The sequence below is a fragment of the Armigeres subalbatus genome, chromosome 1 (genome assembly GCF_024139115.2).
Source record: "Armigeres subalbatus isolate Guangzhou_Male chromosome 1, GZ_Asu_2, whole genome shotgun sequence".
NCBI classification, from domain to species: Eukaryota; Metazoa; Arthropoda; class Insecta; order Diptera; family Culicidae; genus Armigeres; species Armigeres subalbatus.
This window is the reverse complement of record NC_085139.1, coordinates 4,106,668-4,178,756: the sequence shown is the minus strand read 5'-3', so window position 1 is coordinate 4,178,756 and position 72,089 is coordinate 4,106,668. Positions and strand designations below refer to the sequence as shown.

General features: G+C 40.1%; 1 protein-coding gene and 1 long non-coding RNA gene across 2 annotated transcripts in view; one reads left to right on the top strand and one right to left on the bottom strand.

Moving 5' to 3' along the window:
• LOC134208005 (uncharacterized) overlaps nt 1–6,610 on the bottom strand; it is a 10,976-nt gene extending 4,366 nt beyond the window's left edge. The window contains exons 1-2 of the long non-coding RNA XR_009978462.1: nt 6,190–6,610; nt 5,985–6,131 (exon numbers count right to left, since the gene is read on the bottom strand). This is a non-coding gene — a long non-coding RNA (uncharacterized LOC134208005). The remainder of the gene's footprint in view (nt 1–5,984; nt 6,132–6,189) is intronic.
• Nucleotides 6,611–21,409: 14,799 nt separating this feature from the next.
• Nucleotides 21,410–58,189, top strand: LOC134208007 (uncharacterized). The gene is made up of 3 exons (XM_062684109.1): nt 21,410–21,961; nt 22,409–22,532; nt 57,044–58,189. The coding sequence occupies exons 1-3, from the start codon at nt 21,754–21,756 to the stop codon at nt 57,057–57,059; spliced, it is 348 nt and encodes a 115-aa protein (XP_062540093.1). The 5' UTR covers nt 21,410–21,753; the 3' UTR covers nt 57,060–58,189.
• Nucleotides 58,190–72,089: the final 13,900 nt, after the last annotated feature.

Here is a 72,089-nt window from a genome sequence, read left to right as displayed (position 1 = left end):
CTGAAGGATTTTTTTTATGATCTTCCCAAATGAACAGGTTGAGAAACTTCCGAAGAAACTCTGGAGAATATTTGTCGTTTGAAATCAGTTCACGTTCGTTGTCGGCACCACTCTGTAGCCCACCCAAATACCTTAAGGTTGGCTACCGGGTGTTGCTGCAAGTGATCTGCCCACTCCATCTTGGTGTTGCAGGCATTTTTCCCACCAGTTCCATTAACATCGTTGGATTGGACAGATGCTCCTGTTGTCCAGCGCCAGCGAATCGCCATGCCGAAGTCGATGATCGTTTCTAATTTCTCCGCATTCGGGGCCGGAACACTCCGCCCTTTTGCAATAAAGCACTCGCTAATAACTCGGGTTGTCCATATAACAAACGAAGTATATCGATCACTTGAGGCACTGATTCGGGAAACAGCAACCTACTTTTGACAGACGCATACGCGGACCCTTTCAAACAACGTTGGAGACGCGTAAGATTTGCGGCACTGTTGAAACCGCAAGCAAGGGTGCTGTTCATGGAACTGCTGATGAATATCGACCAGTCAGCAGGGTCACCCGAAAAGTTAGGCAAATCCCGGGAAATTACTTGGCGCGCGACTAACTCCGAGGCGGAGGGGACGAATTGTTCAATATGACGTAGTACCGGCGGTGGGGGGACGGTCCCTTGATGTGGTGCCGGATATATATGTGGCAAACGACCAACATTGTACCGCCCCGTATTCGGAGGTTCTGTCCCAGTCTGAAGTGGTAAAGGGCCGTTAGTTTGGGTATTAATCCAGGGTTAATTGGATTCTTTAGTGGCTGATGGCCAGCTTTCGCTCCCGTCATGGGAGGCATGGTCATTGTAGCGTTTGACGGTACCGTGGCAGCTTTCTGTTTTGGATAGTAAGGGTACAGACATAACAGATTCAAGTGGCTTACCTTGAGGTGCTACGGGGGACACAAAAGGTTTAATTTACGGTTTTTGGGATCGCGTCGGTATACCGCTGTTGATCCCGCACGACGACCGGGTTTTTTTTTCTAGAGGGATGAAGGCAAACTCAGGGTGTGGGTGGGGATGGCAGAAGGCCGACCCACTAAACCCACCCAAGTAACGAAAGGCTACTTGAGTTACCCTCTCTACTAATGCCCTGATCCCCCCGGAAGTACCTTCCAGTACTACTTCTGGAGGATAGGCAGTACTAAACGTACTCCTCCCAAAACGACACTTCTGAGCCCTTTGGCTCCCTTGTTTGTGCCAGTAAGCACACAATAGCCTTGAGCCCTTAAGCACTCTTTTCCTTGTGCCATTCAGCACATCTTTTATTATTATTATTATTTTTTGAGCCATTTAGCTCTCCACGTACTCGCAACCTACTCAGATAGTCCCCAGTGGCGGATCTATCCTACTTCGACGGGGAGTCCACTGGCGGTGGAAGCTCCCCAGATACCGACGACCCGCATCAGCTCTGCTCACTTTCTCACTTCAACGGGTGACAGCTTCCGGTTCAGTGGTGCCCCGACGACCCAGATTCGATGCATTCGCGCGCCACGATCTACTCAACTGGTCCCCGGCGATGGACCTAGCCTACTCCGATTAACCGATTTCCCATGCACTGAGCTATTCAGCTTTTTTGCTTAACCGTTGAGCCATTCAGCTCTTGCCTTAGCCGCGAACTACTCGGATAGTCCCCGGCGGTGGATCAATCCTACTCCGACGGAGAGTTCCCCGACGTCGGAAGCTCCCCCGTAACCGACGACCCGTCGCTACGGGTGACCGGACGAGTGCCGAGGTCGATCCAAAGATTCCGGGTGGAGATAACTTCCGGTTCGATGGTGCCCCGACGACCCGAAGCCGGTGCATTCGCACGCCACGGTCTACTCAGCTGGTCCCCGGCGGCGGGCCTAGCCTACTCCGATAACCGAGTTTTGATTCCCTTGAGCCATTCAGCTCCTACCTTATTCATTGAGCCATTTAGCTCCCGCTTCGGTCGCGACGGCGGATCTAAACCTACTCCGACGAGAAGTTCCCCGAAAGCGGGAGCTGCTCCGAAACCGGCCGTTTCGCCACGTTCCCATTTAACATTGACATATATATTCACGACTTCCGCGGCGGAGTATTCATGGACCGCTTTCCGCGATGGCGGCCAGCTGCTGCTCCATGCGCCAACTTCGTTGTAGTATGTCGGCTATCCTGGACGTCACCCTTGCGACCGCTCTCCACTGTTCTGGGTTCTGGCACATTTTTCTGACTATGTTATCGGTGGTAGTGTCTATTCCACATGCTTCCAATATCGTTTGGAACCGGGGACACGTGAACAGGATGTGTTCTGCCGTTTCTGTCACGTCTGGGCATTGCGGGCAGGCGGGAGAAGCCCCGTGTCCGAACCTGTGCAGGTACCACCTGAAGCATCTGTGGCCTGTTAAGAACTGGGTCAAGCCAAAGTTTAGCTCTCCATGAGGTCTCTCCATGAGTCGAGTTGTCCCATTCCCTCTGCCATTTGGCTACCGTTGCTTCCTTGATATTCCTTCGAGCATTACGTGTTCCCCTGAGGGCGTAGCACTCCTCGTCTTCCTCCACCACCAGTTTGATAGACATCATGCATCATGAGTACACATGCCGCCTCGCGAGATACGGTGCGATATGCGCTGATGACTCTCAAGCACATTATCCTATGCGTTCTCTCCAGCTTTCGCACGTTGCATTTTACGCTCAGCGCCGACACCCAGACTGGACCTCCATATCGCAGTATGGAAACCGCCACGCTTGCCAGCAGCCAGCGCTTGCTGGAGCATACCCTAGAGCCGTTCACCACCGTCCTCGATAGTGGCGCTATCGCCTTCGCCGCACGCTTGCAAACGTAGTCGACATGACTTTTAAAGCTCAACTTAACGTCGATCCATAACCCCGATTGTTTCAGAGATCTCTTGAAGGTGATGTTGCAACCGGCTACTCTAATTGTCGCCTCCTGCACCGACTTCCGGTTGTTAACGACTATCATCTTCGTTTTATGATACGCTAGCTGTAGCTTCTTGCTGCGCAACCATTCCTCCACTAGACTGATTGAATAGGCTGCAGTCAATTCGACCTCCTCGATGGATTCTCCGTACACGGTCATGGTTACGTCATCGGCGAATCCCACTAACTTGACTCCTGGCGGGAGCTTCAACCTCAGCGCGCCATCGTAATCACGTTCCACAGCAATGGACCCAGAATTGATCCCTGTGGGACACCTGCCGTGATGGGGGCGCTAGCCAAGCCTTCTTCTGTCTCGTAGATCAATACTCGATTCTGAAAGTAGCTTCCCAGAATCTTGTACAGCCCTACCGGTACTCTCAGCCGAAGCAACGAGTTCGCGATCTCCATCCAGCACGCACTGTTGAATGCATTCCGCACGTCGAGTGTTATTACTGCGCAGTAGCGTATACGGCGCCGCTTACATTCGATGGCGACCTCTGCAGTGTTGACCACCGATTCAATGGCACCCAGAGTAGACCGTCCTCTCCGAAAGCCAAATTGTTCGCTCGATAATCCTCTTCCACGTACGGTGACAGCCTGTTCAGGATCAAGGACGACCGGGCTTGTAGAATCGAGATCGTAGAGCTACTACACTGCCCGTCGATTTATCCATTTGTTTCGGACATTGCGTGCTCGCACCCTGTTCCTAAAACATTGCTGCTGCCACTGTTTCACTCTGTCCACTCGTCCTGCCGCTAACTCTACTCCGATTGCTAATGGCGTCTTCCTGATCTTCTATCTCGTTCTCCATCAGCTTAAACTTCTCTTCCAGATGACGTTTCTCGAGTGCTTGCTGTTCCTTCATATTCTGCATTCTCAATTGCAAACGTGCCGCTATAGCACTGGAGGTAGTGTAGCATATGCTCAGCGGTAGACACGGCTTGCACGTCCACAGCCGCTCGGCAACCAACGAACGGTGTCACATGAACACACGACATATGCCCCAGGCATCACATTGGTCACACTGAAGACTGTCAGCACTGTCAGCTGATTCCAGACGGTGGCAGCAAACGCAATCCGCTGGCTTTTCCTGTACTGGTGTTTTGAGGTTGCCGACCACGAAATTTCTTTAAGACTTTGTTCAGAGAACAAAAGGCGGTTTTCTTCCGAAATCTTTGGGAAGATCCATTAATTACGTAATGCAAAAATCGACCATTTTCAACCATCTCCCCTCCCCCCTATGTCACACTTTTTGTGTGAAACATCTAAAAATTTTGTATGAATGGTCACGCTTCATTCAACCCCCCCTCCTCCCTCTAAGCGTTACGTAATTTATGGATGCTCCCTTTTTAGCTGACGCAAACTCTTGATTGGTGTGAAATTTATTGAGGTAGTAATAGAATAAAACCTGCCAAAGCCGTCTTTTCCCCTATAGTAATTTAAGTTAACTCACTGTGGTACACGTTGTGATAAATCTAGTTTTAAGTTGCACAATATTGCTCGCTACTGTAATCCAACTGTGAATTTATTTTAAATGAAAGGCGTAAAAATTATTTATTTTAAATGAAAAGAATTTTGCTCCTGAGCCCACAATTCAACTCCATACACATCTTTGAAACGGAAAATAATGCCTATAATGCCGATGACATCCCATATCATCTTCAAAGACGTCAACGTATGACGTTCCAGCCTGTTGGGCTGCGTTTACACAGTTAGGCCGGGTTCACCCTGCTCAAGTTTGAGGTGTCGCACGACCTGTTTTGATATAAATTTGTAAATGGTCACTTTTCCGGGGACAACTGAACCCCAACGTATTCTAGAATAATTCTGAAACCGTACTGAGGATTGACTTACATCCAATATGAATCGGAAAATTGAAGTCCATCCGGATAGAATGCAACTTGTTGCGAAAGCTCTTTGAAGCAGACGTCAGGGACGGAAAGGTTAAATGAAAAAAAAAAGAGTTTTGGGCATAAGTACGTTTTAAAACATAATAAACGAAAATACGTAGCGTGGGTGTCATGAACGACTATACATACTCTGTCTGTTATGCGTGGAAAGAACAAACAGATAAGCTCCATGCTGTGAAGAATTGTTTTAAATATATCATCAGGGAGATCACATCAGCAATTCAAATAGTCTTAACCATTTGCAAACACTAGGGCCCTCCTATAGCCTAGCGATAACATGCGCGGCTAAAAAGCAAGACCATGCTGAGGGTGGTTGGGTTTGATTACCGGTGCCGGTCTAGGCAATTTTCGGATTGAAATTGTCTCGACTTCCCTGGGCATAAAAGTATCATCGTGCTAGCCTCATGATATACGAATGCAAAAATGGTAACCTGGCTTAGAAACCTCGCAGTTAATAACTGTGGAAGTGCTTAATGAACACTAAGCTGCGAGGCGGCTCTGTCCTAGTGTGGGGATGTAATGCCAATAAGAAGAAGATTTGCAAACACTACAACACGAATTCAATCTTCTATCTGCGTTTTTCGTTTCCTGAAAGTGTAGCTTAGGTGGAAACATTTTGCTTGATTTTTGTACATCATTCTTATGTATACTGAAAACTAAGTTGAAATGCGGTCGTATGCGGAAAGAAGAGAACTGACAAAACCCATACTTAAATGTCCAACCACGTGATTTGGACATCAATTAGAGAGAACGGCCAAGCAAACAATTTCAATAGGAATTTACGCAACTTTTCTGTGCTTAAGTGTTTACGCTACATGAGAGCTATTATGACTCCAGATAGTGACGGACTACTGCCATCGCAGGAAGGTTGCATTTTATTCAATTTCTTCAACTCCGCTTACTTCTAAAGTGGCTCAAACCTGGTTTAACGCCTACGCGGAGATGTGGAAATCAGCCTTAGCTATGGACACTCCACAGAAAAGATCGATTGTAACATGAAGTTATTCAAGCAGACACCTTTGGCGTCATCGCCAAAACAGCTGTTCCAGCCAACCCCTTCCGATAATCGATTTTAAATTTTCCACCAGCTGTCTACACATCGCTTACTAATAGTCTTCCAAAGAGCTTTTTTTCACCTGTTCTTGGAACCGTGGAACGTGATGATCTAACACTCATCGCGACTTAATTGCACCGCGCGCTCGGGGTATCACCTTCTCGCGTCGAAGCAACGGGGAAGGGCAGCAGGGCCTCTGTGTTTGTAATTAGATTCTCCTGTCCTGTATCTGTTTCCAGTTGAAAAAAAAATGAAAAAGTTCACACAATAGGATATAATGGACATACCGTAACGTGAGTTTCCCACAATTAGAATCATCCGAATTCTGCGACGGCACGCTAAAAATGATAATTTCTTGCTTCGTTACACCAGAAAATTAAACGACCGATCCAGGCTGGCGTTTCATCAAGAAGCAATCGAGGATTGGTTTTGAATACTTTGCAATAAGTCAAAGCGAATGTGAACCAAAGTAGGTTGGGCTAATTAGAATTCGCTGCTGTTCAGACGAAAAGCCTACTGGGATCGACAAAAGTCCTCTGTCATTTCATCAACCGGAGATAATAATTTCTGTATCGATTTTCCCTTTACCGTCCTTCTGGAAAGTGTCTCTTTGTATGCAGGACGAGTTTTTCCTGCTTTGTATTTCCTTGACACTCGCCGCGTAACCTTACCCTTGTCCACCTGCTTATCGGTTCGTTGAAAACGGAAAATAAAACATGAGAAGGTGTTTCCATCACCATCGAAATATGTGTCACACACCAATACACGAGCAGAGTGATTCCCAACCGTCTGCCTTCCGTCCGTGACTCACCCGAATCGCGCATCCCTTGTAACATTATTGCTCGCACTCACACTCAGCAATAGGCACGAATTGGTTCGTTCCTCAAGGTGCCTCCGCTCCTCGTTGCGTCCGGTTGAGGTCTCCTGTGTGGCTCGTGCTAGGGCATCATTCCGATCAAAATCCAGCGCCTTCCAAACGACATGCCACTCAATCAAAATGAACTTCCGATTCTGATTCCTAACATCGATTACTACAAGACATGTAATAAGATTGTTCGACTGTCAAGCAGTGAAAGCGTGTGTTTCATTTAGCTCCTACAACTGGCGACGAGTTATTTTTCTAGACGGAAAAAGCTGAGTGAATGAATAGGGGAGAGGACCCAAAACGATTTTTGGGGTATTCACTTATATTTACCATCTTAGCCATAGCCTTTATAAAACTAGACGTGAAATTATGTTGGTTAGGCGAAAAATAAGTCAAAATAATTGATAGGAATGTAGGAAAAACTGAAATTTTCCACATTTTGATGAAACATCTAACATTTCGGCGAGGCAAAACGCCCTAGTGGAACTATCCTACAATGTACTCGCGTCTCCACGCACTGTTCATACCAGAATGCTGATGTGCCGACGCGTGGTACGTTGTTCCCTAAGAGCTGCCTGCTAAAAGGCGTTTTGCCTCATGAGTTTTCCGGCAACGAAATATTACCACTTTTTTGAAATGTGAATATTATCAATATGATTGAGATTTTTTTTCTAATTTTAATATGGCATCATCTAGCTATATTATTTAACTGTTGCGTAAGGTAGAAACATCCATGAAATCGTTATAGCTAAGGCATAAAAGCAGTCTATGCTTAGCTAGGACATATTGCCCCTCCTTCCCCTACGACATCAGGGGCCTGTAGCATAATCGAAATTTTACTAATAATATTAGTAGAGTAGCTTGTAACTTGTATTTTTCTGTTGCATAATGAATCTACAAGTATGAATTTACAGGACTAATATTACAAGTAAACCGCACTAATAATATTAGTGGAATTTACAAGTAACTGTTGCATAAAGAAAATACAAGTAGTAATTATTAGCGTTGGCTTGTAGTTTCTTTTACAAGTATGAATGGTGCTGTAATTTAATTTACAAGTAGCTTTTATTTTATTATTTAGCTGTGCAAAAGTAATTATGCATCGTTTTATTGTTTTTAACGACTTAACAGAGAAAGAAACTATTATTCTAGTTCTTCAAATTACCATATAATGAAATACTCTGCACTAAGAATAAATTTCTCGTTCCGATTTAACACTGAGAATTATGATACAAAACTACTCAAAAGTGGGTTGTTTTAGCTCAAATCCGTACTTTGAACCAATAACCCAATTTTGAGTGAAATGAGTGAACACTTATTAATTTAACTTAATCCACTCAAAACATATTAACCAAAGCTGAGTTTAGTTTACCCAAAGTTGACTTTATTCATCTCAAAATTAAGAATATATTAATTTACTGAAATTTGTATTATTGTTTTATTGCAGTATTATTAAATTATTATACTAAACAATCTCGTTTAAGACCATGCATATTGCTTTATGTTTAGCAACAATCATGGGAAACAAAAGAAAAACGGAAAAACTACCTAAATTCTGAGTAGAATATATTACGATGTGTTCATCAGTTAGTAGTTTGAACTAAAAAAAAAATCGTCTAAATTTCATAATCGAATTAGAAGCAAAACCTAAACCCGCATAAGTCTCACAATACACGTAAATTAAACCCTCTTCAAAAGCCCACAACAAACAAGTCTAGCGGGCTTCGATTTGTCATGGTGCATACGTTCGCGTAACTTACAAATTGCCTTAATTAAAACTTAAGTCAATCCCAAAGACCACGTAAAAACGACTCCAGTGTGCATTACATTGGCTTCGTTAAAAATGCCAATACCACGAAGCCGGCTTAAATCACGGAATCAATAAATTTACAGAGAGTGTTCCGTGCATACCTATCGCAGTCAAAATATATATTCTATCCACAAATTTGCAAACAAACGTAAACAAATCGTTTACCTCCACATTGTCAGTGAATTGTCGGATGAATTTTGACAGGTAAATGAACCTGACGGACTTGTAATTTCAACCTTACTAATAATACAAGTACTAATATTATTAGTTGGCAAAACATTATTATGCGACGCAAATTACAAGTACTTGTAATTTGTTGACTTGTAACTTGTAACTTGTAGCTAATATTATTAGTCTGATTATGCTACAGGGCCCAGATCAAAGAGAATGGCATCGGTAATTTTATAACCACCCAAGTATGTAACAAGATTTGTTATATGATAGTTAAAAATACATGTTTCAGACATTTATTATGTTTTGTGTGCATAAACTTGTTTCATTTCTCTTACACGACCTAAACAGCGGAAATATTGTTGATATTTTCAACATGTTTCTGACAAGAATGCCGTTGCGATGACCACGAATATTGCTCCAGACTGGATTAAATCCGCTGCTCGATGAGCTTAGGGTGACCATATGGTATCCTAAAGGAGGACATGTCCTCCTTTTTCATTAAAAATCAGATGTCCTCCTTTTGCATTAAAATGTCCTCCTTTTTGAATATTTTCAAAAAACAGTTGAACTAATAACTTTTTTCTGTAGAAATTCTAGTTTAATGAACAATACTGCAACAGAGATCCATTCACAAATGAATCGTGTTGCACACATTTGCGTTTTTTGCTTTCTAATATAAAATATTTTTATATAGGTTTTCGAGTAAAATCAGTGTTAATATCGAAAATTTAATACTTGAGTTACAGTGACAAAGATATCGAAAACAGCAGAAGAATCGGAATTGGGAAAAATGGATTAGAAAAATTGCAAATGCTTTTCAAAATTTTCTTCAAGTAAACATCCATCGAATTGCCTTTGAACACATCGCACGGTACGTTTCTTGAATACGTTAGGAAAAGAAAAGCCTCTATGTCATGCCTAGAATGGAATAAAAATCTAAACTAATATGAACAGTTGAGTTTCTTTAGTCTAAATCCGAACAGTGTTGAGTTTCTTCAGTCCAGAACCTGGTGATACAGTTAACGATATCATTCTCATTAACATGCCTTAAATTTTGATTCCTCATGACATTCACGAAAAAAAATCTCCACTGGTCTACTAAGCATCATGTATTCGGTCCTTATAGAACCTTATGTTCTGTCAGATATCTATTGCCAAATGTTCAGAATTATATGCGATGAGCTTTTCTTGTTAAAGTTCTGTGGAATATCGCTGAAAATGCCAGCATAATACTATATTAGTTCACTGTTGATTTTAAAATAGTTCTAGCCAAAATCTTGGAGATGTAATGTTAATAAAGTAAAAAGAAAATGTCGTATCTCCCAGCTAAAACAAAGTTGCATATGCTAGCGAATAAGTGTACGAGGTGAAAGCGATATAGGCATAGTCCTCTATTTGAGCTCACGCAAATTGTACGTACCTAAATGACCTCCAGTTTGTGCACTTATTTGCATTTATATACGATCTCCTGTTTTTGTTTTTAAAATAAAAAATCCATCGATATTTTTTATGTCCTCCTTTTTAACCAAATGTCCTCCTTTTTCGTTACGATTTGGGGGAATTGTCCTCCTTTGGGAAAATTTCATATGGTCACCCTAGATGAGCTCCTTTTCATCCATGTCATGGAGCCCTCGTAGCAAAGTCTTGAGCGGCTTTGTGCCGGGGAGGTCATAAATGTATTGGAAGGCATCACCTTAACGCCTTTACTGCAGAGCCGGAATGTGCGGCTCATGCCTACGGCAATCATTTGGCGCACAGTGCCAAGTAAACGTTGTTATTAAGCAACTGTTTGGAGGGCATGTCCTTGCCTGCAATAATAGTGCATTTTTCCACCTTGGTTGCAACTGTGTTTGATGCCGTGGCCCCCGATGGAGGGGTCGCCTCCAACCCGCAACGGGACGCACGAAAAAGTAATCAATCACAGATCAGCATATTAAAAGCTAATTGCATTAGATCAGTTTTACCGATGTAAAGATGCATTTATTCATCGCCTGTCAAGCAACGATACACTAGTTCGATGCATTACATATGTTTTATTTCAACATGTCAAAGTAATAAGGCATTATTTCGGTCGTAAAAGGGCCTTTTTCCACTTTAAGTCAACTTTAATAGCTGTATTATTTGCAAGCATATATAGCTCGATGGTTACTTGGGTATTTGAAGAGAAATAAATCGAAAAAAAGTTGAATTGGCACCCCTCTCCCCACTACTAGATTGCTCTAAAATTTCACACAGTTTATTTTGAATATAGAAATAACCGGAGCCCGGTGTGGTGTGTGATGGTAATTGATCATTGTATAATGACCTAGTGCGCGAGGACCTAGATTGAAAAAAGGAGTGAAGTACAAAATCTCAATGCGCGAGGGCTGGAGATACTTTCTTATATTATTAGTAACAATTACATGGGGTAGATCCTAGTGCGCGAGGGCTTAGGACGACTGTAGAGCGCGAGGGCCTAGAATAAGCATTTAACGAATCCTAAGTGCAATAGATTGAAACAGTTTCGACCCTTCTTCAACCAGCTGCGAACAATGCCATGTTCCGAAAAAAAGGAATGGTTATATTCTTTGTGCATAATATATTTGATATTTTTCATATTAAATACAGACATCAAAAAGGGTGCTGACTGATCACAGCAAGTATAATCACTGCTTACTGTATATAATGTCGTAATATATAAAATATACACCCAACAATCAATTATGACACTGCACATCGAATATGATCTAATACGCCTAAAAAAAAAAATTAGGTCTGCCTTTGGAATAGTACTGAAAATTTGACTTATTTGTGATTACAGATGGATGAGAGTCGTCCCATTCCAATGTTCCGTTGTGAACAAATCGAAGGAGGAAGGTTAGCCAAAGAATGGCAGGATTGGAAAGGTTCACTCCAATACTATTTCGATTCGTATCAAATCACCGACCAACAACTAATGAGGGCAAAAATGCTACACTTCGGTGGCCCACAGCTACAGAAGGTGTACCGCACCCTTGATGGAACTGAAGATTTTCCTTTAGTGGTATTGCAGAAACCCTATTATGACGTGGCAATTGATCGATTGAACCAGTACTTCAAGCCTCGCAAACAAGATGTACTGGAACGCCATAAGCTTCGTAATATAAGACAATTGTTGAATGAACGCTTTGCCCATTACGTCCTACATTTGAGACAACAGCTTATGGAATGTGGTTTTGAAAAGTACGAAACCGATGTCAGAACCAGCATTGAGGAGATGATGTTAATCGACGTCATCGTCGAAGGATGCGCATCCCAAGAGTTGCGTCGAAGGATTCTGGAAAGGACAAATCACTAGCCGACATTGAAGCGTTAGGAGCATCACTGGAAAGCGTTCGATATCAGGAGAGGAAATGAACGTCGGTGAGCAGCGCGACCGTTCAGCAGAGGTGTACAAAGTCTATGCAGCTGACAGGGTAAAAACGGATCACAAACCCGAACACACTGTAAACCTTTTTCCAAGGGGCAACTAACTCTAAACTTTCGACAGTATCCAGAAATACTAACAAATACTAGCGAAAAACTACATCATTATTATTATTATTTATTCAGACTAAGGCCGAAGTGGCCTGTGCGGTATATTAGAGTTATCTCCTTTCGGCTTGGTCCATGACTACAGGTCGCCAACCACGCAGTCTACGGAGGGTCCGCAAGTCATCTTCCACCTGATCGATCCACCTTGCCCGCTGCGCACCTCGCCTTCTTGTGCCCGTCGGATCGTAGTCGAGAACCATTTTCACCAGGTTACTGGCCGTCATTCTGGCTTCGTGCCGGGTCCACCTCAGTTGTCTGATTTTCGCGGTGTGTACGATGGATGGTTCTCCCTGCAGCTGATGAAACTCGTGGTTCATTCGCCTCCTCCTCGTACCGTCCGCCATCTGCACCCCACCATAGATGGTACGCAGCACTTTCCTTTCGAAAACTCCGAGTGCGCGTTACATCATATCAACGGTGAATTGATCGAAGAGCCCTGGTTGGGAAAGCATGAAAACGACGCCACCCAGTGAATACAGTGCACCCCGTTTCATGCAACAAATAATTTCAGTCTCTTCAAAATTTTAAAAAAAAAATCCCTGGACAACTATTTCTATTACCAATACTTTTGGAACAATCTTTTGGACTCCTGTTTTGGTTTCACGGCATTAGAAATATAAAATGTAGTTCTAGTCATTTCTAGAATCTGTAGGAGGTAGAAAACAAATGTTTTCAAAACGGGGGAGCACTGTGTTTCATTAACTAACCAGCAAACGCCATAACAACCGAACTAGCAACCGTATCGTTGTTTGACGAAAATCATGGATACTAGAAATACCATGAAATACTATTGCGGGACAATCAGTAGTATTTTCGCAAAGTTTAGAGTTGGTTGCCCCTTGCCTTTTTCCCAACAAGCAGATGAAAACGGACAAAGAAATGTCTACAAGATGCTTTGCATGCGGCTTAGATTGGCCATGTGTCCAAAAGTCCAACCTGTCCTGCTAAAGGCAAAATTTGTCGTCGATGTAAAACTGTTGGGCATTATGTCGCAAGTATGTATGTCGCAGTATGTCGCAAGCGTCCAACTCCTGTACGTTCTTTCGTGCCAACGAAGAAAGTAAACTTGATAGATCATGCAGTTGAGCCGGAACAAATGCCTAAACTGGTGCCAGAAGATGCAGAGAAGAAGGTCTATTATACGTTCCACGTCGGCAACAACACAAACGTATTCGTGTGCAAGGTCGGAGGTGTTTCGGTTGAAATGTTAATTGACTCTGGATCAGATGTTAATCTAATAACAGCAAACACTTGGAATGACCTCAAGCGGCAACAAGTACAAATAACCAAATGTGAAAAAGGCAGCACGAAAATTTTGAAATCGTATGGGAACGACAAACCCCTAGAGATTTTGGGTACATTCCAGGCACAGGTTGAAGTTGGCAACAGAATCATTAATGCCGATTTTTTTGTTACGGTTAATGGTCAACGTAACTTACTAGGGGATGTGTTATCGAAACAGCTTGGCATTCTAAGGATCGGCATGAAAATAAGGCTATCCGTTGTGCGTCACTTGAAAAGCTTCTGGAAAGAGACATCATCGGAGTTAAGAACGGCCCAGCCTCCTGGGTTTCGCCTCTTGTTGTTGCAAATAAAGCGAATGGTTCTATACGTCTGTGTGTGGACCTAAGGCGTGTCAATCAGGCAGTAGTACGCGAGTGGCATCCGATGCCTGTAATCGACGATATAATTTCCAAAATCGGAAAAGGCAGGATCTGGAGTGTTCTTGATGTGAAGGATGCGTTCTTCTTATTAGAACTGGACGACGATTCTAAAGACATCACTACATTTATTACACACCGAGGCTTATACAGATTTAAGCGACTGCCGTTTGGATTAGTGTCGGCCCCAGAAATCTTCCAACGCACCATGGATGAGATGTTAGCGGACTGCGAAGGTGCGTATTGGTACCTGGATGACGTCGACGTTGAAGAGAAAACTTTGGAGGAACACGATTCTCGCCTCGAGAAGGTATGAGTTGTACTACACGAGTATTCGTTAAATAAATGCTATTGAATTAATAATATTATTATTGTATTGAAAAACAAATTAATCCCTTTTACAGGTCCTTGCAAGATTTGAAGAAAGGGGTGTCGTTTTAAATTGTGAGAAATGTAATATGAGAGTTACGGAATTTGAATTCCTGGGATTCAAAATCGATTCTAATGGCATCGAACCATCAGACGCAAAAGGGGATGCTGTTATGAGTTTTCGTCGACCATCAAACGAAAGCGAGGTCAGAAGTTTCCTCGGCTTGGCCAATTATATGGGAAAGTTTATTCCTAATCTTGCTGAAGTTGATGAACCGTTACGTAAACTCACTCAAAAGGCGATACGTTTCCATTGGAACGATGCCGAAGAAAGTGCTTTCAACAAAATAAAACTCCTAATCGCCAATGCTAAATCGCTGGGTTTTTTCAAAATGGAAGATAATACAGCAGTAATTGCTGATGCAAGCCCACATGCGCTTGGAGCAGTGTTGATCCGAACTGACAGGGAAACTAGACAACCACGAGTTATTTGTTACGCATCTAAATCACTCACAGAGACGGAGAGGAGATACTGTCATACCGAGAAGGAAGCATTAGCTCTTGTATGGAGTGTTGAACGATTTCAGATCTACTTGTTAGGCAAAGAGTTCGACCTAGTAACAGATTGCAAGGCCTTAACATTCCTATTCACACCATCATCGAGACCATGAGCGCGCATTGAGAGGTGGGTGTTACGATTACAAGGATTTCAGTACAAGGTTGTTTACACACCCGGGCCTTCAAATATTGCTGATGTGCTTTCCAGATTATCTGTGTTTCCTCCTAGAGCATTTGATGAATCGGAAGAATTAGTAGTCCGTGAAATAGTGAGCTCTGGCGCTGCAGCCGTTGCAGTGAAATGGAAAGAAATTCAGGAAGCCAGTAAGCTGGACTTACTTAGTGGAATTGAAGTGGGAGATACAGTAATTGCGAAGCGACTGAGAAAGGAGAATAAGTTGAGCACAGAGTTCGCATCGTAAGAGTATACGGTTTACTATAAATGTGGTACAGATGTAACTATTCGTTCGTCTTTATCTGGAAAATTATACAACAGGAGCGCAGCTCATCTCAAACAATTACCAAAGTCTGGTACTTCAGGAATAGACCATGCGACACACCAGAAAGATAACACTCAAGACAAGGCACATCCTATCTTCAAACCCAACGAGAATCTGGATGCATCAGCTGCTGGAACACTGCCCCCACAGGAAAGAGTGGTACAGAAAAGGCTTCAAAGAGAAAGAGAATGGAACCTAGTAGAATGAAGGATTATATCACGTATTGATGTAAGCCATATTAATTGATATATCTATCGGTGAATGGGGTGTAGGGTTTCATACGATATATAAATATACGTTTGTTGAAGTCACGTTGAAAGTTTATTCGAGCATATAGAAATAACAAAATAGCCATAGAGAACTTTGAATACGAGACTGTCAGAAATGTGGAAGTGAGTACGGTGCACTCAAGGCAGAAACCGGATTGCAGGATACTGGCTTACGGAAATCGTGGAGTATAAACGGCCAAATAGGTTCTGGAAACAGTGCTGGTCCGCTCCCCTACACTCGGCAGGAGACGGATCCGTCGGTATACCGCATCTCACTGTTTTGGAAACGTGTTGCAATGAGTTCCAGTACGGATGTTCGGACGATGATGCGGTCGATGTTAACAGGACGCATCAGCCAGCCCTTTGCTCCGTGCCAGTGGACCCGCGCCACTGGGGGGAGACCGGTACCGGCTACACTTCTCAGGATCCGGCCAGCTTCGTCGAGGAGAGGGATCCTGTCATCTCCTGAGGCGGCTTTGCGACAGATGGCCATCACAGTCCGATGCCGGAAGGGAAGATTGCCGGCATCAACGCAGGGAGCATTAGCGGGAGTGCACGGAAGTAGACCGGAGTCCAACTTGACGTAGCTGTTGAATACAGGCGAGAGTGTTTCGATAAGGTTCGGGTAGACAGAACGCGTTAGTTCAACGCCGAAAAGCAAGCGGCTGTCGACGATAGCTTGCTCGACTTTTAGTCTAGTACGCCTATTATTGGTACGGTGTTTAATCGAGAGGGACCAGCGCAGGTCTTACATGCTACCTTCACCGCCCGTGAGCGCAGCAAAAAAGTTAGTTTCTGGTCGATGACGACACCAAGCACCCGGACGATCTTCCGGTTGTGGATGGCATCCGTGCCGAGCTTTATGGGGAGTCCTGCTAGCTGATGCCGGCCGTTGCCGACGTGTCCTCGGCACACTTACTGGCGTTCATGACAAAGCCCAAGGATGAATCCCAGCGATGGATGGTACTTACAGCCGGGTGGTTCAAACAATCGATTTGGCTCCACAGTACTCATTTGATTCTTTACCATGTTCTGAGTGTCCTCTGAAAATTTGAGCTCATTTGGATTAAAACTGATTTAGCACAAGCCGTTTCAAGTTAGCATGCAAATTAGTATGGGAAAATTTATTTTTAAATATATAAATAATAATATTGAAACGGATTGTGCTAAATCAGTTTTAATCTAAATGAGCTCAAACTTTCAGAGGACATTCAGAACATGGTAAAGAATTAGATGAGCACTGTGGAGCAAAATCGATTTTTTGAACCACCCTAATAGATATACTTTCGCGGGTAGAACGTTAAAGACCCCATCCATAGCGATGAGGAAAAGCGTCACCGCTACGACCGACCCTTGGGGGATGCCAGTTTTTTTTTTCAAGGTTCTCGTCTGACGCTGTGCCGCCAATGGGCAATTGGAAGGTTCACGAGTGAGGAATTTTTTTTAACGAAAGCAAGCATGTTGCCTGTGATACCCCAGTCTTGTAGTTTTCTAAGGACCAAAGGGGTCCAGGGTCGGCTAAAAGCCTTTGCGATATCGAGCAACGCAAGGTCAACATGCTTGCATTCTTCGTACCTTTCTTGGAGCACGCTGCCCAGGTTGACAATTTATGTGCTGGTGCTATAGCCTGGGCGAAGAGCATGTTGGCGGTAACCAAACCTTTAGTCGATTTCAAGTTTTTCCCTGAATCGCCGATTGACCATCCTCTCCACGGTTTTGGACGCACACGAGATCAAGGATATTGGCCTGAACATAGATGCATCGCAGCCAGCAACGCTGCTCTTCGGGATGGGCACAACACCTCCACTCGTCCGGGAGCATGCGGTTTTTTTTTCCGAAATATCGTTGACGATCTTGAGAAAAAGGGATTTTTCGGCCGGAGAGAGCCGTTTTATCATGGGATACCGCAACTCATGCTGTCCGGATGAGCTCCCGGTGCTCTTGGCAAGCGCATGGACCAACTCGCCTGCTGAAAAAGGCTGGTTCAGTAGACGCGGGTGGTCCGCGAGAATATGATTTCGTATTCCGTAAAACCTGCATTTCTAGTGCGTTCCTCATTTCGAATGCCGGGTTTCATTTTTTGTATTCCGGAAGGCATTAACTGACGGGAGGATTTCTTTCTCAATCTCCATACATAAACTTCTAACGCCAATGTAGGAATGGTCCAAACCAAGATTAGGAGAAATTTTTTAGTGTATCGTGCGATGCATTTTTCTATACTGGTTATAAACTACTGACAGATCGTTGTCTGAAATCTCCGGTGGCAGATCAAACACTCGACCTCGACCTCCGACCGGATGACTAAACAGCTCATGACGATTTGTTTCACTTTTGCTTATGCACAGTAGACAAGAAACGACCCGACGATATGCAATAGCGCAACAGAAAGACGACAGACAAACAATTGAAATGCAAAACTATTTCCGGTTGAACACATCTGTAATCGCGTGCGCCATGTACGACAAATCCCGAGCTACTGTGTAAGACTTCTTGCTGACACACCCGAATAACATCTTTCCCCCAAAGTTCGAGATACCAGCAGCAAGGGGTTTAAGCCAGTTCCCTTCTGGAACTGAGCGGTTCCGGGGCCACAAAATTAGAGTCTTACAACTTTTCACCAATTATCGATAATAAATAGTGAAAAATCAGTATTTCTAGATAAATACAAAGAAGCATTGACTCATCTTTTATCGAATGGTCCAAAACCAATTTGAAATCCGGCTGAGATATTAAGGTTCAAAGTCTATCATATTTTCGTGACGGTCTCCGATTTCCGCAATCCCAAAGTGAACCCCATTAAAGAAAAGACAGACGTAGTCCTACGTCAAAACGGAGTGTGACTTCCAGAAAAGGAAAGCGAAATGTTTGGAAATAGATCTCGGAGACCATGTGATGGTCATAAATTTTGTAAAACCAAACAAACTTACTCCAATTTCTAATACTAACGTTGAGGTACCCATGCAAAGATTCTTAATCAGTACAGCCCTTTTACCCTTTAAACAATCTCAATCTGGAAAATCTACTGATTCACAGCTTGGTAGAATCTTCGACATGGAAACTTGCGTAGACTCTAACATAGAATGAAGCTTCAAACCAGGAAAGTGGATTCCAATCACCAGCAACGGAACTAATCACCGTATAAGAAATCTTCACTCACCGATTTCTGAAATTTGATAACTTTAGTTGTAAATTTTTAAACATACATTAATGTAGTAGGCTGTGACATTTGAAGTGATTCCAAACAGACTAAGACTTTTGAACATGAAGAACTTTCAGTAAAAATGGAAATTCTGAAGGGTTTTCTTTGATAAATTCAACTTCCAAAAAAATTCCGGAGATTTTCTGGAAAGTTTACCGAAACAATTTAAAAAAAAACTCACAACGCTGCACGCCATCGCCGTTGGGTTTGTTCATCGGATAAAAAATTACATTACCTTGTATGGTATGATCCATATGAATACAATTGGCAGTGTGGTAAATAATACAATCTACTGTACTTTTATTGTAGATTTTTCACGGTTATAAAAATCTTTTATTGTACTTACTTTAAAAGTACAATACATTTAAATGTGATCGATACATTCTATAATATTTTAGTTGTTCGCTTATGTTTTATATTGCTCATCCAAAACTTAAACAAAATATAAAGGTATTCCATCTCGGTGATCAAATAATCCGTTATTAAGAAAATAAAAATAAAATTTTAGAATATTTCATTGGTCCATTATGTTGATGAAATAACAATTGAAAACAATAAAATAACAATAACTTTCATTATTACATGAAAAATCGTTCTACCGATTTTGAAATATGTATTTTAATTGCAGGTCTTGAAATATTCATGTTCTGATCAAATTAAATTTAAAAAATTCAAAGGAACAAAATCTTTCACTTATAATTTTACTTGGAGAATGGTTGGATTTAAAAGAGCGTGTACAATTTTGTTTGTGATTAGTGAAAAGACGAAGTAAAAGTAAACGAAGTGTTCCTTTTATTTATTTCAATACTGATTCTGCGAGCAAGCGACAGCCGATCATTGGCCGCTGTACCGTGGTGAGTATTTATAGTCTTATCATCATGATACAGGATCATTTTGATGTGGGAGAAATCTTTCAACACGAAAAAAAACTTAAATAAATTAAAACCTCATAAGCAACAATCTATTCGAAAATATCAATACACTTCATTATGCCATCTAATGAACGATCCCATACTAAAAAGCTAATAACATTCATAAGTTAATGAAAAGTATAAGTTTTGGAATGTATGCGCCTAATGCAATGTATAAGTTTTTCTTATACAGATTATTAAGCACATCCCTTGATTCACACCGCCGAAGCAGTTGGCAAAATTTAACATGTATCCTTGTTCCTTTTCAGAAATTGAGTTAATGGCAAAACACTGTTGCTTGCCACCATCACTGATGATTCAATATCGTTCGGTGACTATCATCGAGCTATATCACCAGCGGGATACAATAAAAATTAAACAGGTAACTTTTCTTTTTCTTCTCGGCTTTTACTTTTGTAAGAAACCTGACATGATTTTATAATTTACGTCTTCTACAGAAAAAAATGCGAGCAGCATCAGTTACAGCGTCTTCAGTGAGTATAGCCGGTTGCATCCACGGCGACTGAAATCTACGTTTATGCATCCCGGTCTGAATAGCAGTGACGCACTCAACAATACCACTAATAATTCAAATTTAAATTAAATGGAAACTAATTTAAATGTATACAAAAATTGAATTAAAATCAAATTGAAATTATATTGAAACAAAATTAAAATTGTATTAAACTTAAATTTAAACTAAATTTAAATTAAATTAAACAGAAATTAATTTGGAATTAAATCGAAATTAAATTAAAGTTAAATTGAATATAATTGAAATTGAAGTAGAATTATATTAAAAATATATTAAAAATGAAACAAATTCAAATTAAAATTGACTAATTACAAATTAAGTTTAAAAATAAATTGAAATAGAACCATTAAAACAAATTGTACAACATTAAATTGAATTGTATTTTTATTGTAATATTGAAGTCGAGATTGAAGTAAAATGTATTTAAAATCCCATTGTAGTTCTACTGTGAAACAATAAAAAAATTTAAGAAAAAACATTTGAAACACATTATTTTCTATTGTTTTGGCCTTCGAAATCATCCCATTGAAGGACCGTTAAATCAATTGTTTTGCTCTGAATTTTGTATGAAAAATTTTCGATTTTTTTATTGTAAAGATACATAACAACCCCCCTTTTTTATTGTAAAAGTCCCATTTACCATTCATTTAATCGTGGAAAACCATTGTCTCTGATGTCATTTAGTTGTTGAAATTCCATTACATTCAATGGTGATTTCTATGTTTTAATTGGTGATGTAACAGTAAAATTTATGATATTCTAATCATATTTTTTATCCGGGATAAGCTACGTTACGCCGAATTTTGCTATTTTGGATCCCCACTTTCCTCCTCGTATTCTTTTTGTATGGTAAATTTCATTTTTTTTGAATGAGTCGTAACGCTCGGCCTTACCTTCTCTCTCCCTCTATAGCTTTACGTAATTTGTGAACAATTCCTAATCGGTTTTCGGTTAAACATATTTTGACTGTTTTTAAATTCCAACTCCAAAGCAATCAATGAATCGCTCTTCTTATGCATATTATTATTAAACAATAACGATAGTTTAACTGCAAAGTCACTTGCTGACTTGTATTTCTTTTCTTTTTTACATTTCAGGATGAATTACACACCACGGGAAAAACACCATAAAACGCAATGGATTTGAGTGTAATTCATAAACAATACCGAACTGTTCCATATGGTTGAGAACCACTGCCCCAGCAACATCTCCCTTGACCTTGATCCTCCTCGCTTAATACCATTCGGGAGTGTTCCATCTCGTTTCCGCGCGCGCTCGTGGGCTCCCCTATTTGGAGAACGCGCAAGTGGAACAACAATAACAATCCCTCCAACCCCAACGGCAACAATAACAATAATAATGATTCTCCACTGCCGCCCTGCCTGCGACTAAGGCCATGGTGCAGCGTAAGGTTCGTACATGTATATAGCACACAAAAATATTTCGCAATGTCGTCTTCGCCTCCGCTGCCAGCGAAAAACCTAGGCAAAGGCTCATTGCCAGTCGGAAAGTCCAACGGAGCGGTCCTGTCCAGGGCGAGATCCCGACCCTCCGAGGAAGCGAATCTGGAACAATCAGATCCGCACAATGTGAATCAGTCCGTGAAGGTGTGTCCCCGGAGGAAGTTTTCAAATTCGGTCGTGTCTTGCCGAAACGGTTTGTTTGATTATTCAAATAACATTTGAAGAACACCTCAGGCCTATTGCGATGTTTCCGTTGGATAAAGAATTTCTGAACAGCTTTGATAGTGTTAGTGTTGGTGAAAAATGTCGACAATTGCGTTGTTTGTTTGAAATTGCCTGGATTCGCAATCGTTTTCCATAACGAGCACAAAATTCCCCATTGGATTGTAGCAGCCCACCACGATCGGTAATAAATTTACATCTAGTGCTGGAAAAAAGTGACACGTTCCATTACGAGAAAAAAAAAATATTCAAAGTTAATGCGCAATACTCGTTAGTTCGCCGCTTGACAGCTGTCAAGAGGAAAAAAATATTAGAAATTCCCGAAAAAACGAACACCCAGTGCATCGCAGAGTGTTTTCAAACAGCATAGCAATTATTGATCTTTTTTGAATCGGTTCCTCCCGAAATTCAATCGAAGCGAAAAGTGGCGTCATCATCATTGAATCTCAAAAGTGTGATGCGACGAACAGCAACCAACCAACCACGACCATCAACAGTCAGCGTGTCATCCAGGAATTGCTGGTATTAGTGCCTGTTACGAGGTAGGTACACGCGCTATCCCACACTCAAAAGGGGGTTGGGTACTCAGCTGAGTGACCATCAGCCACCCACCACCCACCATGCGACCCTCGCTGCCGGCCGGCGACCCAAGCTTGCAAATTGTCGTCGTCTCTCTGTTTACACACTCTCTCGCTCCATTATTGCGTTCCCTTGCGCTCACTCTCAGCGTGTTTTGTCATCTCCTTTTGCTGTTTGAGTGATGGAATTGGTGAAAAATTTTCCAAGTTCAAGTTCATTGTGTATTTCCCTTTGGATTCATTCATACGAAATTTTCCGCTGCTGGTGGCAGCTTCGGTGGAAAAGTGGCTCAATGATTACTTCTTTTTATTTGAATTTGTTTTCGGATTATAAAAATTGTGTCCAAAAGATAATTGCGAAAAAGTGAACCGTGAACGAAAGTGAAACAGATTTTCATACCATTCAAGTAAGCCATGCATTAGTCGATCGATAGCCACATACAAGTTTTCCTCACCATTTTCGTGACCTTGATGACGATAACAAAAACAATAACAAAAACTTGCTTTGAAAATTGCGAAGTAATCGATAATTTTCCCAAGTTGTACCAACCAATTGCGCTTGATTTATGGCCAATCAAGTAATGTAATAATGGCAAATAAATCATCAGCTGATGTTTTATCCATCACTGGGGATAAAATATCAAACAAGGGAAAAAATAACACAGTGGATCGATACGGACGGCCGCTCCGGAGCATGACACGGCAAATCATGGGGTTTCGTGCTATCCAAGATGGCCGCTCAAGTTTATTTTCAATATACCTACCAAGGTGCATATACATAGGTGTGCACAGATACCTTTCGATAGTGAATACGCGAGAAGCAATCGATTCCTGTGCTGACAGCGACTAAACACAACACCAATGGAGTCCATCAGCGCCATGTTAGAAGGCAAATCTGCTGTTGTCATCTGGATGAATGGAAACTGAGCGAAATCTGAATATTGTACTGCATCCAATTGAACTTGTGATGAGAAGGTTTCTAGTTTTTCAATTGAAACCTTTGTTATTTCGGTGGATATTTGTTTATTTGTTGTTCATGCAATGACGCAACTTAGTTGCATGCACATGCCAGTATGTGATGGGATTGAAATAGGGATTCTGGATTGACTCAAAGAAATTGTTTAGAAATATTATGCCCAGACTGTTTATTAATATTCTTGTTAGTCAATAATATATCAGATCAGACGTTGTCGAAATCCAGAAGCGTTGATATCGACATGGAATAATTTGTAAACTTTGATGAGAAGGTATGGATCATGGCAGCAACAGCTATTGGCACCATGTTTAATGATTTATAATTTCTTCTTCATGAAGCAGAGCTTCTAGCCGAACTGTTCGGAACAGTGAGTAAATATTTGGTAATAAATTAGCCACTTGTACCAAATAATTTAAAAAAAAATGTGTTGAAAAGCTCTTGCGTGACATTCTTAAGCTTCCCAAGAGTGGGGAAAAAGAGTATCATGTAACAGTAGTAAAGTTTAGCATACCATGTCAAATTTAGCCAGTTATTCCAAGGAAAATTGCGCAACGCATATCGGACGACCTCACGTTGAATAGATTCAAATCGAACAACCCATACAAGTTGAGAGTGTGCTAACGAGAAGTTTTCACATATGATTTTTGTACCTGTAGTAACGGAACCGAAAATACCGGCAATACCGTCGAATTCCAGTACCGAACCGGGATTTACGGGGCTTAAAAAACTTTAGAATATGTTATTAGATTTTGCATAAAATTGTAAAATAAAGGAAGTAAGCAGCTAATGATTAAAGGTTCCTTAAAGGTGACAAATATGTTATCAAAAAAAATTTTGAGCCAAAGCCGTTTAAGTTCATCACTGATTTATAAATGAGTGCCAACGCTAGTGACTCACTGATCAATCTGTCAACCAATTTGTTTGATATTAAACGTTATTCCCAACGTTACTTAACAAACATAACAACGATAACATTTTGAATCCTTTCATAATGCAGATACAGACCCCATTCGATTTTGGCATTTATGTTACCAAAATCGAATGGTTTTTGTTTTCTTATGGTACTACACATTTCTTCACTTATTATGACACTAGACACCCTGTCTTGTCTTGTCTTAGCACATGCACAGCCAGTATTGAAAAGAATCCTGGAAATGTCGGTTGTATTCCCGAGCATTTTCTTGTCAGCAATAATATTTGCAGTATATTACAAATATGACACAAATATTAAAACGGCCAGGCCCACCGTGCAGGCTTGAAATTGGGAGATAACTCATAACTCACCGGTAATCGGATTATTCAGTAATGAATAACATGATCAACGAAGAGTGGTGAATTAACGAAAGGAAGAAACGGGGACAGCCGTACCAACCGTTTCACATTCAAGAGTTATATGATTAGGTGACGTTGGAGGGGACATGGCTAAGAAAATGTATACCCCTTCTTGCTGATCCAACTTCCAGGGATGGGACACAGGTATTTCTCCCATATGTCCTGGCTATTAAGCCTAGGCTAAAGCGCCATTACTCGCTCTCTGAAACGATATAAAATCAAATTATGAAACAAAATTTTATATTTACAAACCTTGATCATGATATACCTGTCACTAAAGAGTTCTCAAAACTACAAATAGATTGTAACGTGATTCTTTTCACCGACAACGATGGCAAAATATTATTATCGGAAGTAAAGTGTTTTCACACTATTTAGCGTATGACACTAGACACCCTGTGACAAGTTTTTACGCGGATTTTAAAATCTAAGCGTTAACTTGAAATTTTTACGCCGATTTTCTTTGGATTTTTTTACGTCGACCCCTAACCATTTTTACTCAGGTTATGAGACTTAAGCGGTTCATAAGCTATTAATAAATATGAAAATGAAAGAAATTGTGTTGCCAATAATCGAATGGGGTCTATAATTAGGATAACCCAGAAATATTCAAAGTGATACAAAATTGGACCTATATCCAAGTCAGAAAGGAACTCTTGTTCCGTTACCGATTCTATACGTTGAACGAAGAAACCAAATTTAGTTAAAACATTGACAACAATAAAAATACTCCAGTACCGGCATTTTCCCGATACTAGGGCCTCTCAAAACCAGTACCGGTACTATAAAAAAGGAACCTATTTTCACAGAATTCGTTGAAAGTGTTCAAAACTGGTTGAACATAAAATAGCCTATATAATAGAGGGAAAGACTATCGTTGGGGTTCCCTTCATTCTTTTTTCCAAGCATATTGAGTACATAACCACCAAATGGTACGGATTCTGCAATAAGATTTTCCCTATCCCAGTTCCGACCTGAGACGAGACTTGCAAAGATGCGGCTTCTTTTTCTTTGTTTTGACTCTTGTTCTACTATTCTTCACAGCTGGTCGAGGTCCTGCCAAATCACACCAAGCGTCAAAAAAATCATCCATTTTCGGTCCAAGCTTTCGTTCAGCAGCTTTAAATGGTCGTAAATCGTTTCGGTTATCCCTCAACCCTATAACTGAGGATATCCAACAGCAAATGTACGTATGAATTGAAATGGAATTACTTTCGTTTTCCTTGCACGAACAAAATATCATAAAATATCACGTTGTTTCCAATTTAAAATTGGCCATATCGGACTATGGTTTATTCTGTTTATTCTTCTTCGTTTATTCTAAAGCTTCGTATTGTGCTAAATATGCATGACGATCAGTAAAATCAAGACTTTTGAATCCTGCCCACCCCAACCAGCACAGTGAGTGAAGAGATTTGGGACAAAAGATCAAAAGGACAAATGGTCTATCTATCAACAAATGAAAAAAAAAGGTCCAATCAGACGACATAATTTTTAATAAGATGTTAGGAATATGCTTCCGAACTAAAATCTAAAATCTAAAAGTTCGGAACCCTCCATTTGAGAAACATGAAGGCTTTTTATCAGCCAACTCAGTATCTTCGTTGAAAGATGCTTGGAAGTGTATTTCTAAGTGTTTCGGTAGCCTCCTTCCAAGCAACTCGAAGGACTCCTTTCAAGAGGCTCCAATGAAAAAACTAATGAAACTTAAAAGACACTCCTTTCAAAAGTTTCGGAAGCCTCCTATCAAGTTGCTCAGATGTCTTCCTTCAAGAGGCGCGGGAGCCTCTTTTCAAAAGGCCTCGTTAGTTTTCCGTTAGACTGTTTTTTGTAAGTCGAATCATGAACGATTCTTTGGGCCATGCGGTGGGATTGGACTCGCGCTAGATTTGATTCATGCATGAAATTCAAGAATTTGACTTTCTCCCAACTAACTACAAGGACTTCTCCTCTTACACGCTTAAAATCAATAACACAGAGATGTGTTTGCTTCACGCAAAACGGTCCTAATGCAGAACAACACCTAGATGAGCGACAGTTGCACAGCCACAAAAATAGCTCGTGTTGTTTTATTGATTGGTTCCCCATAAAACAAGGAATCTGTACAAACGTTAACATGTTAAAAAGGACCGTTATCACGTTGTTGTTCTGCATTAGGTCCGTTTTGTGTGAAGCAAACACATATCTGTGTTATTGATTTTAAGCGTGTAATACATCTGCTACTATTGAGCATAGGCGTTGCTAGAGCTCCGGTAAGGGGGGGGGGTCAGGGCCCCAGTTGTTGTCATTTGTCTTGTTGCACCACTAAATATGCGAAAAATTAAACTGATTTCTAGTAATGGTCAAGATTAATATAAACAGGTGTTGCAGTATGCCAATTTCATGATCCAGCCATTTTGGATTTTTGTATGGGACAGCCACCGAGTTTGTTTACGTTTTGCACTGAAAATGAATTTTCCACCCCCGCGCTAAGCTTTTCCATCTACTGTCGAAGTGAGTGAATCCTGATATAAGAACCCTGGTAATGGTGTGATTTAGTCAATAGCGTCTAATTTTCATATTTATTGTTGTAGATAAATTGCATCGTTTAGACAGAGGATTCTTAATCGTGATGTCCTTTAATCGTATCTTTGTATTTTCATGAATTATGCACAAGGTTTTCAAAATCAGCTGGATGGATCTCTTTATTTAGGTTTGTTTGGTATGCAGAACTTTTAAATTAAGGGGCCGTACTTTCTTCCCAATTTCATGATAACTGTATGATATTCCGAATTTTGAGAGCATTTTGAAGGTAGCGAGGGCCGTGCACTAATTACGTGAGAGCTAAGGGGGAAAGGAGGATGTCGGTTATTTTCGCTCCATATAAAAATGGATTTTAATGAGAATCAACAATAAACTTAATACTTTTAGGTTTCATCATAGTTTGTACTAGTGCGATTACAAAAAAAACATACAACAATAGGTGTTAGTGTTAGGTTGCAATATCAGAACTTTTAAAATTGACAGCCACAAATAGATCCGTTTTAGGTTTTTTTTTTTGTGTGTTCCATACGTGTGCTTGTCGAGTAAGAATTCGTTAGAAGACAGAAGCCCCTTCCCGCCACAACGTTTCATCGAGATATATCACCTTCCACACTGATATTCTTCCCTACCCCTTCATACGGGAGCTTGGCCTCTTTCGTATCCTAACGGAACTATCAATTCTATACTTTCGTCTCTAATTCTATCATGAACATGTGTGTCTAAGTTTGGAAGATGATATTAGCATTTCCATATCATTGTTTCACCGAGGTTCATCGGGAAAGCCGACCGATTCCTGTTACGCTGTGATTTCGGTCCAGCTAATCGAAGCCCTGCTCGAAACCGCCATTCCTTGCCGTCATCGAACCATTTCGTCCCAGGCCGGTTCATGTTCCGGCGTGAGCTCGGTCAATCCACATCCGCCATTTGCAATCCGTACACCTCCAGATCCGGTTCACCATTTTTCATCCGCCGAGCATGCTACACTACCAACAGTTGTAAGCCGCAAGTGCCACAAATATTATAAGTGACATCACTAGTAGACCAAAGTAGGATAACATACAGCTGTAGAAAGAGTATAGTTTGTGGCTCAGGTTTTACCCAGTGATACCTAGGTCAAATTTCGTTTTGACTCAAATCCCGACCATGTCTCATATTCCGAACACCTGCGTCATAAAGCCATTTGAACATTCTCCTAGGGTCGTAAGTTCATTTATATTCTTGATCCTCATTACGGAAAATGATTGTATTTTTTTTGTTTAAAACGCCCGTATTCGGAATATGAATCATATTCAGAATATGAGACAGAACGGTAGTTTGCAGCTAGTTTTGCATTGCACGTAATTTCTGATAATTTCCGCTTAACATAATAATCTCCGTGATAGATTCTCTACCGTGAGCTGCGTCTAGGCTACCCGAGCAAAGTCTGAAAACATAATGAGAGCATACACAGAAATAAATGCATACCCACAATCATGAATAAAAATAATGAAATAATGAATCATGCCAGTTCATGAAATCATGATTATAATTCCTGATTTCAGGAACATTATTCATGGTACTACGCAATCTTCAACAGTCGACAAAATGCATAACCAGTTATACTTCGAACACTCCCTTCTCAAGAAGTGAGAACGGCTGAAAGGTAGCACGCCGCACTCTCCCTCGGTGTACTCGCGATCAAAACCCCTGTTGAACTTTTTTTTTATTTTTCGATCTCAATAACCAAATCGTAACGCATTGGTTGCGTTACGCGAAAATAAATCTTGAAATCATGATTTATATTCATGATGTATTTTCATAAAATGAAAACACGATGGATTCATGAAATCATGAATTATTTTCTCATTTTCGGGAACAGATTTTTACCCGTGTATAGAAAACATATTTTGATTTTGACATCAAATTGAAATCATAATTTGTTTTCAGATATGAATCATCATGATTGATTACATATTTTGATCACATTTTGCTGTAGATTTCTAAATTGTATGATCTGATATCTGACGCTTGCCAAAACGCCCCAATAAGCGAACGGCATTCGCCAGTTGGAGTGAGGTCGTATATCAATCAGTGAACGATCACTGTATTATTTAAATCCTCTTGTAAGGTTGGGTTTGTAAAGCTTTGCATAGTGGTTATATGGTTACAAAGGACTTATGCTTTCAAATGTATCCACCTTAGGACTCGGTGAGCCTCAGTCTCATTCCCAATAACACTGCTAAATCCATATTGTCTTTGTTTTTGTACCTAATAATTAATTTATTTTGATTTGAGATCGCAGCAAGCCATGCGCGCGGATGGTTGCTTTTGAATTGCTGTCACGTTTTTGTTCGTTCCCGCAACAAATAGATTTGGCTGATGTCTATATTTTGCATATATGCTCTAGAAGAAAAAAAGTTTATGTGATCTGAAGTTTAAAATTTACGCGTTTGGTGACCTTTAATGAAGTGTGTTTCTTAATTGAGTGCGCGAAATCGTTTGAGGAGTTTGTATACGGGGACGTCCTTGGTGCAATATGTGTGGCTGAGTGATAATATCAGAAATACATGAACATACATACATTGCTCAGAATAGATCTGGAAGAGTGAAGTGAATAGGACTAGAAATGATCATCGTTTCGTCAGTTCATTGAGCCGGAATGGATCAATTTGGTGAGATTGTTTCAATATGTTTTTATATAATTCCAAAACTAAATGCGCGCTGAATTCAAAAATTCGGAAGTTTGTTTATGGATCCATTATCCAATTGATAATAGTAGCATAAACAGGCGGGGCTTATTGTAAGTGAAAGTGTCTCGGACTGGACGTGAGTTATAAGGGAGTCTGAAATGGGTCACTGGAGCTGCAATAGATTGCAGAGATATCACTGTTTTTCTTGAAAAAATCCGTTGTTTTCAAATGCCTGCATTTTTGAATGTGGGAAAAGGGGGGATCCGTTCCTCCCTGGGTTGGACAGAGGATGGGCTAACGATTGCCCTGCATATTTTGGTATTGGAGAATTTGAGGTTTTTCCATCATTTAAAAAAATGGCTTTCTGTACACTCAGAAAAAAAGTGCATATTACAAATATGTGCAATGCACTTGAAATAGGACCAGTTGCATTCACTTTTTAAATAATATGTGCGGTGCTCATGAAATGGTGCTGATTCTATCATCATGAATTTTATGTGCGAATGTATTACGATTCACATAAGCGCTGCACATAAAACATATAATGATTCGTTCAGTAAATATTTATTAGTATTGCACATACTTTTCAAAAGGTATCATATTTAACTGGTATATAATCATGAACTACGCAAATGAAATTAGATGTTACTTTATTTGTTTTTCAATAATAAGTTTATATATAAATCATGCTTTTATTGAGCTTGTTGCGCTCCTGTAACTTTATCGCATCATTTCCATCCAGATCAAGTTCGAATGAAAGTTCATCATAATATGTACCGCCTTGTGTTCAGCCAGGGTTTGTTGTAATATTTCAACAGAATTTTTCAATAAATTATTGATTTTCCGAATGAACACTAGTCAAACCTCCGGCAAAGCATCGGAAATATTTAACCCATCGTGTGCTGCAGGCTGCAGTGTATCATTTTCGCCACCGGTTAGCATTCTGAAAACATAATTGAAAGTCATTCCTAATGCCACACAAAAAGTTTGAACACGCATATTTTCATAATGAATAATTTGTATACTAACCTCGACGTATTATGCAGCATAGTGCAATCCGTTGATGATACCGCAGAATATAATTTAAAACTGTTTTCTTGATTTTTCTAGATCTCTGATCTTGTTTTTTTATTGCATCTTTGTGTTTTGTCGGCTTGTTTCACTCAAACGCTACATGATGAATTTTATGTGTTATGGCTTATAGATCGATAATCATTGGTCTGCACTTAAAATAAATAACATTAGCTTTCAATAGTTTTGCACATATTTTGTATGACTTGCATTTGAAACTAATAACTGGGGCCATAGACCAAGTCTATGCGACTTTTGCACATAGAAATAATTAGTCGATTAATTTGAGTGTACGAGGAAATCAAAATCATCAGTTCTAGAAGTGTTGTAAACCAAAAATTTATCGCCCAATTCGTCAAAAACTAAATGTTTGTAGTAACCATAATTTCCTTATACATTTCCAGCGCATCTTCACTTAATATACCGATTGGTAGAATATAATGTTCAATAATATCAAACGCTTATCAACTTACTTACTTATGGATCCTGTACACCTCCGGTGGTGCAAAGGGCTGACTTGAAAGATCTCCACCCTGAGCGTTGTCCAGCTATCGCTTTAACCTGTTACCAGCATGTGAAGGTCACTATTGAAGCCAAACCCTCGTTTCAATCCCTGTGAAAGCGATGCGGAAAATGAAAGGGAAAGCAACGTGACAACCCCAAACGGGCTGGGGCAGCCGCGACAAGGACCGAGCGAGGCTCAATTGGCCGCTAGGAGCGGACTAATCAAGAAGCTTCCCAATTTCTCCGGGAAACCCGAAGAGTGGCCGCTCTTCTTCGGAGCATATCACGCATCCAACGAAACTTACGGATATCCAGACGTGGAGAACTTGGTGAGACTTCAAGACTGCTTGAAGGGACCGACGCTTGAATCGTTTCGTGGCCAACTTATCTTCCCAAAATCCGTTCCACGCATAATCGTAAAGCTACGTCAGAACCATCTGGAAAAGGTTTGCAAACTGGAACCACTCAGGGCCGAAAAACTGGCGAGTTTTATACCGTTCGGAAACGCTGTGGAACAGTTGTACGAGCACTTGGAAGCAGCAGATCTCACTCTCCACTTGGTTAACCCGATCCTTATCCAAGATCTAGTTAACAAACTTCCGAACGGAGAAAAACGGCAATGGATCCACTACACGCGGAAGAAGAATGCAGCGCCACTTCGAACGTTTACCGATTTTTTGTCGGGCATTGTGACTGATGCCTGCGAAGCGAAATAGACCGAAGGAAAAAGCGACGGTGTACAGTCATAATGAGGTGATGTCTTCCGGTGTAAACGAGACCTACATTAAGCAGCAGAAGCCAGCAAGGTATGTCAGCGCACGGATCACCGACTGTGGTTCTGTCAGGACTTCAGGGTCTTATCCCATGCAGATCGGATGAAGGTCGTTGCCAGGTGGAAACTATGTCAGGTTTGTCTTAATGGTCATGGGGGTCAGTATCGCTTTAAGATTCGATGTAATGTAGGTGACTGTAGGGAACCTCATAATCCTTTAGTTCACCCAGTTGCGGGCGTAGTGGGCATGAGCATGCACATTAGGTCGGGTCAGTCAGTTATTTTCCGAATGGTTCCAGTGAAGGTGCATTTTGGGGGAAGGTCGATAACAGTCCTCGCATTCCTAGATGAAGGTGCCTCAGTAACCTTGATCGACAGCAAGCTGGCTGATCGTTTGGGGCTTGTAGGTGTTCAAGAGAAGCTCACTATCAAGTGGACAGCTGACGTTTCAAGGGTAGAGAAAAGTTCTCGGCGTATGAATGTTTGGATTTCGGCAGTGAGTCCGCCGGGTAATGCGAAGATGTTGCTCCAAACGGTTCACACAGTCGAGAAGCTGATGCTGCCTCATCAAGCCTTGAATGCTGAAGAACTGGCGATGGAGTATGAACACATACGGGACTTGGAAGTCACATCGTACGACGGTCGTCCAGGAATCCTAATAGGAGCAAACAACATCCACTCCTTTGCTCCGATGGAGGCAAAGATCGGCACGACAATCGAGCCGATTGCTGTCCGCTGTAAGCTTGGTTGGACCGTGTACGGGCCAAGACAAACCGACTCGGCGCTGAGAGGGAGCTATTTGGGATATCACCAGAACGTGTCAAACGAGGAAATCCACGAGCTACTGAAGAACCACTATGCATTAGAGGAATCGGTAGTAAGTGTGCAGCAGGAGTCGCTTGAGGACAAGCGGGCTCGGTCGATACAAGAGCGGACTACAAGACGACTTAGTGTTCGATTTGAGACGGGACTCTGGCAGACGGATGAGATTCACTTCCCGGATAGTTATCCAATGGCCCTGAAGCGAGCGACTCATTTGGAGAGAAGGCTGGAAAGGAAGCCGGATTTATACCAGAAAGTTCGAAATCAGATCCAGGACTATTTGGATAAAGGCTATGCACATCTGGCAACGGAGGTGGAGATAGCCAATACACATAGCGACAAGGTTTGGTGTCTTCCTCTGAACGTCGTTCTCAACTCGAAGAAACCCGGGAAGGTGCGGCTAGTCTGGGACGCGGCAGCAATTGTTCAAGGAGTATCCCTAAATTCAATGTTGCTAAAGGGATCTGATCTACTTGTGCCGTTAGTGTCGGTGATTATCGGAGGAGTACGCAACTCAATTTCCGGAGGCGGCTGCAGCAATCGTTCATCGACATTATGTCGATAATTACTTTGACAGCGTTGACACGGTCAAAGAAGCGCTAGAACGAGCGCAACAAGTGAGCTTCGTTCACAAGCAAGCTGGTTTCGAGATTCGGAACTGGGTTTCGAACTCAGTGGAAGTACTTTCAGGTCTTGAAGAAGATAAACCCAAGAAGCCGGTTCTATTCTACCAGGATAAGCAGTTGGGCAGCGAGCGCATGCTTGGAATTACATGGGATCCAGAAATAGACGTGTTTGCGTTCACAATAATGCACCGGGATAGTGTCAGAGCGTATTTGTACGATAGTAAGCGGCCAACGAAGCGAATAGTTTTGAGTTGCGTGATAGGATTTTTTGATCCACTTGGTTTGCTATCGCCATTCACTGTTCAAGGTAAAATAATAATTCAGCTATTATGGCGATGCGGTTGCGAATGGGTGACGAGGAGTGGTGCAAGTGGAAGCAGTGGACGGATCTCCTCCCGGAGGTAGAAGCCTTTCAAATACCACGATGCTATCTTGGTGACACAATATCGTCGTCGGTGGAATCTCTCGAGTCACACATCTTTACGGATGCGAGCGAGCACGCCTACGGATGTGTTGCTTACTTGCGAGCGATCGTGAATGGGAAGATCCATTGCAGTCTGGTTATGTCCCGAGCGAAGGTAGCGCCACTCAAGCGGCAATCGATCCCCCGACTAGAGTTGATGGCCGCAGTGCTTGGGGCGAGGCTGAGTCAAACCATTCTAAGCTCACACTCTCTGCGGATCACTAAAACTGTGCTGTGGACCGACTCAAGAACCGTATTATCCTGGCTGCGTTCTGATTCATATAAGTATAAGCAGTTCGTAGCATTCAGAGTGGGTGAAATTTTACTTTGTATAACTTCCTCCAAAGCGATGTTGAATAGCAGGCACGAAATAGCATCACCTCGTAACCCTTTGCTCGTAGCGAAGAGGCTCGGTAATGCCCCTGAAAGTCAAACTGCGCACATCACTCGATTCATCGTCGTCTTGACCAACAGCATCACTTTATCCGGAAATCCGTGTCCGTGCATTATCTGTCATAACTAATCTCGATCGATTGTCTCATATGCGGCTTTGAAATCGATAAATAGATGATGTGTGGGCACGTTGTATTCGCAACATTTCTGCAATATTTGGCGTACGGCTAACGCCCGATCCGTAGTAGAGCATTCGCCCATGAATCCTCCCTGGTACTGCCTCACGAACTCTCTTGCTATTGGTTTTAGTTGATGGCATAACATTTGGAAGAGCACCTTGTAGGCGGCGTTGAGCAATGTGATTGCACGGTAGTTGCTAGCTACAATCCAGCTAGTCGCTTTGTTTGTAGATGGCCGGTGATCGGACCGGACAGATTGCATTAAGTATTGAATGACAAACGGCCGAAAATCCATAAACTTTGCAGCATCTCGTGGAATAGTAGTACGAAGTACTTTCTTCCCCCGCAAGATTATCCACAAAACCACATGGTAAATAGGGCTTCCAATTTTCCCGGGAATCAACTTCCCGGGAAACGGGAAATAAAATCGAAATAAATTTGAGTGCTTTAATCGACAGAAATTTATTCAAAATTATTATCATAAACAATTTTTTGAGCTCAGAACTGTTTGGAAGTCGATTTAGATGCAGCGTGTACAATGTTGAAACACATTACAAAAGTAAGAAACTAGCCAATTTATTTCCTTTATTCTTATTAGGTTGAATAAAAAATGAAGTATGCCGCATACTTTATCTACATGTTGTAGCATAAAATATAAATATTCATATCCTTCGTTAGATTCATTTAGAAGTCAGAGAAGACGCAAAAAAAAACGCAAAATCGATTTAGCCACTTCCAAATTTTGTACGATTTTGCTGAAAATTTTGGAAAAAGGGTATCTCATCATGCGAAAGCGATTATGAGCTGACCCGTTGAATCGCAGATATTTTTTCAAAACGTGAATAAGTCTAATGAAAATAAAATCTTTAAAAAACCGACGAATTAACCCCATGCCTACAGAAAAATACGAAACATAGACTTGAACGACTTTCACAGTATATAAATGCTGAGATTGCAAATAAGAACTCACTTTCAGTGGATATGGCATAGAATAAACATAGAATTGATGAGGTTTCTGAGCAAGTTTGCTGTCTATGCCCAAAAGCTTTAGGAGATAAGAGATGCACCAGAGAATTTAGAGATTGCATCTTTATTTTGCAGATTCTAGATCTTGTTCAAGCATAAGGTCTGCAGTGTCCTGGTGATATTTTTCTTAGGCTCATTTTTGCCTTCTGAAGTATGTCGTATTCCTCATCGATATACACACTCAGTTTTTTATTTCTGCAGCTCGGCAAAATGCGCACAGCCGTTTGCCCAGCAAATCAAAAAACTGATATCCCGTTTATTAGCTGGTTTTCGGCAAATTATTTGCTGATTTTCAGCAATTTTGACAGAAATCTCGGTAAAAGACTTTTTGCTAGGACTCGGCTGTGCGAATCTCGGTAAAAGTAGTACTCAAATATCTGTGATATTTGAAACATGTCGCTTTGCACAACCATCTGCGTTCTCAAAGACAATATTGCTTTATTCCGGCTCTTCCTAAACGGTTTAGGATTGCATCGCACAATTCAGTAGCAACTCTACTTATGCATGACTTCATTTATTATCATTATGTGGATATAGGGAATTGAAAAAGATTTTGGTATGTTCATTGGAAGAGGACATTTACTCCATCAATTTAAAATATGAAGTTTTTTTAGAGAACGAACAGCAAATATTAGCATAAATATAATTAATTAGTACCTTCACAGTTAAAAATTCTGAAAATTACATGCCATGGAAATATTTGAACTCATATTTTTGTGTTCAATAGCCTTCAAATTTACATCCAACTTTTTCTTGTGCGTATTCAAGCCCCATAGTAATGACAACCTGTAATTTTAGAAAGTGATGGAAAAATGAGTCGAATCGAACGGAGCCTTTTTGTTACATCATATATGCTGTAACATTTTTATACTGTGTTATATTTAGTTTATAAGACTGAAAACCTGTAGAAATACTTCCCGGGAAATTCGGGAAACTGATATTCATATCCTGAATCAGGAATCCTGGAAATTTCATTTCCCGGGAAATCCTTCCCGAGAATGGAAGCCCTACATGGAAATGACCTGCAAGAAACAGGATACCAAATCGACCACGTTCTAATCGGGGGTAAATTCTTCTTCGACCTCACGTACTTACTACTTACTGCATATTGAATCGGACCACTACCTCCTCGTTGCAGTATGCCTGCGCTCAAAACTCTCGACGGTGTACAACACGCGTCGAAGTTGAGCGCCGCGTCTTAACATTGGGCAACTGCAAGGCAATAGACTAGCCGAAAGATACGCGCAGAATCTGGATGTGATACTTCCAATGGAAGAGCAGCTAGACCCACTTTTCTCTAAGATGGCTGGAGAGATATTCGATTAACCATTGGAAGCACCGTAACCGCTGCATTAGACACAGTTCCCCCCGGATCAGAGAAACGACTGGTATGACAGCGAATGTAAGTAGTTAGTGGAGAAGAAGAATGCATCATGATCGAGATTACTGCAACATCGCAGAAAAGCGAACAAGGCACGATACGAACGGCGTCCCAGTAATAAACCATATTGATCTTGATTTAACGACTGCTTACAATCTCTTATTTTAACTTAATGAAAGTTAATGTAATTCTATAGATAAAAATGTTGAAATACATGCATGTAGGAAACGGGATGAATTGTGGAAAGCGCCACATGTTTCCTTTAAATAATCCTACAAATTCCCAGAAAATCAACTTTCTAGAAAGACCACAACCCATCCGAACCAACTTGTCCACACTTTTTGAAAGAACGTTAATCACGAGGTTTCGTTCGAGCCTCGCGTTGTATACCATAATAATTCTGCCTCGATTACATAATACACGAAGAATTCCCCCAACTTGATTCACCGCTCAAATAACGACCCGACTTCTGCTTCTTGTTCCGTCATTCGCCAAATAAAAACACACTTTTTTGGCACTGTGAAGCCCCTTCATCATCAACGAGCTCGCGGCTTCAAACATAATAATAAACAAAAAGAACGCACCAGCAAACGGAACCGGTTTCCAGTTTTTGCGAAATAAATATAAAACGCGAATTAGCGAAACCAAAATGAGCTCTTTTTCCTTTTCGCAAGTTTTGCCATCCTCTATGCCCACCGTATTCGTCTTGCAGAGCACCCGTCCACTTCGAACGCGCAATTTCCCCCTGGTCTTGCGCCTGAAGCAAACACCTATCAGGCCGAGCTGTTTCCTGCGCAGGAAACTTCGATGCGAGTTACAATACCTTGCAGCACTCCTAACCAACAACCGGGGCAAGTGTAAAATTCGCACAAACTTGGTCTTGAACTTGAAAACTTGAACCGGTTCGAGCCGGTTCCATTGCTCGCGGAACACAGAAACCTGTTTTCTGCAAACTTCAATTTCCCTCGTTCCAACATCTGCTCTTCTTTCCCTGGTTGGTGTTCACTGCGCTGCGGTCGGGTTGAAGTAGATTGCAGTAGGCGGTGAAGAGGGCGGTGGGTGTTTAGTTGGATTGGGTTGCTTCGGTTTTCCCAAAAGTTTCTTCGTGAACACAGCAGGAGAGAACAGTCCAATATGCACCCCTTAAGCTTTTTCGATGTTTTCGTCAATATAAGCAAGAATAACGAACCATTTCGACGTGCAGATGCAAAACTTACAAAATTAACTTCAATTCATAAGGATCTCCTATTCAAAACAACAATGTTTTAAAAATGAGCCTGGGGAAAACGCACCAATGGTGGTGTAGGTACAATGACTCAATTACATGTAAACTATTGGTGAACGCAAGGTTGTTTGTTTATCTTAGTGGATTAAACGAAAATCTTGCAAGTAACGTGGAGGAAAGGCAAATCGTTAAATTTTAGTGAAAATGAAGAGATTTTGCTCAATATTTTCACGATAATGAATAACGAATATTGAATTGTAATGATAATATTATTTCAGAAATGACTTAAAAAATATTAAATGAGTGATTTTATGACCATTTTGGACCGCGGATGCGTTTTGCACTGTACTCCCCTATACATGCAGCAGAAGAACTAGCAGCAACGCAACGCTGTAATAGCCCTCCCACAGTGTTCACATGAAGTTGCTTTCGATGTATTCCGTTCGCAAATATTGATCTCAATTTGTTCTATTTTCACTGTTGTTAAAACAGCTTCAAATAACGTTGGGGTTGTTACGCATATCAATGATCAATTCAGTTGATTCTTTTCAATATTATTTTGTTTCGATCAATTCTGATCTACCGAATTGAATGAATTGAATCGCATTGAAGGTGCATTTTGGTAGGTTTAGTTTTTCCTAAGCATTACACATTATATGCATCCATGGAGCCGATGGCGGTATCGATTTAGAAGTCATTTTTTAACGTACTCAACTTTATACACAGGATGGCAGTTTCGCAACCAAAAGAGTGTAGCATGTTGTATAATAAATCAGGTTTTCGTGTGCCACTGCTCCTCCTCGTCACTAATTGTCCAACCGCAACGTATCCAGCTACACGGGGCCCCAGCATTACGTAAGAGCATCGCATTCTCTTTCGGTTTCATATTTCTGGGTTTTATTTTCTCTGTTTACCACCACTTCATTACCGGCCGGAGTATGTACTGCTGGGGAGGCGGGAATCTTCTTGTTTCACTCTCACTCGCTCATTTTCCGCGGATAGCTGTGGGCACAGTATGCGAAGCGCGTGTGCACTAATACCCACTCAAATGCCGGCTTTTTGCTCTTGAACTTGATCCTGAAAATCTTGATCTTGCCCACTTTTGTTTCAACCCGAGGAGCAGGTTTCTTTGCCATAGTTTCGGTTTGCGATTTTGCAAATTTCTTTCCTCTTCGTTCGCGAAAAAAAATAAGATCGATGCAAGGAACGAAGCAAACCGTGACTTAATTCTTAAGCGTGGCAAAAATAGGTAGAAGAAGATGAAGTTTGGCATGGCAACAACTGCTAACCTGGATACAACAACGAGTCAAGTTTCTCCGCCTGTAATTCTGTGTAACCAAGCGACCTACTGCGACTTGGCTGCGACGCGCGAAGTGATCAAAGGGGAAGAGGATTTCTTGGTTTGGCTTCCTTTGTGATTATGCACTTGGAGGAAAACTGGTTACTCGTTCGCGATTCCTGCGGGAACCAATGAGTGGAGTAGTCTGCAGAGAAGGGGTACAGTGCTTCAAAGTACAGTCCTGTATGATGCACTTATTACTGACTGCGGTACTGTTGTAGATATGCAGTTCAAACCGGAAAAATGACGTGGCTAACACGTAGTGCATTACAACATAGATGTAAAAAGATGAGTTGAGCATGAGGAATGATTATTGAAAACTACACAGTCAATAATTCAGTTATACCTCACAATCATGTAATAGGAGCTGAAGCGACTGCCCAGCGAAGTCCCACGACAGGACGAAGCACTGGATGGGTTTCTGCAGGTAGTGCTCTTCTTCTACTTGCAGGAAATTAAGTACAATTTGTAGAGAGATAACAATTACGTTTATTCTAATTGACAGTTACACTTCGAATGAAATTTCTTTCTCATTCATCGTAGTCGGTGAATGTTGCGATTACGGAGTTACACATCTAATTGCTGTGAAGTAACCCCCACTTATAAATGAGATCACATCTGCTATTGCCTTAATCCAGGAAAAAGCCTACTTTTAAAGAAAGAATTACTTTCAACATTGCCTTAATTGCCATTACTTTAATCCGGGCAAACGCCTATTTTCAAAGAAGAGATCATATCCACCATTGCCTTAACCCGGCAAGCGCTTTTTGAAAAAATAATAACATCCATAGCCTAGCGGTAAGATGGGCGGCTACAAAGCAAGACCATGCTGAGGGTGGCTGGGTTCGATTCCCGGTGCCTCCGGTGTAGGCAATTTTCGGTTTGGAAATTGTCTAGATTTCCCCGGGCATACAAGTATCATCTTGTTACCCTCATGATTTACGAATGGCTAAGAAACCTCGCGGTTAATGACTGTGGAAATGCTGATTGAACACTAAGCTACGAGGCAGCAATAATGTCCCAGTGGGGGATGTAATGCCAATAAGAAGAAGAAGAAGAAATCACATCCACTGTTGCCCTGTCTCGGCCCATAACTCACTTTTAAATAAGGGGTCATATTTGTCCACCATTGTCTTATCCCGGGCCAGCGCCTACGTTTATAAAAGAGATCACATCTACCATTTCCTTAATCCGAACAAAAACCTATTTAACGGAATACTGACATGTAATGTCCCGCAAAGTTGTAGCGCAGCTTATTCCAATGAAATTTGCTAAAAAAAATCCTATGGCTCTTAAGTTGGCTGATTTAGAGCAATTTCATCTACTTGGATTAGGATGTCCCTTAAAAAACAGTATTTTTGATCTTTCGGAAAAGACATCTTCGAGTGACTTTTAGAGCTCAAAAAATGCTTTCGACGTAAAAATATGCTCAATATCTTATGCCGATCATAAGTTGTAATCGTTTGATTGGGGCAAACCAAAAAAATATGTTCATACCTTCATAAGTATCTTAAGAAGTAACTTGCAGTGTTTTTCTCACCTTCTTTAAGATGCGTTGAACACGGTTGAATACTCAATTACACTTTGAGAAACGGAAAAAAAGCTTTTTTGCAAGTCCTGAGATAGTTTGGATGACCTACTTAGGACACCCAAGGAAGATAAAAAGTAGTTTATTGTATAACACGGTAACTTTACGTAGAGGTGTGCACCGGTCCGAACTTCCGGAAAAAATTCTGGATCAATTTTCAAAAGAATTTTGAAATTATTTCAAAGAAATCACTAAAGACGTGTCTATAGGAATTATTAGCATAATTTTTCTAAATTATTCCTGGGGAATTTCCAAGATGAGTCCCCGAAAAAATTCCTGGAGGAATTTCTAAAGGTAATTCAAGAGGTATTTCCGAAAAGATTCTTTAAGAAATTCCCGCAGGAGAGCAAACAAATTTTATATTATTATTTATTTACTTCATCAACAGGCTTCATAGAGCACCAATGATGGCGATATTAGCCTAATTGTGGAGTACAGTGTTACATCGTGTGGAACTATACAAATATAATACAGTTTATCTGAGTGTATGCTTACAATAACAATCAACTTCTATTTATCATGGAATTATTTTTTACTAACTAAACAGACAAAACTTTGACTCTCGAATTCTCTAAATTTTATACCTTTTTGCCATACGTGCAAGGCTTTTACGGTACAATTTCTAAAGGTAATCTCGAACGAATTCCTTAAAGGATTTTCAAAGAATTCCTCAGAAGGATTCCAGAATAATTTATCAATGGATTACCGAGGGAATTTCGAAATCAATTACTATGGAAATTTTGAACGAATTTCCGAAGGCTCTTAAAATGTACGAAGGAATTTCCGAAAAGTTACTGGAGCAATTTCTAAAGCAAATACCGGGAATAATCTCCTCTAGGAATTATTTCCAAAGAAATTCCTGAATGAAATTATTAAAACTTCAAAAGAATTTCTTTTTTGTAATTTAAAAGAATTTTCGTAGGGATATCCTGAACATTTCCTTAAAGTGCTTTCTAGAGTTTTCGTAAATAAACTTTCGAAAAAAATCCTAAAAATTCCCCAAGGAGTAAAAAAAATGAAGCATTTTCGAATAAATTTCAAGTAGAAGCATAGGTACTAAAGCGCTAGTGGCGCTACAACCATTAAAATTATTTTGACATTTAAAATTTTTTTGCTTCAATAAACTTAGCTTGACCTATGTTGTCCATCATGTTGTAGTGAATGATTGGTTGATGCAACAACATCGGTTTGACTCTTTTAGTGCCGGTTTTTTTGGCTACTATGGTTAAGCACACTAGATGTTGGTCACATGAACTGAAGCGACATTAGCAGTGTTTTACTTTTGTATCAACTGTATATACTAACGAATTTCTGAAGGAATTCCTTAAAACACTTCCAAGGATAATTTTAAAGGAACTTGTTGAAGAATTTATAAAGGAATCGTCAAATGATTTTCTGCATGAATATTCGTACAAAGTTCTGAAGGAATTTACGAAGAAAGTCCCAAACAAATTTCCGAAACAATTCTTTAAGAAGTTTACTAAAGTTCTCCGAATGCAATAATGGAAACTTGGCTTTGAAATCTGCAGTTAACAACTGTGTAAGTGCTTAACGAACATGAAGTGCTAAGCTGGGAGTGTCGGCAATGTCCTAGTGAGAGATGTAATGCTGCCAATAAAAAGAGAAAATACGAGGTGAATTTTGTAAGACCATCAATAATTTTGTTTGAAAAACGTGTTTCGCAATATTTACTTGTTTGAATTGGTTATTTTGCTGCAAAAATCTGTATATGGCACGTTTGTTTTTACCTGGAAATTAATGTAGAGCACCTAGAAAAACCAGGGAATTTCGTTTTTACAGATGAGCAGAGTTCCACTAAAATTCTCAATTTTTTGTTTCAAATTTTCAGGGAAATCTGTTCGGTATTTGAACGGAAAATTTTTCGGGATTTCAACGGAAGGTTCTTCGTATTGCCCATAAGAAATTCATTGACATTGGGTCGTCGACCAAATCATATTTTCGACCAAAAAATGTTGGGATATATGGACTTCGGTCCAATCAATGGTGTGCTCGCGACCGCGGTCAAACTGCATATTCGGTCTTGAAGCTTTCGGCCAAATTACGTTCTACCAAACGACCCTTCAGATGCTAGACATTTTATTTCAGCAGGAAGTTCTTCGCAATTTCCACATAAAGTTTTTCTTAGTTTTTACGGAGAGATTTTCGAAATTTCAAGGGTAATTTTCGAGGAAATCGTATTTTCTCGAAAAATTCTCTGGAATTCCAACGTGATGATGTGGGGATTAATCGGGAAATTTTACGGAAATTCGACTGAATCTTCGAAATTTCCGGGTGGTTAATTTCAAGCAATTTGCTGAAGACAGTTTTAACTTTTATCCATCTTGCGATTATATACATGCGTTTTTCTGTTGGGGTCATATTGTTACTTGCGGGTCAGATGAACCCTGCTAAATCCCTGGGCACCGGTCAGTCAGAGCTTAAGCTCTATTACTCTCAGGGTCGGCTACTACTGTTTTTAAGTTTACTCAAAAACATAGATAATATATTTCTTTTGGTTGTATATACGTTATTTTAAAAGAAATTTTAGAATTTAATGTCTTAACGGTAATAATATATGGCTAAAATCGTGTTTTTAACGCGTTTATTTAATAGTACCTTTATCATGTAAGTTAGCTTAATGGTATCTTCGAGACATTTTATCAGTAAGTTAATGCACTTCTTTAGGGGTATTCAGCTTACTGATCAACCCCCTAACATATAAGGTTTGATTTTTCATAAAAGCTGAGGCAAAAGTTCTCCTGATTTTTTTTGTGGAAGACACCAACTTCTTTATTCCGTTACTTTTGGAATTTTTTTTGCCTTTTATACTGACATGACAACTCCTTAAAAATGGTTAAAAACTTGAGAAATAAAAAGTTTGAACGAATTATTGGATTTTTTTAGTCATGTGATCTAACTGCAACTTGACAACGAGAGAATTGTGGCAATCTCATACGCAGAACAAAGTACAAAAAATGAACTGCAAATTAATACTGTAGAGTTGTAAACGAATGTAAGGAATGTTTCATCAAACCACATTTCCTACTATGCAAAGCAAAAACCAATCTTCCATCACAAGGAGTTGATGAACTAATGCACCATGCGCCTCCATATGATTGCAGGCTCAAACATGTTCAAAGCTTGTTAGTATAAAAAGCAATAGGGAAGGGGGCAATATGCCTAGCTAAGCAAACACTGCTCTATTGTCTTATTTGTAACGCTATTCATGGGTATTTTTACATTATGCATCAGTTAAACAAGATAGCTAGTTGATGCCATTCAAAAATTGTCAAAAATCTCAATCATATTGATAATATTCACATTTCATAAAAGTGGTGATATTCTGTTGCCGGAAAACTCATGAGGCAAAACGCCTTTTAGCTGGCAGCACCTAGGGAACAAAGTACCACGCGTCGGCGAATCAGCATTCTAGTATGGATAGTCCGTGGAGACGCAAGTACTTTGTAGGTTATTGCCACTAGGGCGTTTTACCTCGCCAAAATGTTAGATGTTTCTTCAAAATGTGGAAATTTTCGGTTTTTCCGACCTTCCCATGCACTTTTTGATACTTTTTTCGCCTATCCTACATAATTTTAGATCTAGTTTTGTTACGAACATCTTAGTGACGGTAAATATGAGTGAAACCACAAAAGGCGTTTTGCATCGGGGGGGCGTTTTGGGGCCTCTTCCCCTAAATCTCCAAAAGTGTCTTGGTGTATTCGACAAAGTTTTTTCAGGAGAACTTATGCTACAACTATCTCGAAGACATATACCTTGCATGTTGTAAAGAGGAAGAAATAAATTTTACATCTCACTTTTAGGGGTGTTGATCATAAGGCTGAATACCTCCAAAGAGCATCGACATATTGATGAAATATCTTGAAGACACCATTACGCTAAATCACATAATTAAAGAACTATTAAATAATTGCGCTAAAAACACGCTTTTAGCCAACGTGCGAGCGCCTGAAGTGTTTAAGTCATCCAGTATGGTTTGTAACCGGATCTGCTGTCTTTCCCTTACAGGAGTCGCTACTGATACTGAGGTTGTTCTTCATCTCTATTTTCTGAAAAATATTCGAACTCGTCTGTTATTATTTCGAGGATAGGCAGACCTTTGAAATTCGGAATCTCACTGCCATTTCGCATTCTTCTTGAGTAGCATATCGAGCGGATGCCGCAGCTCATGGATGTTGCGAACGGAAGGCAGGTAGAAGTTAAAGGCTCCAAGGAATTACCGCAGCTCGGATATGTGCAGGAATGGACGCGATGCGATGGCTTGGATCTTCTCGGGATCAGATCGAATGCTGTTGCGATCGACGATGTGACCTATGTAGTTGATTCCTGTTTGAAAGAACCGGAATTTTTCCAGCTTGACGTGGAATCCATATTCTTCCAGACGCTAGACCTAACGACACCTCGTATGCTTTCCAGTTTGGACAGAATAGTATATCATCGTCTATAAACGTTAGAGCACTGAGGATGTCAGCAATCATGCTATCAATTAATTTTTGAATCCTGCCGACTTCACCCCTGGAGGTTGAACTGAAGAGTCCTCAATGTGTGTTTAAGTTGAGAAGCAGGAACGCGTCAGAAAAATCGATGATGCTGAATACGACGCTTCCATGGAGAGGGGAAAACACTTCTTCCGGAGTAGGTTGCCCTCCATGGTTTTGTGGAGTCCGGTGGAATAATCCGCAGAGAAACTTACCGTTTGGCTTGCGCACTGCTACGATTAGAGCGGTGCACTCCGAGAAATCGATTGGGGTAGTGAAGACGATCGTGTTGAACGGAAGCGACCAGTTCCGTTGAAGATAAAACGGGCTTAGCGTTAGGTTTGAGAAATAGATTTACCTTTGTTTACTTGCAGTGATCCATCGAGTGGTTCAAAAGCGCAGGATGTTCGATGAGCTATTACATCATCGGAACACAGTCTGGAGACTGAGGCTGCCACTTGATTGCAGGGCTTATCGAAGGGATGATGACGTCATGAAACATTGGCCACGTTTGACCATGCCGTTGAAGGTGATTTTGCAATTCAATTCCTTCGCCTTTGAGAGCGAATGATCCGCCGGACGCGGTGGATGCATGAACTGATGATGGATAAAGCTTTGGTTCTCCCAATTGTTGCAACGTTGTCTTCGAAATGACTGTGATATCGTTTGCTGATTCTAGTCAACGCCTCCTTCTTCTGAAACTGCTTCTTTTCACGGGATTAAGCTTAAAAGTCTCTTGAAAACTTTTTCACGCAACCACAGTAGCCTTCCAAGAAAGAAGTCTTGCTCGGATGCCTGCGGATCTCGGTGCTTTGAGACCGCAAACACTTGAAATGATCGATTTTTAGATCTTGAAACTCGAATTGCTCACACGCTCTGTTGACTTTGCCTCCATAACTGATGATATCATCCGATTAGAGCTCACCAGCAGCAGACACTGGTAGCGCTTGGGATACAGACACGTCTGTTTACCGAAAAATTTTTGGAGTGTCGTAAAGGTATCGGCAAACGGAACGTCCTTTAGAAGCTTCGGAAGGATGTAGATGACGTAGTGATTATGAGAGGCAGTGTCTAGCTACCGGAGTAGAAGCCGTTAGTTGCTTGATAAACGAAGAAAATAATTATTAGTCATCTACAAAATCGCTTCATGGAGTTGCTAGTTGTTGTATGCTATCGTATCAAAACTTGATGTATTTCTTTCCGTTCCATCCATTATTTATGTAAGAGAAGCGAATGATCAACAGAGAGAAGTTTTCGTTAATGAAAATATGTTTTTGAGATTGAGATTGAAAATGACAGGAAAGTGAATGATAATGCATAAAATCAACAGTTTAAAACCTTTACAACCTTGAGAATAATTTATATGGCGTTTTCAGTTCAAAATACAATAACTTTATGCCAAAAAACTCACACTCAAACTGTCACGTAAATTGCCTCATATTAAATTTACAAACCAGCAACACGGCCAAACTAACAACATGCTGCCCTACGAAAAACGCACCGCCGTCAATCGAATTAATCGATTGTCATTTTCAACCAATCAGCAAACGGTACGATTGTGACAGAAAATCGGTACGATTTTTAATGACTACTTGGCACATCCTAATGTCGAATTCGTTTTTAAACCTGGGTCTGAATAAAAAAAACATTCTCAGATCCATCTGTCATTGGATATGCTTGTGTGCGTAGCATCGTGTTTGTTTTGATTTGAAACATATGATCCAGGACATCCAGTGCAGAGTGTATGTAATTAAAAGTGTCGACGTGTGCCGCATTTGACATTTGCTCGTTTGAAACACGATTTTGTATGGAAATGACAGAATAATTTCAATCCAATTCTGACAGTGTCGCCACTCTTAATTACATACACTCTGATCCAGTGCAATGGCAGTGCGTTGGCCTTGACTAATCAGATCATGATAAATAAAAATGTTTAAGTGCGTGAACTGATTTTTGTGGATAGTGCAATTTACTTTTGGGCGGATATTTGTTGTTAATTATCTTCTTTCTCTTTTCTTTCTTCTTCTTCTTCTCTATATATAAAAATGAGTTTGCTTTTCCTTTGAGGCAATATTACTGACGAACGGATCGACCGATTTACAAGATTTTCTCACTAATCGAATCGTTTTGGGCTTTTCTGCGTTTATGTACATCAAGCTCGAACTGAAATCGATCTAGAGGGCGACGACTAAACGATCGACATTTTGAACGAAAAAACCCAGATTAATCCACCTAGCGGTGATGGTGCCTTTCTCGTTTCTTTCGAGTGAGTAATTTCTACGCACTTTTGGTGAAAAAGTATTTTGACCATAACTTCTGAGCCTTTAGTCCGAATTTGCAACAGGAAACAATGGGACCGGATTCTGCATCGAATGCAACTTCTTGCGAGCAAATCGGCTGATGGTACACATGTGACTAAAATGAATGAGATTTTGAAAATGTATTTTGGCCATAACTCCGAATCCCATAGTCCCAATTTTTTAATACGAAACAATTGGACAATATTCTACGTCGAATGAAACCTGTTGCGAGTAAATCAGCTAAGAGTAAGTGGCTAAAAAGTGAGTGAGAATTTTTCTTCTAAATAATTATATTTTGGCCATAACTACGAATCCCATAGTCCGATTCCGCCAATTTTCAATACGAAACAATGGGACAAGATTCCGCGTCGTATGCAACTTGTTGCAAGAAAATCCGTTAAAGATAAGTGCCTGAAAAATGAGTGAGAATTTGGTACGTGTTTCTTATGTAAAAATATGAAATTTGGCCATAACTTCGAAACCCATAGTCCGATTGGGCCAATTTTCAATACGAAACAATTGGGCAAGATTCTACGTCGAATGAAACTTGTTGCGAGTAAATCAGCTAAGAGTAAGTGCCTAAAAAGTGAGTGAGAATTTTTCTAATAAAAAAAAATATTTTGGCCATAATTCCGAAGCCCATAGTTCGATTGGGCCAATTTTCAATAAGAAACAATGGGACAAGATTCCGCGTCGAATGCAACTTGTTGCGAGCAAATCGGTTAAGGATAAGTGCCTGAAAAATGAGTGAGATTATTTTGCGCACACACATACACACACACATACACACACATACACACACACATACACACACACGCACACACAGACATCACCTCAATTCGTCGAGCTGAGTCGATCGGTATATAACACTATGGGTCTCCGGGACTCCTATCAAAAGTTCGTTTTTGGAGCGAACATATAGCCTTTACGTATACTTTGTACACGAGAAAGGCAAAAAAAAACTTTGGCCATATCTGTTCAATACCGATCTGTTAAATTTTCAATACGAAACAATGGAACAATATTCTGCGTCGAATGCAACTTGTTGCAGGCAAATCGGCTAAAAGTAAGTGCCTAAAAAATGAGAATTTTTCTTGTCAACAAATGTATTTTGGCCATTACTTCGAATCCCATAGTTCGATTCGACCAATTTTCAAAACGAAACAATGGGACAGGATTTCGCGTCGAACGAAACTTGTTGCGCGCAAATCGGTTAAGGATAAGTGCCTGAAAAATGAGTGAGAATTTTGCACGTGTTTATCATGTGTTGTTGTAAAAAATATATTTTGGCCATAACTCCGAAGCCCATAGTCCGATTCGGCCAATTTTTAATACGAAACAATGGGACAAGATTCCGCGTCGATCGGTCGTCAAATCGGTTAATGATAAGTGCCTGAAAAATGAGTGAGATTATTTTGCGCACACACATACACACACACATACGCACAGACATCATTTCAATTCGTCGAGCTGAGTCGATCGGTATATAATACTATGGGTCTCCGGGACTCCTATAAAAAGTTCGTTTTTGGAGCGAACATATAGCCTCACGCTATGTTTAAAGGCAACTATTATGCAAAGTGAATGCACCTCGGATGTTAAGCCGTTAGATCATAGTTTTTGACCTCTAGTTTAAGGATCTGTGTCGATTAAAATATTTCATCGGTGAAATTTTGACTTTTTTACTATTTAAGGTAATATTTTTAACCTAAAAACCTTTGCTGATTTTAAAAAAAAATTTGAAACAAGTTATATAAAATCCAACCACTGCTTTTTGTTCCTGATGCTTTATGAAACATTTTCATATAAAAACATTTTTCATATGATGAAAATAGTAGAAGTTATATTAAAATTACTGCCAGTTTTAAATGTTCTTAAGGTTTATTATGAACATATCTGGAGCCTTCCTTAGCCGTACGGTAAGATGCACTGCTACACTGCAAGACCATGCTAATAGTGGCTGCGTTTTATTCCCGGTCTTGTCTAGGATATATTCTCGCCTTCCCTGGGCATAAAGTATCATCGTAGCCTACACAGATAGAAAAGTCCACTGAAATTTGCGCTAAAAATCATGCACATAAATGGAACATCATTGTTAGCATAATTGCACATGGGATATAGCCTGAATGTATACAATATTTGAAGTAAATCGTCTATATTGCATGCAAGTTGTAAGCAATCTTGTTAGGAATATGACCATTTCAGCGAAGAATAGCGTAAATTTTCGCATGGCAAGTTTTACGAGCTGTTTACTTCTCATTATTTTTTCTGTGTACTGATATACGAATGCGAAGCTAGAAACCTCGCAGGTAATAACTATGGATGTGCTGAATGAACACTAAGCTCCGAGGTGGCATATGTCAGAGTGGTTGATATAATGCCAATAAGAAGAAGTATTATTAAATCTAAGAACATAATATCACTCTTTAATATTTCAAATCAACAAATAATTAATACTACGAACAGATCAAAGTAGTATTTATGTTCTGTATTTCAAACTGGATTACACCTCAATGGACGTCTGTATTATGTGACCACTGTTATATGCTACCACCGTGGATAACAGTTTACTTGCATACTGTTCGTGGCTATCTGGCATTTTGTAGTTTTGCTAGATAGTATAGAAGTTTCTGTGGATGGCTTCCGTTGTTTGCTTCGTATACTTTGTAAGGCCTCCCTGTGATGCGCTCAATTCAAGAACATAAAATTTCAAAATAAGAAATTTTTCGGTGTTTGGTAGCCCAGCTGCTATCCAACTATTCAAAAAACTATTACAAAAATCTCATATGGCGTCTGAATAGAAGTCCAACAATGTTACACTAGAACAGCAATCAACTACCTGTGGTAGACTCTCCAATACCTTGTAATAACCATTGCATTATTTTCCTTTCAAAACACCCCGTTTAATTAAAAGACTTCGGCAGTAGCGCCCAGTGAAACCAAGTTGAGCGTGATGGGTTGCGTTGACCTCTGATATCCAGACTTCAGATTTGTCTTGATGGTTTTTTGCTACAGGGCCGAAAATTTGGTAGACCAATCCCACCAGCTAACGTAGCGCTGGAGGAGGGGTTTTCTCTAAAATTGTGTCATAGTCTCCTCCTTCCAGAAGATGATTATGAACACAATTGAAATATAATCGAGCATCTTTATTGACCTGTTCAGTGTTAAATTCTGTTTCTATGGTAACAAGTGGACGGTGCAGGGTTGCTGGTTTTTTAATAGACAGGTATGAGATATGCAGTTACACAAGAATTCGCTATCGAAAAATGAAATGTATGTTCGGTGTCAATAGTATTTTTAGTATAACTTCTGCCACTTTCATCATATGAAAATTGTTTTTATATGAAAATTTTCCTTGAAGCGTCAGGAAAAAAATGTAGTGCCTGGATTTTGTATAACTTACTTCAAAAAAATTTAAAAAATCAGAATAGATTTTTAGGTTAAAATTATCCCCTTAAATGGTAAAAAAGTCAAATTTTCACCGATGAAATATTTCAATCGACACAGATCCTTAAACTAGAGGTCAAAAACTATGATCTAACGGCTTAACATCCGAGGTGCATTCACTTTGCATAATAGTTGCCTTTAAACATAGCGTGAGCCTTTACGTATACTTTGTATACGAGAAAGGCAAAACAACCCGAGCAAGATCGGACAGGTTTGACTAGAATTCTATAATTCTGTGCACATTTTTTTTACCAAGAAATTTTTTACAAGAATTCATCTAATAAATCATATTTATAGTCCAATTACTATTTCTGTAAAAGTTTTTTTTCCGGAAAAAACACTCAGAATATATGATAAAAATTCTCCAGGATTCGCTATTTTTTCCTCGCACCTGCCGGTTTTTGAACCCCTTGCATTTTAAATGGGCCAGGATTTTGAATTATCGTTCCCAAATCCAGAAAATATATGTAAAAATCCGCGGGCCAAATTCCCGACCTTAATGCTACCTTAATGCGTGGATTTCCTTCTGAAATTCATAATCTTTCAATAGTCCAACGTGGAAAACTTAACATCGTTTCCTTCAGGAATTTACTTGAAGTTTCCTTCAAAAATTCTCCCGCAAGTTTCATTCTTACATGTACCTTGAGGAAATCCTCCGAAAGTTCCTTGAGGAATTCCTCCGGAAGTACCTTGAAGGATTCCTCTGAAGGTTTCTAGATGATTTCCTGCCGAAATTCCTTTGGAAGTTCCTTCAGGCTTTCATTCGAGAGTTCCTCAAGTAATTCCTCAGGAAGTTCCTCCAGAAATTCTTCCGGAGGTTCCTCCAGTATTTCCTCCAGCAACTCCTCCGGAAGGAACTTCTCCATTAATTCCTCTAGGACTTTCTTCGAAAATCTTCCTGCTTCCTGGAGCAACTTCTGTATGAATTTGTGTTAGCTTCCGGTGAAACTCGTGAAGAAACTTCCGGGGAGATTTCTTGAGGGTTTCAGTGAAGAACTTCCGATAGAACTCCTCCAAGAACTTCCGGAAGAGCTCCTCCACTTCCAGAGGAATTCCTCAAGGAACTTCCGGAGGAACTCCTCAAGAAACTTCCGGAGGAGTTTTTAAAGGAACTTCAGCAGGCATAGATCAAGGGGCTTCCTGGGGAATTCCTCAAGAAACTCCCGGAAGTATTCTTCAAGGAACTTCCGAAGGAATGCCTCAAAGAAGTTCCGGAAAAATTTCTCATGGAAAAAATATAATTTAAGCTCTTTTTGGTGGAATGTATTCAACCGTCTAAGACGAGTTAAGTATTCTTCATTTAATTCCACCAATTATTTCGATATCTTTGCAGATACGTATTTCGACCACAACTGTGTGGTCGTCTTCAGTGCTCTTACTTGACTCGACTTGGAGCACTGGAGACTTAGACAGTCCTCAAGGAAATTCCATAGGAATGCCTCAAAGAACTCCCAGAGGAATTTCTCAAGAATCATCCGGATGAAATGCTCAAATGCTCCGGGGGCATTTATGTACGAAACTTGCGTAGCAATTCCTGAAGGAAACTTCGAGTAAGTTCTTGTATTCCAGAAGGATTTCCTGGAGGAGTTATTGCAGGATTTTTTAAATTAATCCAGCAACTTTCAGAGAAAATTCCAGAGAAGAATTTTCAAAAGTATTCATTTCCAAGAAATCCTTTGGAAAAAAATATGGAGGAATGTCTGAAAGATATCACCAATGAATGCATACAAGAATTCAATAAAGAATTCCTGGAAGAATTACTGAAGTAATTTCTGAAATGCACGAAGGAGTTGTTGGAAGAATTTCAAAAGAATTTCTGGATATTATTTGAAAGAATGCTATTCGGTATCCCTCAAATATACTTTTCTGTCAATTCCTAGCGGATTTTGTGAACGGGTTTCAAGGGCAATTCCCAAACTAATTTCATCCACCGACCTAATTTAGGACACAATTTGTGAGGAAAACCCTGAATGAACTTCTGAATAACTTTTTTAAACTGAATAAAGACAACAGTACCGAATTACCATAATTTAAAACTACAGTAGACGTTCGATAACTGCAAGTAATTTAACTGCAATGCTTTTAAACTGCAATTCGATAGTTGCAATAGTTTTGCAGTTATCAGACCGCTAAACTTCAAACTGATGTCAAACTCAATGACAGCTGCATTGCGCTGCACATCGGGTGCACTTTTATTGCATCTGACGTCAATTGACAACCGTTTGACGTCTAGAATGCATTGCAGTTATCGATCGGCATTCGTTAACTGAAAAGTAAACCTTTTGCAGTTCTCGAACGGCTACTGTACAGTAACAAATTTAACAAAATTCCCGAAAAAAATAATTTCAGCGTGAATTTTATTTGAACAAACGGACAGTTTGTTTTTTTCCCTTCTGCTTGTTAGGACGCGAACAGTTCCCGTAACTACTCTCATTGGACCTGCAGCGAAGCTTGGTGTGGCCGAAAAACCAACAAGAGAAACACTAAATTGGGCTGGGCATGAATGGGCCACCTCAAGAAACCTAAGAAGAGGAACTCCGATCTTGAGGATGATAGTCTAGAGAAATTCCTGCCAATGTTGATAAAATTATAATCAAATGTTAATCATATTGGCTTCATCTGCTGACCAAGTCATATAAACCCCATTTTCAGATTTATGTGTTAATGAGAAGCCTTCATCAAGCTTTCTAAAGAAAAATGGGTATATTGCATTTTGGCACATACGTCACACTTCCCGATTACGGCAGTAATGCGTGAGCAAACTGGCTGACAGTTCTACGGGAAACAATTCAAGTTTTTCGTGCCAAATCGCATCATTTGCCAGAAAGACATTGCGCTAAAATACAAATCGAGACGATTTTTTTCAATTACGCGAAGAATTATCTGTTGGGAAAACCCGTTTTCACACGCACTTTATTTAAGTCATCCATGAGCATTGAATATTCGAGTTTTTCCAACACCGATAAGGACTGATTGTACCAATAACAACGGCTTAAAGAAGACCTATGATTTAACTGAGGTGTGTAAGTAATAAGATGCTTTCCTTTTTTAACACATTGTTCAATATTCATACTTCGTACAGACTAGTTTATTTTATGTCTCTAATTCTAGTTTTTGGCACATCAACATCAAACAAATCACAAATGCAATGAACATTGAGAGGCGTTCACTGATTTGGCTATGAAACTTGTAATATGTCCTTTTTTGGGAACTTCGAGGAAAGTTCCCAAAAGCAATTAACGTTATTCTGGATATCGTAAATGAACAGCTTTATAGCTTCCGTCGTCTCAACGATTTCGTATGGAACCAACAGCTGCTTATTCGAAGATACCAGGAACAACTGCGCACAAGTAGGTCTCTGATTGACGTCATCGGTTGCACAGCTCCGGCGAAAGAGCAACCGTGTTGAACTTGAGATAAGCACCCATTCCTTTATCAGCGCACCAATTGGAAAGCCCGTCTATTTCGGACTTCAGAGACAGGCAGTCTAGTGTTGATTTGATCACTCCAAAAAAGAATTCAAGATCATCAGGATGAAGAAGAGAGAGAAAGGAAGGATCAAGTCGTTGATGGGGAGCTTGATGGAGATACTCGATCGCAATGATTTCACTTCACAAGTTCATCCGCAAAAGTAGTAAAATAGCGAACGTCGATTACAGCAGATGATGTTTGTCCATCGGTATCAGCACTTTTTTCTGGCTTTTCCAACACTCCCAAGACGAACCTCTGCTATAGAGCCCAACCCCCGAATTCCAATAAAATTCCGCGTGGCGAGTGCAGAGGTGTTCTCGGCTTGCAGTGGGCAATGTATCATCAATTCCTTCTCATCGCCGATAAACCGTGGGGATGTGGCCAGCGCCGTTCTCGACCAGTTGAAATACAAGAGCTCTCGGACTGTGCACATTGAGGTTGGAGAGCAAATCTCATGCTTCCAGCCGTTGGTTCCCTGAGCGATTGCGATTGATCGGGTCAATCATGGAGTAGCATATACGAAATGCACAGTCATCATGCTCATGCTCATGCTTTGCCCAAAATTTACCAGATGTTTCTAAATTCATATAAATTTCTCTTGAAAGTTCAAAATAAAAATCCTAAGATTGCATTATCCTGGGCAAAACGCAGAATGTTTTCATGGGGAAAAATGTCCCATCGAAGAATTCTCTTTGGATATTTGGGAAATTTTCAGTTCTCAGTTCGCATCAAAGTCGGAAGAATTGGAAATACAGAAAAATATCCTCTTTCCCGTAAAAAAACGTATCTAAACGAAAAGTGGCAACTCATTACTTAAACATCTTCATAATACCTATTCCGTGAATATTCGCACAACAGCTATAGCATCTATTCCCCCTGTGAATTACCTAACCTTGCTCGCTTTAGTTAGTTTCCACATTCAAAGCCTACTAGTCATGTGTATGTTTCCCCATCTAAAGTAAAACAATCGATTTCTTTCTCTCTGTGGTCTACTACGATGTACATCCAATCGCGTCGCGTATATACACAGAGGAAATTTGTCCTTGACAATTTGCAGAAGAAAAAAAAATGAAACAAAACAACATCTGAAACCACATTACAAAGCCTACTTTGATGATTGTATATATGTACCTACCTGTCAGTATATTGTCAATGCGAGATGCAAACAAGCCGCAACGACGACACAAATCAGAAATTAAAATAGTTCCTTTTCAGTACGTAACGCTGATGGTTCCCCTTGTGGGTGGAATGAATGATAATCATCATCATCATCATCAATCTCATCCATCGCCAACAGGCGAGTGATGACGATCACTAATGGAAGCGATTCCATCTGTCATCACCATCATCGCCGCTGTTCTCCATCCATCAGGTGATGTCCGCAGATAGTCTCCCCCTACACTATACGCGGGGGTAATTCAACAGGGAGGAAGGCACCCGGTGTACCCCGCGGAAATGGGGTGAGGGGGGGCAAGGGATCGACACCAACACATCAATTTTTCATTCACCGTGGTATCCCCAGTTTTCTGCTGCTGGAGCCCCGAACAAAACGAACGAACCCAACCAGCAAAGCCAGAACCAGGACAGAGCAGCGAATGTTTTTCCTCTCGTTTTCGAGCGGCTGTTAGTTTTGTACAACGCTCGGTCGACGAATGTGGCAACGGCGAGCTCCCGTAGGAATATTCCTCACTGCTCTGATGCGCTAGTAGCTCTAGTTAGCTGGTGTGTATCGTTCGGTTTAGTTGGTTTGCTCATGTGTTATATAAGTGCTCGCCGTGCAAGTGGTTCAGAATCTCATTGCTAGAACAAGTTTGTTTGCTGGAGCAAAAATCGATCCTAACTAGAATTTCTCTTTGTCTTTTCCCTTTTCAGAAACATATCGCAGTAAACATCGTCGTTAATCAGCGCGCAGCTGTGATATCATGCCATGGGTTGCCTCGATCAACATGCTCCCATACACACAATGGCGAAAACGTCACCCATCGAATCCAAGCGAGCAAAGCAACCCACTAACAGAACGTGAACTGGATGCAGTGAAAAAAGCGGAGAAAGCACCTTGAACTTCGCATGCCACGACCGAAAATCGCGAGCAACGAACGAAAACAACAACAAACACACATGCGAGAGCGTCGTGCTGGCAGCGAAGACCAAAAAAACGAGCAACAAGAATCCAACGAAAGAAACATTCATTTTTGAACTTGAACTTGAACGCAGAGCTGTTGCAGCAGGGCGGGCGGCGGACAGCAGCGACGTTGATGACGGTGGTGCCCCACTTGCTGGCCCAAGCCCCGACCCAAGCCATACTGTATGGCCCATACACGCGAGCGAACACAACCGCATCATCATCGTCATCGCAGTCATCGAAGTGGGTGACGCGAAAGGGGGAAACAGAGTAAGTCAATAATCGATAAAGATGACTTTTTATTTTGAGATGGTGTGAGTGAGTGAATGAGTGACTCTCGGGAGTGACTTGGGAGGAAAATAACACACTAGGAAATGTCGCGTGTAGGAGTGGGTTCTTGAGTTTGCGGTGAGAAGGTGGTGAAAATGGACGATGGAGGAGAGGGGGCCTCACCCTAACGCCCACTGATTGAGGTGAACGCTGTGAGAGGGGTATGCAAAATGAAATATTTTGAATTTTTATGCATTGTTTGGATCGTAGGTAGGCATATTGCATTTCACAGCGTGGGAGGAATTGCTGTAATCCTGAATTCGTTTCGGGAGCAAAGTTCTTCTCCGAGTGATGGAAAAAGGGTTTTTAGGAAATTAAATTCCCGGCACATATGAACTATAACAAATGAATTTCCGTTTTCTAACTACATTTATAGGGTAACGGGAGGTAATGTTAGCCTTGGATGTAACTTTGGCTTATCATGCAAATTATTCAACAATTCAGCGATAATAAATCGTTTTGTAGAGAGATATTTATCACTGATTCTTCAAAAATGGGTATCAAGCTTATTTAATTTACATTACGCTAGATTCATGCACTTCTTCAACTAATACACGCAATAAACAATCGTGAAAAACGAAATAGCCTTTGTGTACATTTTTTTTTCTTTTTATCCATGTTCGCACATTATATGAACGGATAACAATCACACGATTTTAGCAGTCATATTAGGTTCACAATTTTCATCATTTTGAACAATATTTGGAGCACTCGTTGCCAAAATACCACCTCAAGGCTTTTACAATCGATTTATACAGAACAATGCACCAACCTTTCATGGCCTGAAAAAGCATCCACCACCAAAGTCAGATTAGGAAAATTTGTCGAACACAAAGTCCATTTAGCTGCAAACTGTTAATAGCTTATATAAGAGATTGTGTTCAAATATTGTTGCTTTTGACTACTTGACGTAATAACTAGGGTGTCGACGGATTTTAATTTACAAAACTACGTATTTTCATGTAAATTCGGTTTCTCTGTTCTGTAAAGCTGTTTTTTGCATTTAACTTTTAGAAAAAGGTTTAAATTGCATAGAATGATTCTTACATGATCCAAATAAGTTGTTGAATTTTGTTTGACTCGTTCATTTGTTGTTGTGGATTTTTATTCATGAAAGTAAGTATTTTCATAGAAATTTGATTGCTCTGTAAAGCTCAATGTTAGTTTTTCACCATGAGAATAACATTTGATTTTATCACGGAATGCATATGAGTTATTGGATTTTATTTGGCACGTTCATTTGTTGTGAAAAACGGAATTCAATTCACAAAAGTACGTACGCCCATTCTACAAAACTCAAACTATATTCTCAAAGTGGAAAGCCAAAGTTCAGCTTTGTAAAGCAGAGAATTCAAGTTTTTTAAATGAAAATACGTACTTTCGTGGTTTAAAACCCGTTTATCTAAAAACTGGACGTGCTTAAGAAATTCTGAATATTTATCTGAATTCAGCGTAAAAAAATCGATTGAGTGCATTGAAAATGATTGAAGGGAGCGATAGTTGGATAGTGAAATTGACGTCAGCGTTGAGCAGTTTGACAACAAATGTAGCTTGCTGCCCCTTACCCTTCCGACCAATGGTTTCGAGCCCAAGTAGTTGACATCTATGGGTACACGCTGGAAGGTATGCGGAATCACGCCACGGAAGATGCTTGAGGGCTGTCCGCAAGATCCTTTTCTGGACCCGCTCAATTCGTAAGTTGCACGTTACATCATTCGGTACCCAAACAACAGAAACCGTTTCCAGAATTGGTCGACCGAGAGCAAAATCCTTGACCATTCGTGAGATGAATCCAAGTTGTCGATTTGCTTCAGAAACCATAATGTACATCGTAGAAGAGCTTCGGATCCAAAACAACACAAAGATCCGTCAACTGATTCATTCTGCTCAGCACAGTATTCATGATGAGGTAATTATATATTATCGTATTTGTGGAACGGTGGAAGGTCATCACGTGACATTTTGTAATGCTGATAATGAGCTTATTCATGGCACACCATCAGTTAGTAAATGAGTAAAGGATCAGAGTCTAATATAATCACTGCGAACAATAACATGGATCTTGAAATCATCGGCGTAAATTGGCTTACATCTAAAGCCAAGCGAAGTAGTAATAATTATCAAGTAAAGAACTAGTTTCTAGGGTTTGAAACCCACGAAAATAAAGTTTTCGAATCTTTGGATTTGTGAATAAGAAGTAGAACCGATCAGTTTTAGGCGCGGCAAACGATGCGAAATAACTCTTCCAAAAATTCTTAATAATCCCTCCTCAAAGACTTCTGGGGAATTGCTTTCCCCACTTTAGATAATCCAGAGAATTCCTCAATCAAGCGTTCCGGGTACTTCCTTACTTACTTATGATCCTGTGCAAAGGGCCGACTTGAAAGATCTCCATCCTGAGCGTTGCCCGGCTATCGCTTTAACCTGTTGCCAGGTTAGATTTCGGTCGACTTCTTTTATTTCTTTATTGAGGCTTCGCCACCATGAGCCTCTGGGTCTGCCTCTGCTGCGATGTCCCGCTGGGTTCCAGTCTAATGCTTGTTTACAGATTTCGTTTCCGCCCCTACGTAGAGTGTGGCCGACCCAGCCCCACTTCCTATCCCGAATTTCTGTTGCAATCGGCCTCTAATGACAACGACGATGGAGCTCCAGGCCCGAATTATATACCGCAGGCATCTGTTAGTTAGTTAAATAAATAAATAAATCTGTTAGTGAACACCTGCAGCTGTGAATGTTCTCCACTGCTACACACCATGTTTCGCTAGCGTATAACAGCACAGATTTCACGTTAGAGTTGAAAATTCGTATTTTGGTGCGTTCACTTATCTGCCTGTTTTTCCAGATATTTCTTAAACTCGCAAAGGCAGCCCTTGCTTTCTTAATCCGTGCGCCTATGTCGATCTTGGTACCGCCGTCTGACGCCATTTGGCTACCAAGATATTGGAAGCTTTCAACATTCTCCACTGATTGCCTGGGTAATGTGAAACTGGAAGGGTTCGCCGTGTTTACATCAAACGATTTCGTTTTGTTGACGTTGATGACTCAACCTGCCGAAGAGGATCACTCGGCAAGGTCGTTAAGCTTACTCTGCATATCAGAGTGCCATTGAGCGAGGAGTGCAACGTCACCAGCCAAGTCGAAGTCGTTTAGGTGCTCCACAGTTATAGGCTGCCATAGCAGCCCGCGGTTTGATTCACGGTCAATCGCACCTACCGGATTCTCGTCGATTACGATGAGGAATAGTAACGGTCGGTCAATAACTGACCATTCGCGTCCTTCACAGGCATCGTTGCATTACTTAGCCCCGCTTAAGCGTCGTGAGATATCGTAGAGGAGGTGAATGTCCCCGATTGCTGCGGCCCTCTCTCCTTCGTCGGCCAGAGAGTCCGCCCACGCTCGCTTGTCCCGTCAACATGAGCGTTTTACTTCCTTCTCAAGAGCCGCGTATCGTTGACGGGCTAAGACTTTGGCTCCCCTGGTTTTTGATCGCTCTATCGCGGCTTTGGCTTCTCTTCGCTCCTCTATCTTCCTCCAGGTTTCATCGGTGATCCATTGTTTTCTCTGGGTGCGCAGCTCGCCCAGATTGTTCTCGCTGGTGGCGATGAAGGCATTCTTGATGGCGGTGCATTGGTCTTCCACGCTGCCACCTTCCGGAATATCTGCAGCACGCGTCTCCAGTTATTCAACGAAGGACCGTTTCCCCGTGGCATCTTCCAGTCGGCGTGTGTTGAATCGTCGTCCAACTCTTTCCTCCTGCCGACGACGCAGGCGTATTTCGCCGATGAGGAGGTGATGATCAGACGCGATATCGGCACTACGCTTATTCCGTACATCAAGAAGGCTCCATTTCCATTTTCGGCTGATGCAGATGTGGTCAATTTGATTTTCTGTAAACCCGTCACGGGTACTTCCTTCTACTTCTTTAATTCTGAAAGCATTCCTTCCCCAGGAATTCTGGGAAATGAGGTAAGCCTTATTGAAAACTCATACTCCAAAAATTCGGGATTAGTCACACAGATCGGTTGAAAAACTCGTTGGCGAGCAATCTTTATCGTGATTGATGACTTGTGGGGGAAGTCAGATTTTTACCTTTTTTGGGAAAGATGTTTATTTTGATAAACATAGTTAAGTTTGCCATTTTAAAGTGTTTTTATAAGATATTGCGAAAAAAGATTCGGCTGCCGGTGGGACTTGAACTCACACTATTCCATTAAGTACACGGACGTATTACCAATTATACAACAGCTGGTAATACGTCCGTGTACTTAATGGAAACGTGTGGGTTCAAGTCCCACCGGCGGCCGAATCTTTTTTCGCATTATCTCATAAAAACACCTTAAAATGACAAACTTAACTATGTGTATCTAAATTAAACAATTTTTCCCAAAAAAAATAAAAATCTGACTTCCCTCATATGTCATATTGTATGTTTGTATGTATGTTCCAGCATAACTTCTGAAGCCATTGACCGATTTCAACCAATTTTGGTACACACATTCTTCACCTTGAGGATTAGACGATGGGGGGCGGGGTGCACTGTGGAAAAGGAGGAAGGCCCCTCCTGTGCTCATAAGAAATCTAACAATTTTGTTCAACTTTTGAACCCCTCGACCGATTCCACCCAATTTTTAGCACATATTTTCTGTCTTAAGGAAATTATTATAGTGGGGATGGGAGAGTCATTGGAAAGGAGGAGGGGGTGTAGGAAGGAAGGGATATTGATTAGTTTTCGATCAACTTAGTGTAACTTTTGAACCTGTTGACCGATTTTAACCACATATCCTCTGTTTCGTAGCGACGAAAATAGTAAGGATGGGGAAGTCATTGAAAAAGTGGAGTATGGGGGAGAAGTATCGTTTATTTTTTAACCCATTTAGTGTAACTTTTGAACCGCCTTACTGATTTCCTTCAAATTTGCAGCACATATTCTCTGTACAAGGAAGACGATATTGAACTGGGTGGCAGCATAAAAGAGGAAATGGGAGTTTTGTATAACTTTCGAGCGCAAGGGTTGTTTCCAATCAAATTCGGAACAAATATTCTCTGTCCTAAGGAGACGATTTTAATAGGTAGGTCATTTAAAAAGGGAGAGGGTGTGAGGTAGTGGTAATGTTTAGTTATCGATTAATTAATGGTTACTTCTGAACCGCTTAACCGATATCCATCAAATTTGCAACACATTTTCTCTGTACAAGGAAGATGATATTAAACTGGGTGGCAGCATAAAAGAGGAAATGGGAGTTTTGTATAGCGCATGGGTCGATTTCAACCAAATTTGGAACAAATATTCTCTGTCCTAAGGAGACGATTTTAGTAGGTAGGTCGTTTAAAAAGGGAGAGGCTGTGAGGGAGTGATAATGTTTAGTTATCGATTAATTAATGGTTACTTCTGAATCCCTTGATCGATTTCCATCAAATAATGTATGTTAGGCATAATGGACGTTATGCATAACTTAAATTTCCCATTCTTTTGTTCATCCGAGGTTTTTCGAGATTGTTCAATTCCCTGAAAACCTATCTCCCGAATTCCTCTAAAATAGCAAATCCTCGACAATAACAATTCCTCGAAAATGGCATAAAACCAATTGGCATAAGATCATTTGACATAAAGAGAATTGGCATTTTTTGTGTTAACTAAATAGTTATTTGACAGTGATGGATTTGATTCAAACCTTAAAATAGGCATTTTCCCGGAATAAGGCATTGGTGGATGTGATTCCTTCTTTAGAAATAGGTATTTGCCCGGAATAACGCGATGGTGGGTATAAACCCTTCTTAAAAATAGGCGTTTGGCCGGAATAAGGCATCGGCGTATGTGACTTTTCTTTAGAAGCAGACGTTTGCCTGGAATAAGTTAATGATGGATGTGATCCCTTTCTCGGTAACGGAAAAGGGGCGGGCGTAGGTGGAGGAAATCGATCAACTTAGTGTAACTTCTGAACCTGTTGACTGAAGAAGGGGTATCGTTTAGAGGTCGATCAATTCAATGTTATTTCCGAACCACTTGACCGATTTCCATCAATTTTGGAACACGTATTTTCTGTCCAAGAAAGACGATATTAAACAGGGTGTCAGGATCATAGAGGAAAAGGAGAGGATACATATACATGAGAAAAAACAGTTTTGTATATCTTTCTAACGCATACAAATGGACGCACACGAATTGGAAATTTTTTTAACAACAGCATATAAATAACATTTCTCCAAAAATGACATTTACTTAATTAATGTATTCCAAAGCGTAATCTGCCTTCTTTTAATCATCGGATGTTCTTCAACCTATCTTTTGCCCTCTTTATTTTGCGTTGTGCCCTTATTCTCATGTGTTGAAATATTAGTAACGCAATAACCACCTTGATCAATCTGTTTAACCATTTTCCAATTATATCAGCAACTGCCAAATCAACCTGCAACTCCGTGCAATGCCGGGTACATACAGCTAGTTAGTTTTATATTAAAGGAATTAGGGTAACATCAGATCCCGTTTTTTTCCACAGGCTTGCTGATTCCTCTTTCAAACTAGTGTACAAATGGGGGTGCGATGGAAGCAGTAACCAAGCTCGGTATAAACAAGTTTTCCAAGACATAGGAGAGGATAATGAAATCCGGGAGTATAGTGACTCAAACTTGTTTATCTTGTCGGTTGCTGTCCAAAAAAGCTGGAACCGAAATAGCAGAATACATTTAAAACAAAGTATTGCAATCTTCGATAGCTTTATGTCGTCCAATTAAGCCTATTTTTGCAAAAAAAAAAGCTGCAGAGCTGACTAAGAATGAAATTGGCTTAATGTACAGTCAAATATCATGTCTTAGCCCTACTATCTATAAGCTGGGAGATACGAACATTTCTGTGGAGCCGAAAACGTATTTCTCAATGATGGATACAAAAGTAATAAACGATGTTACACAAATTCATAAGCATGTTATACATGTGGTTGATCTGGTAAACAGCTCAATGAATTTTGGTCTAGAAAAGCTTCGAATGATCCAGAAGTTTACATTATCGGCATGTCTCCATTTCACGCTTACATATGCAGTATGGAATTGCTGTTGAAAATGTCGTTCAGGTAAATAATTGTTTGTATTACATGGTGAAAAACAAATCGTTATAAAAGCAAAATGTACTTAGACTTGTCATGGAGAAACCGACATGGCGTGTCAGTAAATCCAATACCTACTAAAGGAACGCGAAACAGAAATTGCAAAGCTTCTGAAAGAAACACTTTGCGTGCGGATTAACGATCCAAGACCTGGATATGAAAATTTTAATGATGAAATAACGTAAGTTTTCTAAGAATTGGAAGCTGGTCGCGCAGATTTCTGGATTACCTTCTGGAGCGATTTTACACAATTCTGTTTGTGAATAATTGCGAAAGGAAGTAGACATTGAAGCATTCCAGAAGTACACAAAAGAAACCCACAAATTATATGTCAAGCCTGTCAAGCTGTATAAATGGTATCCACTCTCATAAACCGTACCCAAACTATTAGTACACGGAGCAACCATCATGGGACACCTTTTTTGACTATTGGAATGTGCAGCGAAGAATAAATTCGTGCGCTACTTTCGTGAACGTCAAGCAAAAAAAACTAAGTAGCATTGTAAACATTGAAGATGCTTTTACATGTTTACATTTTAATTCTGATTAAGTTTTTTTTTTCTTTCTAATCGAGTTTCTAAAGTATTGAACGAACCTTATCCATTATCCGAAATTATCCATACATTATTATGTATATGTATTTATAAAACATAGAATCACCTCTCCACATCTTAATATTGAGATATGGAGATATCGAGGAACGGAAGGAAAATTTAAATGGATACTAGATCCAAAAAAGCTCGTTGCTATGAAAAACGACAACAAAACAAATGTCATTTCGTGCTGTTGATCTGTTTGTTATTGTCCAAAGATGGTCTAGTAGCCTAAAATTTGAACATATCGATGTAAGGAAAGTGAATCCCGAACAAAATATGATCAGAACACATCGAGAAAGAAAGTTATCGAGTTAGGGAGGTTCTCGACATGTAGATTTGAGAGATCGAGTAAACCATCGCCATAGGGAGAGATATCGAGATATAGAACATCGAGATGTAGAGAGTCAACTGTAACAATACTTATAATGAATTCAATACATTGAACAGTTTTGTGCATAGTGTTTATATTTTCTTTTTTGGATTTTCTTAGCTCAGCTGTTACAGCTGACCCTATAAAGTGATTAAATTTTTTTTGCGAAAAAAATCACTCAAATAATGAATTTGAAAAAACAGGCAAGACCATGCTGAAGGTGATTGGGCTCTTAATCAAAATGGTGTGTCGCTTACCATTTCACGAAGTATGCCATGAAAATAAGCTAAACACATAAAAACAGATAATGTCAAATAATGATAATTTTCCAATGCAATGATAATTTAAACTTTACACAAAAACTAATTTTTATATTAGTAGAATAAGGGGAAGAAAACGGATTAAAAAATGTTTGTGCCAATCATAACGTTTTTTTTATAGAAAAACTTCAATTACATTTGTACCGTACAATTTATCAAAAAACTAAGGACACGAAAAATGACGCCTTGCAAAATTGTAAAAGTGGTCTGGTTATTTTATTGTATATACTAAACTGGTGCATATCTTTGAGAAATATAACTGCAAAATAATAAATCCATGTACTGCAGTCTGAAATGATTTTCATATTTTGAAATTTCAAATTGAACACCAATGTGCCAAGATCCATTTTTACACCGCACACAACATTGTTGACACCAAAAGTCAACGCTTGCTGCAGTTCATGCACATGCCGTCCTATTTATTCGCACATTCGGATTTGCAAAGGACTATGATGATTTGATTGTGTGTTGGATGTCATCTGTTTGAGTGTAGTTGAAGTGAGTACTTCTCTCCCTGATAAACACTTTCGCGAACTGTACCTACGATGTACTACGCGTTTCCACATACTGTGCACAACAAATAAGCCCATAACAAGAAAAGCGGAAGCATAATTCAATTTCCTTGAGAAATTTCATATAACAGGTGGTTTACCTCCATGAGTTTACCGGCAGCAGAACAACATGACTTTTTAATGTAAGTTTTATTGATTTTGTGCAGTTTCAGTATATGAAACTGTGAAAATATGAAAATCATGAGAAACTAAAACTATGATTTGTATGGGAGTTTTACATTGGCTGTTCACATAACGCACATTTTCGAAAACTATACGAAAACCGCTAGTTTAAATTTCAAAGGTTTCTAAATACTCAAAAAGAAAAACAAAATAATTAAAACATTTCATTCATAGAGTAGCTCCTCGGAACTAAATTACATAAACAAGCCACCTGCAATCGAGTGTGCATCCCGTCCTACTCTGACGCAAACGCCTAGCCTACTTAGTGTTTGTTGTTCTCCCGGATTTAGGGCAGCAGCGTCGTCCGCTATACTTTACTGGCAGCTCGATTACATTTCAGCTGTTCGGAACATATGATTAGATTACACCCGTGTTTACAAAATCACACGGCATTTAACAATCCTGCTACAAACATACACGTAAACAGCTAATCGCTCAATTTGCTCAGGTGCACATGGCGAACTACCAACCACTCGGTCACAACTTTGACAGCCACAACAACAACAACAGGCACGAAAAGAAACACCGTTTCTGAGATAGGTGCGGACCAAGTGACACGGCTGTCACGTGCCCGCATCCGACTCCAAAACGTGACTTTGTTGCGATGTGCTGCGAGTTGAGCCCCTCTCCTCTCCTTATCGCACTCTCTCCCACTTCTCACCACGCCGTGATGCCGAGCACTCGCTGCAGTGCAGTGTAGATGTCTTTTCTAAGTCAATCACAGACATAACCACAGCTAGGTGATCGACTTAGGAAATGTGAACAACTAACTGACTGTGTGCAATCCAGTTCAGTCGGGCTAGAGCAAAACAAGTTTTATTAATTTTCCCGAATCAAAACCTTCTTCAACGTCCCAAGCGCATTGTTAGCTGAGAGTCACTTCCGCGCGAGCGAGTGAATGAGTGAGTGAGTATGTGAGTGCGAGTTCCATTTCAGTTTCGAAATTATAACAGTTCGAAGCTCCCGCGAGCTTTTGAACACTCGTTCGCTATTCCCGAAAATAGTAATCGAAAGAAAAGCATCATTTTATAGCAACGAAACAATCTGCACAGTGGGAAGAATTTCGGCTACCGGGATACACCCTGTGCTCGCTTTGCATTCGAAACTAGTGAACACAGCTGGTGGTATCTCAGTGGCCCTAATCCGATCGCAACGCTCCACACGAATCGCGCTGTTTACAGGTGAAAGAAAACCAATTCAGGGTGTGAGAGGTTTTCCTACGAGCTTTGAAAGGGTGAAGCTTTCGTTTTATAGCTGGGTGCAATGGAGGGACTGAAGTCACAAAGTACCAAGCGTTCCCTTCTCAGCATTTTCTCTAGTGCGGATTACGATGATCGAGGTAAAGCATTCGTTGGCCGAAGGAGGAAATGCACTTTTCTCTACAGTAGCAGTTTTTATAGCAATTGGAAAAAAAAATCTTAGCAGTAGATGGCGAGTAGATGACAAATCGGTTGCCGTGAGTTTCGAGATTTGGATGATTGCGACGTTAAAATCAAATCAAAACACACACATAATTGACAAAACAAAATGATGCACCCGTGTTGTAGAATATCAGTTTATGACATTAGAACCGAGATTAGAACAATTTTTTTGAGCCTTGAATGTTTTTACAACTTTGTACAACAAATCCTATAGAAATTATATGAAATTTGAAATGAATTTCGTTCTCCAATTTTAGATTGCAGATTCAAAGCAATGTTCTACATAAAAAGAAATGATCATTGCGCAACTCACGAATTATTCTTACTGAAATAAAATTCAAGTTCTGAATAATGTTCTCGCTAATTGCGGCATAAAACAACCTTCGTCAACACTGGCACATCACTTATTACTGTCATTGCACTACATCGGGATAATCGAAAACGAGACTGTGGTGATGCCAGTGCAACATTGTAAATTATTTGAAATCTGTTTATGTGTCGCGATCGATCAAGTTAGTTGGAAGCCAGCAAAGGGATGAGGTATGGGTTTTTATTTAGAGCGAATTGAGGTCAATCGCAAGATGGTACTGGGACTAAGTTATTCCATGTGATGATCCAGGAATTTATTCAACTGACAGAATCCAGTCTTATTGGGTGACCTTTGACAAAACATGGATTGGCGAAAAATTCGTCTTTCTACAAAACAACAAAATGTGTGAGATATAAAATGATAACGTAACTTATAGTTTACGATTTTTCGATCTAAATACTTTAATCTATTTGGTATGGCCCCTTCAAAGATATCCTGGAGTTAGCACCAGGATCAACATTTTTTTATAAACAATCACCGGAAAACGTGGATTGTAATGTGGGTTATTAAATAACTAAGTAGTAAACGTAAACACATTGACAGAATACCAGGAGATATTCATTGCACTTTGCATTTTGTCTCCATGTTAAGGGTTTCCACCCCGGAACGGGATCACCTTTCTTCTGTATTGAATGATCAGATCAATCGTTTTTGATTTTGTTTCCAGCCAGGGTCATCTAGGCAAATTTCATTTGGCCAAATTGAACGATTGCCTGAAAACGGTTTAGGCCAAAAAGAGCGTTTGGCTTGCTCCGCCTTTTGGAGGAAAATCCCATTTGTCCAAAATGGTCGTTTGGCAGGAAAGTTCGTTTGGCCAAAGCGGCAATTTATCGAAGTAAGACGTTTTTTAAGTAGTGAGACGTCTCACTTCTCATGCCTCATTCCTCAATTCAACTGCAAAAAGTGAGAAATGAGAACTAAAGCCTTCTGACCACATAACATATAGGCATCATTGCCGTGAAATGTGGTCCTTCCAGGATTTTGAAACGCTAGCGAACCTAGCGGTGGAAGTCAAGCTTTACTGAACAGCGTGCATAAGACAGATCAGAATCGCATGTTTTGCTGCCTCTTTCTTTCGCCTTGGATATACAGGAGTGCTGTTTGTTCAGGGTTGCTAAACAAAGGGCCTACTTTGAAACTTGCAGTTTGTTCTATGATACCTATCTGTTTTGTGCTTCTGACTTTAATAAGCTTTATAACTTGCATGCGCAACATGCGCACCCAATATATGCTTCAAGGCAATTATTTGTTTCAATAAAACGAAATTCTCACCCAACCATCGGATGGCAGATTTTAATACAGTTCTGCATAAGAATCTTACAGAAACTGTATAATAATTGGGTAAATACAATTTCGGAAGATTTTAATAAAATTTTTGTACTGAAATCTCACAGATTTGAATTATTTTAATACAATATCTCTATAAAAAGCTTACAGAATTGTATATGCCAAGATTTCACACAATAATTTTTTGAGATTTGGTTTTTGGGTTTATATGTTATATTTATTTTTTATTCTGATTTCTACAATTGGCTAAAATTTTAGTTTACAAAATTTGCTCATTTAGAGAAAGTTACTTGAATTGCACCGATCCCACAATTTGTCTCATTTATCTTGGTTTGGTAAACTTCGTCCCTAAAAAAATATTGGGAATTTCCAAAGAGAATCTTTTAAAACAGTTTTACCCTTGAAAAAGGCTAAAATTAACGGCCCAAAACGTCTGGCAAAACAAAACTCATCGTTTTGACTACATTAAACTGAGAAAGTCAATTATACTTCCCAAAATATCGCTGGTAAAAATAATAACAATTTTTTTTACTTTTATCGGAAGTCGGTGTCAATCGAATCTGTATTTTCATTACCTTCATTTTACTCCATTCCGCTTTGAATAGTATAATTATCACCAAAAAGCCAATAAATTAATTTTCAAAACGATCCTAATTTCTTCGGAAGTGTCTTTAACTTTACTTTCTATGCGTAACGCAAGTTTGTTGCATGCTAGTTTTGTTTAATTAAGGAATCAAATCGGTATAAGTTGAATTTGCTCTTCTTAATATATAGAAAGCTATAGGTCAATTGGCATTAAGTCGTTTGGCACAAAGGTCGTTTTACTTAATGTCGGTAGGCATAATGGTCGTTTTTCATAATATTTGTCTTATCACCGATTTCGGGACTAATGCAAAATACGTTCAATTCTTTATAATTATTATAATTTTCACAACATTAGAGAGATGCTGTTTTTCAAACGTTTGAAATTTATATAAGAAATAATATAAGAAGAAGTACTTTTTTGTATTTTTCAATTCTATCGGCTTGAATTTATCGTAAATCACGTCACTCGATACGTTTGCACATAGACTGAAGGATACCGAAGGACTTTGCTGAAGAAGGTACGTTGCTAGAACGTCTACAAAAAATGTTCTAATGCTTTGAAGATGGATTGTTCAAACCGTATGCAGGAAATCAATATTTCTGCCAACAGTACCGGGCAGCTTATGGTTATTAGAGGGCAAATCCCTTCTTCCTTCTTGTCCAGATTTTTACTTTGAGAAATGATTCCGAATAAATCCAATTAACTCCCCATCCCTATAAGATTTATAATTTTAGAATAACACTCAGTTAATTTAATGGTCCACGTAGTACGGCAGTGTGGCAGAATAAACGATTTTTTTGCATATGGCTCGAACAATCAAATTTCGAGGCGTTATAACTTTTTTGCGAACGTTCCAGCAACGGACCTTCTTCAGCAAATTTCAAATTCTGCACAGTTTTATTTGGGACCCAAATGATTTTGAAAAACCATTAATTTGAAAAAACGACCATGATGTTCCACTCTAATTGGTAGTCACCATCCAAAATCCATTCTAGCTGAGTTTCCACTCACTATAGCGTGGCCATCAAGTCAGCCACAAGATCACCCTGGACAAGGTATCAAAAACAAACTACAAATTACGGAAAATGCGAATAGCAGAATTGTAAGTGATCAAGAGCAAACACTATTTTTCTTCTAGGGGAAAAGTGGGTAAAACCGACATCTTAATCTATTTCACAGATTCCCAATCTTTGAAGCGGTTTCCCGGGCCAGAGATTTCATACAAGTACATATGTCTCATACAAAATGGTCAACTTTGGAGATCGCTTGCGTGTGAACCAATTTTGCTGAAAATTTTACTTGAATTTTTCCACATCTAAGTTTCGACAATTCACAGGGTAAAATAATACTTATTACGGTAACACCAAAATTTATTTTTTTAATATCTGAATAAGTACAGCAAAACGTGGTTTCGGGTTTACCCACAATTCCCCTGCACGAAAAAGGTAATAAGAATCAATGAAGGTAATTCTGCAGGAGATAGTATCATCTTTTTGAAAACACACTTTGTCCTGTGAAAGTCAAGAAAATATATATGCTTCAATCTTCAAATGATGATTTTTTTTTCGAAAAAAGGCAAAGTAAAATGTGATTCCTTCTTTCAATAAATGTATTTCCCCGGCATAATGCAAGAAATAGCATGGCTCCTTATTTCACTTAAGGCATTTGTTCGGATTAAGACA

Coding starts and splice junctions, on each gene's coding strand:
- LOC134208007 (XM_062684109.1), top strand. CDS start 21,754: ATGTCGTCTTCGCCTCCGCTGCCAGCGAAAAACCTAGGCAAAGGCTCA. Junction 21,962..22,408: donor GGTCGTGTCTTGCCGAAACG/GTTTGTTTGATT, acceptor ATTCAATCGAAG/CGAAAAGTGGCGTCATCATC.